The sequence below is a fragment of the Corythoichthys intestinalis genome, chromosome 13 (genome assembly GCF_030265065.1).
Source record: "Corythoichthys intestinalis isolate RoL2023-P3 chromosome 13, ASM3026506v1, whole genome shotgun sequence".
Taxonomy (NCBI): Eukaryota; Metazoa; Chordata; class Actinopteri; order Syngnathiformes; family Syngnathidae; genus Corythoichthys; species Corythoichthys intestinalis.
In genome coordinates this window covers 2,264,236-2,336,324 of record NC_080407.1, presented here as the reverse complement: position 1 = coordinate 2,336,324, position 72,089 = coordinate 2,264,236, and the positions used below count along the sequence as shown (strand labels likewise).

Sequence of the window (72,089 nt, the reverse complement as noted above, 5' to 3'; positions counted from 1 at the left end):
GTTTTTTCACAGGGGTGTACTCACTTTTGTTGCCAGGGGTTTAGATGTTAATGGCCATTAATATAATAACTATTTTGAGTTATTTTGAGGGAGAAATTCATTAACTCTTATATAAGCTGCACACAGACTACTTTTTATTGTGTCAAAGTGTCATTTTATCAGTGTTGTCCCATTAAAAGATATACTTAAATATCTGCAGAAATGCAAGGGGCGTACTCACTTTTGTGATACTCTGTATATTCCTCTAAAGATCCAACTCAGTGCTATCAAGAGTTTGTAGAAACAGTTCCTCTTGTAGCCTTGCCAGAGCCACTAATGGATCTTCTTTATAGCCAGTTCCAAAAGGGGAAGGCATTTTGGAGATGTAGCCTTGATCAGATCCACTATTTGAACCCTCTGCACCTGGCTCATCCCCGGGCATCTCTACAGGCTGGCTGATTTGGTTCTGAGAGGGACTCTTTCCACTCAAACAAGGTAACTGTTGTGAGTTTGCTTCCGGGGGGTTCAGGACTGAGGACGTGCTTGGCCACTCTTCCTCATCCTCCTCTGGAATCTGACTGCCACCTTTCCTTTCAGCAGATGGGCAGAGCTTTCTCGATAAAACAGGCTCTACTACTAAAACAGGAGGAGTGTTTGGAGGATTTGGGTGGGCCAGAACTGAGTGTTGACTGTACACAGAATTGATATGAGGTACAAGCTCAGCCACTGATGATTTCTGGCTTTGAGTACTCAGATCAGGGGTTAAGACTTGAACGCTGTTTTCCTTTTCTTTTATTTGTGCATCACACACATAAAGAGGAAAGGCGTCTCTGATGAGAGGAACACACTCAAGAATGGGCGATCCCTGCCGCTGGTCATTGAGTGCATCGGTTTCCATCAGGAGGTCCTCCTCGCTATGCACGCACTCCTCCTCGAACCAGTCGGGATTTTCAATCTGGTACGCGCGAAAGGTTTCAATGGCGTTCTTCAGGGCAAGACCTGAAGGACAGTTGAAGTATTCATCCCCGCCAATACCCTCAATTTGACGGACCTGACCCGGCTGGTACTTTTCCATGTCCAAGAGGCCAAAGTACAGCTCCTCAAAGTGTTTCATCAGCGTGTATTTCACAGCAATGTCAAAAACCGATGGCACGTCCCGCTCACTGCTGACGTCGCTAAAGTAAGCCACCACGTACTTGCCGTGTTTGCGCGCTTGGTGCATGTCGGGCAGAAAGAGGTTCAGAAAAGGGGTGAGCATATCGTCGGTCGGTGACAGGAGGTCTTCCCTCAGCGTGACGCGACGGTGGCCGCAGATGGCTCGCCACTTGGCCTGAACGCCTCGAGAGCAGAGCACCAAGACCTTGTCGGTGGGATTCTTCAACTGTTGTCGCTGCCACTCCAACCAGGGGAGGCGCCCGACCATGCCGAGCGAAGTGGTGTCAAGCAGGTCAACGAGCACCTCGGCGCCGCATTTTGCCCGAAGGAAGGCGCAGAGCTTCAACACTATGTCCCTGTAGAGATGGTGGTCTTGGGAGTAGATCACCAAAACCTTTGGGTTTTTTTGAATTTGATGTCGCTGTTGTGGTTTATCATCTCCGTCAGCAACCAAGCCATCACCAGCTTTGCCTGAAGGTATTACAAACAAATGTGACTTTTGATTGGATGGAAGGGGGCGGAGGGAAGAAGAGGTCTGTTTGTGGGACTAACCTGGCTTCCTGCATTGGATGAACATAAAAATGGCAAACCCCCCAGCACATAGAAGCACTGCACATACAATAACCGGTGTGTATTGAGGAGGATCTGGAGCATCGGTGGGATTGGCTGTTAAGAGTCAAATTACATTTTTTTTTAAAAACGCGTCTCATCTGATTAAAATTCATCCTGACACTTGTTTTGAAGTATTAGCTCGAGACAAAATATGTTGTACATACTTCCTTTGAGTCAACGTTTGATGTCGGCAATGCACAAATTTTCATTTGATTTTTTTTCCATTGAGATTGTTTTTTTTTTAGGATAAATAAAATCTTAAATAGAAATACATGATAATATGAACTTGAATTACACATCACTAAAAACATTTCACCGTCTTAACATTGAATCATTTTTGCATTGGTATAGCCCTTGGTATTCCTTCAAATATTTTTTGTAGCGCTTCTGACAATGTAACAACATTGTGCCATTTCAGGAACACATTTCAAAATGGTTGTTTTTACTAATATTGTAGAAAAACGAGAAAGAAAAAAAATCCTAACTTTTACCTTCGTGGTTTGTGACCCTCCTTCACATAGTAATTCTAACATGTCTGGTAGCAGTTGACAATTATGTTATGAATTCTAACAAAAACATACGTATCATATTAAATCAACATCTGCCAAACCTGAACAAATGAGCAGCGTTTTCGTGTGACGGGTGCAGTCTTGGCCACATTTTGGGAACATCGGTTTAATCTGAAAAGAAGAAAGCCACTTACTTACAGTGTGTACTGTCCACTACTTGAGACTTTAAAGTGCCTATGACACCAAAATGCATGTTTATTTCAGATTTTGCGCGGTATTTTATGCTCCTGAATTAAATGGACCGCTTGGATGTGTGTAAAAGCGTTCGTTTTATTTATTCAATTTTTGAATCTCGCACCATGAAAATGAGTGAAATACGGCTCCAGTCTTGGGTTAGGACAAATTCGAATGTGCAATCACCCGGGGTCAGCATCTCACAATACAGCATTGCTTTAGAGCAGACACGTCCAAAGTCCGGCCCGGGGGCCAATGCGGCCCGTGGTCAAATTTCATCCAGCCCCAAGCCTCTGTCATAAAATCAATAACGTCTGGCCCGCACACAGACTTAAATTGGTCAGCAGTACTGCTACCGGCATATGAAGTAGCTTACACACTAAATGCTCCTCATTTACCCACTAAAAGGCAGCATTACTCTAAGCAACATTACCCTGTGTGACCTTTTACTCCCAATTTTTTTAAATGGCGACAATCAACAAAAAAAGAAAGTTGACTGCGACGGCCGACGCTTCAAGGATAGGTAGAAATTGGACTATTTCTTCACTAAAATACGCAACAACTGTGTCTGCCTCCTTTGCAAAGAGACAGTCGTTTTTAAAGAGTTCAATGTGAGGCGATATTACCAAACAAGATACGCTGACATGTACAACAAAATTACAGGGAAGATACATTGCGAGAAATTGAAGCAACTTAAAGCTAGTTTAATGTTACAGCAGCAGTGTTTTGCAAGAGCCCGACAGTCGAAAGCCTAGCCACAAAGTCTAGTTGCGAGATACTTTATTGATTAAAAAAACATATAAAGCAAATGTGACACACATAATGGCTTGCCAAAATTTGCTTAAATATATTGTTCTACATAAAGGACGTCAGCCAAGGTCGGCCCCCCACATTTTTACCACACCAAATCTGGCCCCCTATGCAAAACGTTTGGACACCCCTGCTTGAGAGCATGCAGATGGACTGTGGATTCAGCCAATTTTGCGGATGAATTTGTTTATTTTTCACATCAGGCCAGCCAAATGTACTGCAGGGATTTGTTGCTGCACCAGGGAGAGGCGTGTGAGCCTTTTAGGATTTCAAAAAGTTCCCGTTCACCCTCGGAGAATGACCAAAACAAGTCAGACAACTGTGGGACCATTGGACTTGCGAGGAAGTGAGTAAACATTGTAGTTTGTATTATGTAGAATACTGGGATCATGGCACATGTTTTAATACGGAGGTGGCTTGCTTATTGTGGCTGACAATGCTCCTTGTCCACTGAGAATTCCACTCAGCCGAAGACCGGCAGCTTGCCCTGCACCCCCCTCGGTCCTTCGCGTGCCCGCCGGGAGAGCGCTATACTCAGCTTATTGCCCTCTTCGTGTTCTGTCAAATTTTCCACCTCATCAGAAATTGCAACTTTGTGTTAAAAATGGCCGTGAGTAAAGGGATTACAAAGTAAACACTACAAACTTTGTTTAAATAAAGAACTGTTTACTTACGATTGATCATGGACGGACATGTAGAAAAGTTCTCCTCAGACACATCCTGCCATGTTAGCTGTACAACAACTGCACACCGCTCTCTCACTGTTTACGTCTTCGCCGGGTAGTTAAGCATTCATTTACGCCATATTCGTGTTAACCATGTGGCAGCTACGCGCTCCTCCGACGTTCCTCGGACGCTCATTCTCCAGCTGCTTCCGCGGCAAACGAGCTCTCCTGCCCGCAGCATGGGAACGACGAGCTGTAACCTGCTCGCCGCCGGGCGGGTCGCCGATCAGCAAAGAGAATCGACAACCCCGCCGCCGTGTGATATGATCCGGGGTAGTTTTTTGTGATTTTTCGCTTCAAAAGGCGAGAATAAGACTTTAAAACATCACTCGGTTCGGGTTAGCATGTCGGCTAACATAAAATATCGTTCGGGAGGTGCAAGAAGTTGATAGTTTTTGACCATTGTGGAGTAATTTTGCCATGTTGTACTGAGTAAATGCTTTTTTAATATTTCATATTCCATTTAAGACTGTTATTTTCCATGACCATACCATTTATTTAGCAATCGGGGAAAAATACTTAGATAAAAACAATATCCTGCAAAAATTGTAGAGATGAAAAAATGACATTTTGCGGCTCTGTTCGTCGCATTTTCCTCGTTTCGAATAATTCCCCCTCGATGAGCTGAATTGTAAATCAGATGAAACCGTGACCTTGCCATTGACGTCATCCCGTTAGGGACGCTGGAGCCATATAATGTTAGTCGCGGCTAAACGGCAGATTAAAAGACTAATTTCTCGTCATCGGCGCTTTGCCAAATGGTTGTATATAGTTGAATCGTCTCAAAATACAATTCTACGTCACACAGTAATGCTATTTACGACTTTTTTTATCCTGTCATAGGCACTTTAAGTAAAGATAACACTCATATCGTCCTTACCGAAATGTCAAAGTGGCAGCAGGATCTGGGCCATTTATTGATGCTGAACGTTACATTCAGGCGTGTCTGGTTGACCTGGAGACAAGTCATGACGCTTAACATGGGCAGTATTATCAAATGGTCTTAAAACACTCAAGATAAACCAAACCATTACCATGGAGAGAAAAAATTACAATTTGCATATGCCTTTTATCTGAATAGTCATTAGCAGTACAACTAGGACATTTGAAAATGTAAGGTGGAAATCTAGGCTACACGGCACAGGATGCTGTAATGAGCACCCACCTGCATATTCTAGGTCAATTTTCTCTGGAGGAAATGTGTCTGAGACAGAGTGCTGCAAAAGTGATGTTACAAAATAGCATTAAACTTACCTTGTGCACATGATCAACATGTTGTTTGGAGGCACAGTTTACAATCACATTGTATTCTTCACAGAGGGGGTCAGGACTGAAGCTGACTGTCAGTCTTTGTTTGTCTTTTGTAGTCAGGCTAATGTTGGACTCCCATAGACTTCCTACAATTCAGCAGAAAACAAAACAATCACCACCTACGGGTACAGCTAATATTTTTCAAAAATAGCAGTAACTTACCTCTGTCTATGCAAAACTGGGTCATGTTCATTGCAGAGTCTTGGCATCCTGATTTCAAACAGAGTCAGAGTCGTTATGCTGATACAGTACTTTAGTGTCTGTGTATACCTGCCATTATAGCAAGGGTGTAGGTTTGCATAGGGACAGTAGGGACATAACACTACCAACTTTTCATGATGCTCAAATTGTCCCCACCAACTTTTAAGCAACCTTATTTGCATTATATAATCAGTTCATATGTTGTAAGGATAGAATAGTCCCTACCATAATTAAGTGAATTATTTTCATGACGTTCACTCTTTAGAGTCTTTACCCCTATTCACAGGCTGAATGTGCTGCTCCATTTTCACCACTAAAACGCCCGTGTGATTGGCTGATGACTTTTCTTTCATTTTTAATTTTCTTTCATTTTGATTTTATTTTATTAAAAAAAAAATAAAAATATTTGCAGCCTATACAGACATTTTTTATACATTAATCATAGTAAAAAGCTTTCATTTTTTTGTTGAGTTTGGCTGTTCATGTAGACAAAAGCAGTCGTGTTTTACCCGAAGGAAGGCTCCATTTTTATTATTCCTGAAGGAATCTGACCTTCTAGCCAGACCGCCGGAATCGCGCCAGCTGAACCCGGGCCGGCGGGAACTTGGCAATCCGGCCAGAAGGCCACCTTAGTTTTAACTAGGGCTGCAGCTATCGAATATTTTAGTAATCGAGGAATCGACTGAAAATTCTATCAATTAATCGAGTATTCGGATAAATTTTTTTTTTTTTTTTTTAGGTAAAGAGCAATTATAAATATACATGAGAAAAAAAAGACATTTAATCCAATATTGAACCATTTTCAGTCAATCAGTGTCTGTATTTTTGATGTACATTGTTGAAAACAGCCGACAATTGCATCTAAGATGTGACCAGAAAAAATAATTCACTGCTTTCACTCAAAAAACTTATAGATCTTATAAAAAAAAAAATATATATATTTCTTACCTAAAAATGTAATTACACTTAATAACACACATCACTTGAAAGCTACGTGTTTTTTCCACGTGTTTCAATTTAATTTCCATTTGTGTCAAGCTATTTTTAACTTCTAGTTAAGTTTTAAGTTAGTCTAAACTGTAAGTACTGATAGGATTTTGAGTTTTTACAGTGTTCAAAATAAATGTAAGATATCTGCATTAGGGACCAGTGCTACTTGGTGTTTTATTCAGCAATGACTACTGAGCTAAAACTGACTGTTAGCTTTATTATGTTTTAATTTTAAACCCTCATCACTCTACACTAGCGCTGTGTTTTTACAGATTAAATAAAGCCTGTATGTAAGACATGTTAGCCATGCATCGACAGTGGTCATAATCAATAGAAACCTAGCCCTCCGAAGGGCTAACGTTATGTGAGCGAGTGACAGTAACGTTATATTTATTAGCGATGAGAAGTCTACTGCTTAAAGATGGCGGCTGTTTAGTAACGCTGCCCAGACGCGGCCGAGTCTGTCATTTTGTATCTAGTCCTAAATACATGCGATATCTATGAGACGCATCGGACATTACCTGCTACCACACTAGCATCATGCGAGCGTAGTTTTTAGCAACGTCGGCGTCGTTTGTAGCGGCTGTCGGCTGCGGTAAGTTTTATTTATTTTATTTTTTTTTAATTGCTTTATCCTCTACACACGTGACGTCAGCGCGTTGTCCCACATTAAAAGTAGTCCGGGCAAAACGTGATGCTTAGAGCTGGCAAAATTAAACGATTCCTCGAGGTGAATAAAATTACTCGGATCAGTTTTTAAACTCGAGTTACTCGAGTTGCTCGAGTATTCGTTTCAGCTCTAGTCTTAACCCTTTGTACCGACTCCATTTTGAAAGCTTTAAAGAAGGCTCACCGAAAACAAGTTGACAATTTATTCGGTCGACAGCGATCAAAACGGCAAGGCGAAACAGAAACACTTAGGCGAGGAGGCAAACTCATTCCAAGGTCACCATATCAGAAGTCAACAAAAGGTTCCCAAGAAAAAATGACAACGCTTAAGTAAACATTCAGTCTTTTGAAGGCTCTCTCAGGGCGGGCCGTGGGCAGGAAGAAGTATTTGGTATTATTGTCGTTTTGTGGATTGGACAGGAGGATTCGGGATTTACTGTCATCCGGGCAACGAATGTTGTGGATTTTGCCACCTCAGGGTCAGTCTTGTCAGTCGTGTTATCAGTTGGACAAAGCGTCCCGCCATTTGTTCTGGACTGTCCGAGAGAACTGATTGCGAGAGTTGGTGCGTCAATCTTGCTCATGACGGACACGTTGGGCTTCCGTGATAAGAAGGCGTTGAGTATCTTTTATGCCCTATATTCTGCTTGTTTTCCTGAAACTATGGTATCAGAGCTATTTATTATATAATGGGGGTGTTAGAGTAATACAAACAGTAAATCCTAGAAAAGGTACTATCTACTTCATACCCTAGAAATTTTTTTCTGTTATATTTAATCAATTTTTTTTTAGAAAAATGTTGAGTGGGCTTAAGACAAATGTTCATTTTTTGCATTCCTGGATATTTAACAGATTATAAACAAGTTTCTATTTATTGTCCATGTTAATATATTTTAAAATATTGCAATTTAGATTTGCTATTAAAAACTAGACATTTATTGTGGAAGTTTGTAATATGTTTCTTTTGTAGTTTTTGAAAACAAAGGTTTGAATTGAACGGTGTATCACCTGAACCAATACACCTGAAAGTTAGTATTAGTCAAGACAGATTTATTTTGCATTGATTATTTAGCCTACAAATTAATTAGGTTCATATTCGGGTGAAATGTAGCCCTGACACCTGTTCACCCAATCTGTTTGATCTTATTAATGTCCCGTCCCCAGCAAAAAGTGTACATGCAGGTTATACAGTCATATCGTAGTCAAACCTACGCCCTCGTATTATAGCACCAGAAGGATAAACCCCAAAATATATCATTTATAGTACTGACCCGGAACAACAACTTTTCTGCTGACGTCATAGTCGCTGTGGCCTATTTCTGGTTTGGGGATGTTAAAGACAGAAACCCAATATGTGTGTCCAGGGTCCAACACCAACATATTTGCTGAGAATGACCACTGAAAAACATGAAAAACCAAAACGAAATCAAGAATACACGAGTTGCACACAGCGTCTTCGTGCATTGTGGAGAAGAACGCAAATTACCATTTCATCATTTGAATTCCTCATTCGAAGTTTGTCTTTAAAAGAATATTTAACACACAGGTGTTGATTAGTAGCCTCCACCATGACATGAAGCTCAGTGGCTTTCAGGTAACTGATGCTGCCTAAAAGACACAGCAATCATTCAACATTAGGTTTTATATACCCAGTGGCGGGCTTGGCAATTTTGGGGCCGAAGGCGAAAATATCCAAGGGCCCTCTTCATGGGTCAGGGGTTAAAAAGATGAGAAGGGTGTGGAGGAAATATGTTCCGGTACACTCGGGCTGTCCTAAACGACAAATTTTCTCCTGATTAGTCCGCTGACTAGTTTTACGATTAGTCGACTAATCTAATAATTTTCTGTTTTTTTATTAATTTAGCAATGAAATTTTTGTTGACGTTTATTAATTCACAAAACCATTTTGGAACACTTAAATTCTTTATTAAAGTACAAATAATCACGTAAATAACAATAATTAATCACAAATAAACAATGAGGTTAAATGCTGATCGCATTTACTAGCGCAAAAGAATGGAACGTAAAGATTTAGAACACTGGCTTTGCCTTTCCAACATTATTCAAAACAATTCTTAAAAAATATTCTAGCATTATTATTATAGTATACTACTATAGATAATAGAAGTATAATAATTATTCATTGCCAATCATATTTGTCATAAAGAGTGTCATTTGAAAGCTATTCTTAGTGTAGAATCTGTATTCTGTAGTAGTTACTCCACATATTATAATATTAATTCTGAAGTATGTGGGATTAACTCCAGAAATCATTATTTATATGCAAGCTTTTCACTCCGTAAAAAAACATTCTTCGTCATTGCTTGAGGTGTCGCTAATATTTTTTTTTCGTTAGCAAATGCTGTGAACCAGCTGTTGAGTGTTATTGTATGACTGATTGGAACTGTACTGCATTGTTTCGCCACAGGGTGTGCTGTTGTGTATTTTATGTTCGGTGTGAAGAAGAAGAAGAAAGTTAAAAGAGGCATTAGCGGCCTGTTCTTAACTTCTCCCTCACTGCACTTTGGCTCTCATGGAGAGCACGTTAGCTCATGTGTTCGAAATAAACGATAGCCGATGTGCAAAGTAGCAAGTGAGCTGTAAAAATAGCGAGCTTAGTGGCGTGAAAAACGCGGGAGAGCTAAGTGAAGCTAACGAACAGCTAAGCGATGCTAAACGGAGCTAAGCAAAGCTAAACGGTGCTAAATGAAGCTAAGCGACTGACACTCAGTCCGTCGTCGTGGAACAGTCCATTGTGTGTGGGGGAGAGAGAATATAAATGAAGCATTCAAATGCCTTTCTTTTTTATTTTTTTTATTTGTTTGTTTGGTATGCTGACATATTTATACATGACGAATAGTTGAGGGTGCTGCTGACTCCTTGCCCAAGCTCTTGCTCGTTGGGGCAAGGGCAGCTGGTTGGGGGGCCCCCTACTGGTTGGGTGCCTAAGGCGATCGCCTACTTCGCCTGAATAGTAGATATGCCCATGTATATACCGTATATGAAATACTTTGCACTTTGCTCACCATCATCCCTTATGGTCCAGTTAGCAAACAAAACCGGATGCAAACTTCCCACTTCATCTGGGACGGTCATCACAGACACTCTAAGATCCTGTGGACCACTTGGAGTGTATTTCCTAATTTTAAGCCAATCACCATCCGCGAGGCAGTTATCTGTAGTAACACATCACCTCAAATGTTTTCATTCAGAGATTACTTTCAAGTCAATTTTCACGCATTTAGGAAGCCATTATGAATATTGGGGGGGATACTCACTAAGACTGACAGCACATCTCAAGCCCTAAGTAACAAACAAAAGAAGGAAAGATGTAGTTAGATGTGGTGACACATCGATAACAACTCATTTAACATCTTAACTCTAATCATGTCGGGACAAAGTTTGGCTTTTAACATGAAAAGTTTGTTTATGTTTGACTTACCTGCTGGGAGCAGTTCATTGAAGCGGACGTTAATGTTTGCAACGCTGACGACAACGACACACATAAACACACCAAAAAGCTCCCACGAAGCGACATTTTTTCAAGTTTTGTCATGAAAGGATTACCCTTAGTGAATAAAGTATGTAAATGTTGGTGTTAGAGGTCTTCTCAGGCGCATGAATATAGCGAGGGACATCTGATTAATGCGAAAACTTCCGGCTGTGTTTCCCTGACGTCACACACCTGGAAGCACACAAAATTGAAAAAAATACCTTTAAAATCGTTATGGGTTACAATTTTAAGAAACTGACGTTAAAATTGGGATTTTTTTGTGTGTATAATTATTTCCTGAGCCCTGCAACCTTCGAGGGGATAAGCGGTAGAGAATATGAGCGAGTAAAAGTATGTTTATTTTCTGTCAAGACAAGTCAAATCGGACGAAGGTGAATTGGAAAGTATTATCCACAAGAGGGCGCCATAACATCAATCCCAATCATATCCGTGTTTTTGCGGCCCAAATTTTTACAAGTATTAGATCAATTAAGTTGGACTTCTTTTATTAAAGCTGACCCCAAAATGTTTTTGGCCTCATTCTTTCTTTTATCCCGAGTTAATGCAGAAAAAACAAGCATAATAAAGACATCAAATACTTTTTCTCTTTTGTTTAAGAGGATTAGGATGAAGGGAAATTATTTTGACAGTAAAACCACTGCTATTTTAAGGATTTGGCCTCTAGAACCGTTACATAACTGTTATCTTAACATGACTTCCAATTGAAATAACATTTAATATGATCGTTTAGAACAACGAATAACTGACCAGATTGTTTGCACAGCCGAAAGTATAAATAAACCTTGCCATTTGGTTAAATCTGATACAAAAACCTTAAATGGTGATGTCGTCATGCAAAGAACATCTTCCTTACATTGTGCTAAACACTCAGTAGTTTGACAACGATTACCCAGCAGGAAGGTATTGTGTATATTGTATAAGCCTGAGGAAACTGGAACATAGTCATATTTATTGCGAGTCATAGGCAATTTTAGTTTGGACCTAAATCAAGGATGCTTGAATAAACAACATTCAGGTAAATGTTACCGTTAGTGTTAAAACGTGACCACATCTAAGACTAAAAAGAAGCAGGGCAAACATTAGCTTTTTGTTGTCAAGTCTTGTAAAAACCTTCCATATGTTCTTCACATCTGGGTACAGTGGGGCAAATAAGTACAAGTTCTCCCACTTGAAAATATTAGAGAGGCCTGTAATTGTCAACATGGGTAAACCTCAACCATGAGAGACAGAATGTGAAAAAAAAAAAAAAGAAAAAAAAGAAAATCACATTGATTTTTAAAGAATTTATTTGCAGATCATGGTGGAAAATAAGTGTTTGGTCAATACCAAAAGTTCATCTCAATACTTTGTTATATACCCTTTGTTGGCAATAACTGAGGCCAAACGTTTTCTGTAATTCTTCACAAGCTTTTCACACACTGTTGCTGGTATTTTGGCCCATTCCTCCATGCAGATCTCCTCTAGAGCAGTGATGTTTTGGGGCTGTCGTTGGGCAACACGGACTTTCAACTCCCTCCAAAGATTTTCTATGGGGTTGAGATCTGGAGACTGGCTAGGCCACTCCAGGACCTTGAAATGCTTCTTACGAAGACACTCCTTTGTTGCCCGGGCTGTGTGTTTGGGATCATTGTCATGCTGAAAGACCCAGCCACGTCTCATCTTCAATGCCCTTGCTGATGGAAGGAGATTTTCACTCAAAATCTCTCGATACATGGCCCCATTCATGCTTTCCTTTACACAGATCAGTATCCTGGTCCCTTTGCAGAAAAACAGCCCCAAAGCATGATGTTTCCACCCCCATGCTTCACAGTGGGTATGGTGTTCTCCGGATGCAATTCAGTATTCTTTCTCCTCCAAACACGAGAACCTGTGTTTCTACCAAAAAGTTCTATTTTGGTTTTATCTGACCATAACACGTTCTCCCAGTCCTCTTCTGGATCATCCAATAGCTCTCTAGCGAACCGCAGACGGGCCTGGACGTGTACTTTCTTCAGCATGGGGACACGTCTGGCAGTGCAGGATTTGAGTCCCTGGCGGCGCATTGTGTTCCTAATAGTAGCCTTTGTTACTCTGGTCCCAGCTCTCTGTAGGTCATTCATTAGGTCCCCCCGTGCGGTTCTGGGATTTTTGCTCACCGTTCTTGTTATCATTTTGACGCCACGGGGTGAGATCTTTCATGGAGCCCCAGATCGAGGGAAATTATCAGTGGTCTAGTATGTCTTCCATTTTCTCATAATTGCTCCCACAGTTGATTTCTTTACACCAGGCATTTTACCTATTGCAGATTCAGTCTTCCCAGCCTGGTGCAGGTCTACAATTCTGTCTCTGGTGTCCTTCAACAGCTCTTTGGTCTTGTCCATAGTGGAGTTTGGCGTGTGACTGACCGAGATTGTGGACAGGTGTCTTTTATACCGATAATAAGTTAAAACAGGTGCCATTAATACAGGTGATGGGAGAAATATAATATGACCCGGAATGAATCAGCACATTGCGTCGATTCCCTTAGTGACTGTATCAGCCGATTGTGATGATTCGCTTTTATGACTGTAACCTTGTTATCTTCGCCACTTTGGCGTCCTTGTGATGACCATTGGGCAAGTGGCTCGTCCCCTTAGATAAGGGACTGACCATCTCTGATCTCACGTGATGCACCACTATAAGAGCCGGGGACATTTTCCTCTTCGGTTAGAGTCTGCTAGTGGTTAGTATACGGACGCCTAGCTAGTATTCCTCTGCAGCTTAACCGGGGTGTCGGCTCTCCGCCCGCTTGTCAACGGTAAGAGTTTTGATTGCTCGAAGGAATATCTTGTGTACTTTAACAGTAGCGCGGGGATTTTAGAAGTGACAATCTATATCTAGCGTTATTGTTGTTCTTGCTTTCTTCCTTGTTCTACATTTAACATTTCACAAAAGTGTGTGTGTTACTGACTCACTGCGAACCCGGAAACGAAATTTCTTTCCCAAAAGTGGGACCCGGAAATTTCGTAAAATAACAGGTAACGAGTGGAGCCTCGTTAGACCTCTTTAGAAGAAGTTAGACCTCATTGACAGCCAGAAATCTTGTTTGTAGGTGACCAAATACTTATTTTCCACTCTAATTTGGAAATAAATTCTTTAAAAAAATCAAACAATGTGATTTCAAGTAGGAGAACTTGCACAACTGGTGGTTGACTAAATACTTATTTGCCCCACTGTACATTAGCGGAGCAATTCTGAATCAGGATCGAGGGTCAGAGGTCGCTATCTGCTTCAGAGGCCTGGAATTTGTTTGATGTGACGTACGAGCATGATGGCTAACACATGGCGGTAATGTGTAGGCTACTCGAGGACACGAGCAAGGGGAATTATGACAACGTACAGTCCTGTTATATTTGAGTTCTAAGTACATTTGCATGGAATTTTCCATTTATTCGTCCCTCCTGGCCGACATAAACAGCTGGCCGCCGACAACACGGAGAGATAACGGCGCTATTCATACGAGAGGTGTGCTGAGAGGCCTCTAACAGTGTTTCTTTCTCCTTGAGGCCTCCTTGCCGTATTATTACTTTGTATGGCAGCGTGGAGACACCTGTGCGGGGAAGGCATGAGAGGAATGTAGATTAGAAATGAAGATATGTGCTCGATGGATGGAAGAGGGTCCACATTTGGGTTATTGTTTACTGTAATACTAGCAGCGAAAGATCAGAAAAAGTAGTTTATTGTCAAATAGGAAAGGTATATTTTCACGCTTAAAGCAAGTGGTACAACTATGCTACTGCGAGTTGTCCATGTTTATCGCCTCACACCGATTTCCTCCTCTTGCCAAAAACGTTGTTGATGAGTTTGGCGACGGATTTGGAACCGCTGGGCCGTCTCCGGCGCTCTTTGGCCTTGCCGCCGCCCGTACCCTGCACCGCCTTGGAGAAAATGAGCGCCACCTCCTTGTAGTGCTCGGCGGCAGACAATTCGTGAAACTGGCAGTGGAACTCGGCCGCCAGGCGCTGACCTTCTTCACAGTGCACTTCTCGCATGTGGCAGAGGTCGTGCTTGTTGCCCACTACGAATATGAGCGATTCAGCATCCCTGAGGGGAACGACAGCAATATTTTAGACCGGGAGTGTGCGAATTATGGACTGTTTTTTCTTTTTACCGTTTTTCTTAACCCTTTATTGCCAATGTATCACATTTGATACACCTAAAATTTCATGATTTTGAGACTAATTCAGAATTTTGACATTTCTTTTTGAAAAAAAAAATGATGGATGCAAGTCAACACATGCAACTGCATTTTCCATGAGAAAAAGAAACAGGATTTAGCTAGGGGTTATAGATATTAGAGCGCTTATTACTAGGGGTGTCAAACAATTAAAATTTTTTATCGAATTAATTACAGCTTAAAAATTAATGAATCGTAATTAATCGCAAGTCAAACCATCTATAAAATATGCCATATTTTTCTGTAAATTATTGTTGGAATGGAAAGATAAGACACAAGATGGATATATACATTCAACATACAGTACATAAGTACTGTATTTGTTTATTATAACAATAAATCAACAAGATGGCATTACCATTATTAACATTCTGTTAAAGCGATCCATGGATAGAAAGACTTGTAGTTCTTAAAAGATAATGTTAGTACAAGTTATATACATTTTATATTAAAATTAAAATTAAAAAATCAAAATAAAAAAATATATAAATAAAAATACATAAATTATATAATTATAACTAATTAATTAATTATATAATTAATAAATACAATTATATTACATTTTTATATTAAAACCCCTTTTCATGTTTTCCTTTTAATAAAATTTTCAATCAAAAAATAAACTAGTAGCTGATGTCAATAATTACACAATGCTCATGGGTGCTGAACCCTATAAAATCAGTCGCACCCAAGCGCCAGCAGAGGGCGGCAAAACTCCGAAAAATACAACAAGTACACCTTTCACTGTGCTGTCACTTTAATCTGTTTGAGCGGGGCATTTGTGCGTTAATTGCGTCAAATATTTTAACGTGATTAATTTTAAAAATTGCCGCCCGTTAACGCGATTTAAGACTTTATTTTTCAAATTTTGTGATTCTCTGACAATTGCTTCATATTGCTGGCAATAAAGGGTTAAAACGTATTTAGTCAAACATGATTTTATTAAGTGTAAGTATTTTGGACGAATACATACCGTTTGGCAGTTCCTAAGCGATGCTCCCTTATGAACTTCACGACACTTCGAGCAGCGAGAAAAGATGATCGGTCACTAATATCGTAGACTACAATGAAACCGTCAGACCAGTGAATCTGGTCGTTCAGGCTTAGTTTGCCCTGTAATGACCCAGAAAGATACATAACTTTGAACGTTGTTATGAAAATGTGTAAGAAAGGACAGTGTCCGTGTTATTCTGGTTCTAACCTGAGAGCACGGCTCATAGAGCTCCAGATTCATCTGCCGTCCATCAATTGTTAGGCGCTTTTGGTAGATGCATTCTGTGGAACCGAAACGTTTGTTGAAACAGATGTGGTGCCAAAATGTGTTTTTTTTTTTTTAAGTTACCTGAGGATGATGCATATTCTCCGATAAAACGTTTCGTGAAAAAACGGACGATGAGGGCTGCAGAAAAACCAAAATGACTTCATTGAATTTAATTTCATTTCAGAAGGATCTTGGTCGTAAAGTAGGACATTTTGTGACAAAATCCACATATGAGTTGAACATACATGTATTAATGTTTGTAATTCAAATTTTGGCTCCACAAATTGAGGATTTTGTAAACCCCTTACCTGATTTTCCAACCCCTTCACTTCCAAGCACGGCGATCCTGATCTCATTCATGTTCTCTTAAAAAAAAAAAGCCCCAGCAATGAAAAGCATGCTTGATAAAACAAGGAGTGGACAACAGAAGAGTTTAAGCCCTTTTCGAGAGGTGATCGGACTGGGGAAGTGGAGAACCGAGGGAGCTGTGGGGAGTTAGAGGAGAAAGGGAGGCGGGCCAAGGAAGGAGGGCTCCCAGCTGAGTCCTGGAGGGTGGGGGCGTGTTAATAACTAGTAAACTACATTTGACTAATGGCACGTGTGGGGCTGCCTGAAGGCCCTACTTTCTTCTCCATTTACAGTGGTATGAAAAAGTATCTAAAGCTTTTGGAATTTCTTACATTTCTCTACATCAAATCACCATCAAATGTGATCTGATATTTGTCAAAATCACACAGATGAAAAAAAACAGTGTCTGCTTGAACTAAAACTACCCAAACATTTATAGGTTTTCATATTTTAATAAGGATAGTATCCTAACAATGACAGAGGGGGGAAAATAAGTAAGTGAACCATTATATTTAATATATTGTGGCCCACCCCTTTGGAAGCAATAATTTCAACAAGATGCTTACTGTAGCTGGAGATCAGTCTGGCACATCGATCAGGACTAAACTTGGCCCATTCTTCTCTACAAAACTGTTGTAGTTCAGTCAGATTCCTGGTATGTCTGGCATGAATCGATGTCTTTAGGTTATGCCACAGCATCTCAATTGTGTTCAAGTCTGGACTTTGACTTGGCCACTCCAGAAGGTGTATTTTGTTCTTCTGAAACCATTGTGAAGTTGATTTACTTCTGTGTTTTGGATCAGTGTCTTGTTGCAGCATCCATCCTCTTTTTAGCTTCAACTATCTGATGGACACCCTCTGGTTTTCCTGCAAAACGTCTTGATAAACTTTTGAATTCATTCTTCCATTAACGATATTAAGTTGTCCAGGCCCTGAGGAAGCAAAACAGCCCCAAATCATGATACTCCCTCCACTATGCTTTACAATGGGGATGAGGTTTTGATGTTGGTGAGTCGTTCCATTGTTCCTCCACACATGATGACGTGTGTTACTCCCAAACAATTCAACTTTGGTTTCATCAGTCCACAAAATAGTTGACCAAAACTTCTGTGGAGTGTCCAAGTGCCTTTTTGTGAACATTAAATAAGGAACAATGTGTTTTTTGGGCAGCAGTGGCTTCCTCCGTGGAGTCCTCCCTTGAACGCCATTCTTGGCCATAGTTTTACATATAGTTGATGTGAGCACAGAGATATTGGACTGTGCCAGTGATTTCTGTGTTTCTTTAGCAGACACTCTAGGGTTCTTTTTTTACCTCACTGAGTATTCTGCGCTAAAATCTTGGCGTCATCTTTGGTGGACAGCCACTCCTTGGGAGAGAAGCAACAGTGCCAAAATCTCTCCATTTGTAGACAACCTCTCTGACTGTCGACTGATGAATGTCCAGACTTTTAGAGATGGTTTTGTATCCTTTCCCAGCTTCATACAAATCAACAATCCTAGATTGCAGGTCTTCAGACAGCTCTTTTGACCGAGTTATGATGGACATCAGAAAATGCTTCTCATCTAGATAATTCTTACCAGCTGTGTATTTTATAGTGGGCAGGGCAGCTTTAAACCACTTATCAGTGATTGGGCACACACCTCACATAAATTGTTTGATAAAAATGGGTTTTAATTAGGGCTGTCAAAATTATCGCGTTAACAGGCGGTAATTATTTTTTTTAATTTATCACGTTAAAATATTTGACGCAAGTAACATACATGCCCCGCTCAAACAGATTAAAATGACAGTAGTTTAATGTCCGCTCTTGTTACTTGTTTTTTGGTGTTTGGCGCCCTCTGCTGGCGCTTGGGTCCAAATGATTTTATGGGTTTAAACACAATGAATGAGCATGGTGTAATTATTGACATCAACAATGGCGAGCTACTAGTTTATTTTTTGATTGAAAATTTTACAAATTTTACTAAAACGATAACATTAAGAGGGGTTTTAATATAAAATTACTATAACTTGTACTAATATTTATCTTTTAAGAACTACAAGTCTTTCTATCTATGGATCGCTTTAAGAGAATGTTAATAATGTTAATGCCATCTTGTTGATTTATTGTGATAATGAACAAATACAGTACTTATGTACCGTATGTTGAATGTATATATCCGTCTTGTGTCTTATCTTTCCATTCCAACAATAATTTACAGAAAAATATGGCATATTTTATAGATGGTTTGAATTACGATTAATTACGATAAATTAACTTTTTAAGCTGTAATTAACTCGATTAAAAATTTTAATCGTTTGACAGCCCGAGTTTTAATTTCTCTTTGGGTCTCCTTAGGCAGAGGGTTTATTTACTTATTTTTTTCTCTTCTGTTATTGTTTGCATGCTATCCTCATTAAAATATGAAAAGCTATAAATGTGTAGGTGGTTTTAGTTCAAGGAGACACTGGTTTTACATCTGTGTGATTCTGACAAAGATCAGATCACATTTGATGGTGATTTTATACAGAAATGTGAAAAATTCCAAAAGGTTCCGATAATTTTTATACCACTGTATATACTGTATGTGGCACCATTTCATGAAGTTGTTATTTGAAAAGTGAGCAGCTTTCCACAGCAAAACCTTGTTGTCGTGAGTTGAGGAGTTTGCTGCCATTCACTTAATTTGAAACATTTTCTTCGCTGCCTGTCCCCGATTTGATAGTAAAATGCAGCAATGTCGATGTTTTTATTTCGATCTAGTGGACAAATGTAATACTTGCAGCCTGGGGAGAAAAATAAACAACAACCTCCTTTTATGTTTTATTGGGAAATGATTTCCATCTTCAGGTGCTATCCGTTTTAACATCATAAATGAATTAAAATGATTATGATACATTTTACGATTCAAATAAAAGTATACTTGTGCATGTAAGGTTAAAATATCATTCACACGGATATATATATAAACAACACAAAATGATAATATTCGTGAATGTAACTGGTTTTTATGTTTAAATATGAGACACGTACATGCACACTGGAGTGTAGCTGACCTATTGATATCACTGTTGAACAACAAATTAAGAGCAGTGGGGTAATAAAGGAAGATTCATATCACATATTTGGTATATAAAGCAGCTACTATAATAGATATCGTATTGCACAGGAGTTGACAATTTAGTGTGTCATAAACAATCAAATAATGAAAAAGTCTGAAGTGAAACTCTCAGACCGTCACTGTAGGATTCCGCCACCAAACACACATGGAATTCTTTTTCATATTCGGGGTAGAATTCTTTCAGAGGATAACACAGCTTGACGTAGACACTTCCGAACTGTTGGATGGAAACAAATAATGATGAAAAGGCTAAAGTTTAATTCCAATAAACTTCAGCAAAACAATGGAATGTCATGACGCACCTCTGGTCTGAAGTGGACTCTTTCATCCTTTTGGGGACGCTGCTCTCCCACTCACCGGTGGGTCTGTGCGAAAGATCACCCGCCTCGTTGGGCTCATTGCTCACCTGCATAAATGTGTAGGAAGCTCATGTCAGTCCAAAATAGAGAAAGTGTGTGTGTGTGTGTGTGTAGGGTGGACAAGTTATAACTGAATTAAAATGAACAAAGAAAATTAGGGCTGTCAAACGATTAAAATTTTTAATCGAATTAATCACAGCTAAAAAATTAATTAATCGTAATTAATCGCAATTCAAACCATCTATAAAATATGCCATATTTTTCAGTAAATTATTGTTGGAATGGAAAGATAACACACAAGACGGATATATACATTCAACATACGGTACATAAGTACTTTATTTGTTTATTATAACAATAAATCAACAAGATTAACATTATTAACATTCTGTTAAAGCGATCCATGGATAGAAAGACTTGCAGTTCTTTAAAGATAAATGTTAGTACAAATTATAGAAATTTTATATTAAAACCCCTCTTAATGTTTTGGTTTCATTAAAATTTGTAAAATTTTCAATAAAAAAATAAACTAGTAGCTCACCATTGTAGATGTCAATAATTACACCATGCTAACTCATGGTACTAACCCATAAAATCAGTTGGACCCAAAAGCCAGCAGAGGGAGCCAAACACCAAAAAACAAGTAACAAGCGGACATTACACTGGACTGTCATTTTAGTCTGTTTGAGCGGGGCATGTGCGTTAATTGTAGGGTTGTTCTGATCATGTTTTTTTTGCTCCCGATCCGATCCTTTTAGTTTGAGTACCTGCCGATCCCGATATTTCCCGATCCGATTACTTTTTTTTTTTTTGCTCCCGATTCAATTCCAATCATTCCCGATAATTTTTCCCGATCATATACATTTTGGCAATGCATTAAGAAAAAAATGAAAAAAACTCAGACGAATATATACATTAGACATACAGTACATAAGTACTGTATTTGTTTATGATGACGATAAATCCTCAAGATGGCATTTACATTATTAACATTCTTTCTGTGAGAGGGATCCACGGATAGAAAGACTTGTAATTCTTAAAGGATAAATGTGACTTTGTATATTGTGACTAAATATTGCCATCTAGTGTATTTGTTGAACTTTCAGTAAATGATACTGCAGCCTTTTAACTTCTGCCCAAATGCATGATGGGAAGTGCAACCATGACTGTGCGTAGGGGCACCAATTGATATATCTTCTCTGCGTTGGGAAAGAACATAGGGTGTTAAGAAAATGATTAGCTACTACCTTTTTTCCCCACATTGCCTCCCACGTTATTTTTAATTGCTGAAAGAGGTATTGTAAGGCTTTAGCCACATAAAAAATGGCTCCAAAGGCTGTCAAAATTCTCTCTACTCATTATACGCTGCCTTTTAGCGCTATCTATATTTAATAGCCCTACTTTAAGCCAAAACTACTCTGGATGAGTGTAAGACATTTTATCTGTAACGTTAAATACAATTAGAAAACGATTTAAATAAAAAAATATATATATATATTAAAAAAGGCATGTCCGATATTTTTTTGCCGATTCCGATATTTTGAAAATGACGTGATCGGACCCGATTGATCGGCATTACGATCAATCGGGACATCTTTAGTTAATTGCGTCAAATATTTTAACGTGATTAATTTAAAAAATTAATTACCGCCCGGTAACACGATAATTTTGACAGCCCTAAAGAAAACGTATGTTTACCATGTTCCTCTTCCTATTAGAATTGCTATTGCTGCTTGGTAAATTCTGTCCACCAGAAGCTGAGCCAAGAGGTTCCTGGTTGGGATCCTCTGGCTGAAGGACAACCGTTGACCTGGGCTGCAGCTTCCTGCAAAAAAAGAGAGTCAAAATATGTAACACACGCAGCAGCGCTGCCCAGTGTGGCGGCAAGGCTCACAACCGCAAATGAAAAGGTAAGTAAGGGTTCAATGGTGTTTAGCATCCAGCGCATCCCTAGCGGACCGGCCTTAGCAGTGCTCATCGTTCATTTAGTGCCACCGAGCATTGATCTAGTCACTAATTAAGTCCCCTGTCTACTAGCTGCGGTGTAAAGAGTGCGTATCCGGAACAAACAAAGCAGTGAAAATAGCGGTCCAATAATAAAGATGACTTCACTTTAACGGATAATTTTGTCATTAAAAATAATAGAGTCGGGGAGTGGGGGGTCTCCGATTCAGGGATGTCAGTCAAGCATTGTAGAAATCAATAATTTAGCTGTGTGTAGACAGACGCACACACCCGACAGGCCTCCCCAGCGGCGTGAGCGTTGCTGACCTCTGCTCCTCTCGGCCTGTCCTGTACTTGGTCCTGTGCTACAGCTAATTACGCTCCCCGGAGTTTAGAGGCACGGCCGCCGGGCGGTCCGAGCATTTTGACAGTGTCGCCTCGCTCCTCCCTGACAACTGGATCAACTAATTAGCACCAGGGGCCTGGCACGGCAGGGTCGGCGGGTCCTTATACTATAGCTGGCCTTTGCTCACACTGGGGCAAGGATGAGACCTTCCTCTGGGTGGACGACCTGAGGTCCTGCTGATCAATGTTAGACCCAGGTGACAAAACCAGACTCAACCAGTGTGGTCTGGGTATATATTGAACTATTTTAGTGTCTGAAATTTTGTGAATGTGCATCATACCTAACTGCTGAGGACAGGCTTTGGTACCAGTCGTTAAAATCTTCTGGGTTGCTTGACATAAGCAGGAGTTTGGCTTTAGGTAAAGTCAGCTGAAAGAGAGAACATTTTAGTTAAAGTTGCTAGAGGGCTCCCTCTTGTGTTACATGAAGGAACAACCTAATTAAACATTCAAAGCATGAACAGTTACTTCTCATGGTTTTTAATCCAGTTCTTTAAATCTGTTAAATACAAATCAGTTGTGTTTTACAATTAATATAGAATACATTTTAATTTATTTTTTAACAATAAATTGCACTGCAATACAAAACGCAACAGCACAAACATGCACAATGAAGAGTGAACTATATATATATATATATATATATATATATATATATATATATATATATATCCAGTGCATTATATATACATGTATACATACATGTACACATACAGTAGATATTATATATATATATATATATATATATATATATATATATATATATATATATATATATATATACACAGTCATATGAAAAAGTATCTGAACCTTTTGGAATTTCTCAGATTTCTGCATAAAATGGTCATCAAATGTGATCTGATCTTTTTCAAAATCACACAGATGAAAATACAGTTGTCTGCTTTAACTAAAACCACCCAATCATTTACAGGTTTTCATATTTTAATGAGGATAGCATAGAAACAATGACAGAAGGGGTAAAAATAGGTAAGTGAACTCTCTGCCAAAGGACACCTAAAGAGCAATTGAAACCAATTTTTAGCAAACATTTTAAATCAGGTGTGTGCCCAATCACTGATGAGTGGTTTAAAGGTGGCCTGCCCACTATAAAACACACACCTAGTAAGAAATGTCTTGATGAGAAACATTGTCTGATGTGCATCATGGCTCTGTCGAAAGAGCTGTCTGAAGACCTGCGATCAAAGATTGTTGATTTGTGTAAAGCTGGGAAAAGATACAAAACCATCTCTAAAAGTGTGGTTGTTCATCAATCGACAGTCAGAGAAGTTGACTACAAATGGAGAGAGTTTGGCACTGTTGCTTCTCTCCCAAGGAGTGGCTGTCCACCAAAGATCACGCCAGGAGTTCAGCGCAGAATCCTAAGAGGTGGAGGTAAAAAGAACCCAAGAGTGTCTGCTAAAGACTTTCAGAAATCACTGGTACAGCGCAGAATCCTCAGAGGTAGAGGTAAAAAAGAACCCGAGAGTGTCTGCTAAAGACTTTCAGAAATCACTGGTACACTCCAATACCTCTGAGCACACATCAACTACATGTAAAACTATGGCCAAGAATGGTGTTCATGGGAGGACTCCACAGAGGAAGCCACCACTGTCCAAAAAACATTGTTGCTCATTTAATGTTCGCAAAAAGGCACTTAGACACTTTAAAGAAGTTTTGGCAAACTATTTTGTGGACTGATGAAACCAAAGTTGAATTGTTTGAGGGGTCAAAAAGAACCCAAGAGTGTCTGCTAAAGACTTGCAGAAATCACTGGCACAGTCCAATATCTCTGTGCACACATCAACTATTTGTAAAACTATGGCCAAGATTGGTGTTCATGGGAGGACTCTATGGAGGAAGCCACTGCTGTCTAAAAAAAACATTGTTGCTTATTTTTATGTTCGCAAAAAGGCACTTGGACACTCCAGTTGAATTTTTTAGGAGTAACACACATCATGTGTCGAGGAAAAATGGAACAGCTCACCAACATCAACACCTCATCCCCACCGTAAAGCATGATGGAGGGAGCATCATGATTTGGGGCTGTTTTGCTTCCTCAGGGCCTGGACAACTTAATATCGTTAATGGAATAATGAATTCAAAAGTTTATCAGGATGTTTTGCAGGAAAACCTGAGGTCGTCTGTCAGACAGTTGAAGCTAAAAAGAGGATGGATGCTGCAACAAGACAAATATCCAAAACACAGAGGTAAATCAACTTCAGAATGGTTTCATAAAGAACAAAATATACGTTCTGGAGGGGTCAAGTCAAAGTCCAGACTTAAACCCCATTGAGATGCTGTGGCATGACCTAAAGACAGCGATCCATGCCGGACATTCCAGGAATCGGACTGAACTACAGCAGTTTTGTAGAGAAGAATGGGCCAAGATCAGTCCTGATCGATGTGCCAGACTGATCTGCAGCTACAGGAAGCGCTTGGTTGAAGTTATTGCTGCTAAAGGGGGGGCACAAAATAATAAATGTGATGATTCAGTTACTTATCCCCCCCCCCCCCCTTCTTTCATTGTTTGCATACTATCCTCATTAAAATATGAAAACCTATAAATGTTTGGGTGGTTTTAGTTCAAGCAGACACTCTTTTTTCATCTGTGTGATTTTGACAAAGATAATATCACATTTGATGGTGATTTGATTCAGAAATGTGGGAAATTTCAAAAGGTTCAGATACTTTTTCATACCACTGTGTGTGTATATATATATATATATATATATATATATATATATATATATATATATATATATATATATATATATATATATATATATATACACATAATATCTACTGTATGTGTACATGTATGTATACATGTATATATAATGCACTGGATCATATCAATGTCAATGTAATGGCAAGTCTTTTTTTTCATAGCTTCAGAAACTTCACTACAACGCCTTGTAGAACTGTAATAACTGCATATAAACAGTAGGAGGCAGGCCATAACAGTAAATATTTCTAACCAGCTATCTTGCCATTCGAGAAAAACCCACTTTTCTTCATTTCATACCTATTCATTGGTAAAACAGCATAAGATTGAACTATCAAAGACTTCTTAAAGAGTTCAAGAGTAAAGTCTTCATAATATTAAATGACCTTTTACATTTACCTGAAGCCGCAGACTTCAGGCGTAGGAACTAGTTTGTTTGGTGACGAGATATTGATCCATTTCAACACTATTTGGAAGGAATTTATCAGTTTATCTTACATATTTTTTTAAACAGAGTGGGAGAGTCTTTTATTATCCATTAAATACAGATTCCCAAAATGTTCTTTTATCAACTGCATTATCTAATTAAAGCATGTGAATTGAGTGTGTGATACGTATAAGGCACTGGACTAACGCGTAAGTAGATTCCTTTTCTTTTTCTTTTTTGCAGTGCAGTAATTAGGGATTTGTCAGGAAATCTGACCCTCTTAGGTAGAAATTACTTTGTATAATAAGGACGACAGAGTGCGGCGCACATAATTTCGCTTGATTATTTATACATCAAAGGGAATCTGTCGGGGATGTGGAAAAATATTCCAGCAGTGAGGGGAGAAAAAGGAAGTTGAAGGGGAAAAACTAAGGGTGAGTCACAAAACAAACAACCCTGATGGAGAAAGGGGGGAGGAAATACAATAAATTTTAATAAAAGTGTTTTTTTTTTGGGTGGGGGGGACTCACAAACTTTGCATATAGATTGCCATGGCATTTACAGCTGTCAAATTTAATTTAGCTTTAATTCTTCATGGCACCGGATGAGGAGAGCCCTGGGGTGCTGACAGACCTTTTTTTTTCCCTTTGAGCTCAGGTAGTGGCCCGGGATCAATAAAGTGTCCTTATGAGAAATTACGGGTAATGCTATTGAGTATGCATTTGGGCCTCGGCGGGATAAGAGGCTAATGAAATGCCATTTCTGCCATTAGATAACGCGGCGGTCGGCCGGCTGGCGGAAAGCAGCGACAAAGCTTGAGGAAGATGTATTTACTGGAGGGCCGGAAGAGATGGATCTGGCATCTAATCTGATCCAACAACTGAGAGATTATCTCGCGAGCCTTCACTGCATTGCTCGGCTGTTAACGCACTCCAAATGATGCATGCACTAATTTCAAATGAGTTTTTTTTATTTGTTGTCTGAGAATGATTGAGCCAATTTTGCTACTGGGGTAATAAAATTGTTTTCTCACAAGATAGACTCATACGCTGCCATTTATTTATTGTTTTATTTCAATTTATTTTCAAAAATGTTCTCATGTTATGAACTTTTATTTGTATGAATTCATCTATCCATTTGAGGGGATTCGTCGACTCTTCGCAAAAATGACTGACGATTAATCTTAAAATATTTGTCCGACTGCCTTCCCACATGAGAAGGAATTGAAACCCTTCAAAGCACGGCGTAGGAGCTCGTGTACCAGAGTGCCGCACATTAGCAGCACAACATAAAGCGCTCTCCGAGACGGCGAACCAGCCGAAATGAATATTGATACCGCGCGGCATTGGCAGTAAACACTTGCCGCATAAACGCTTTGGTTGCTCGCTCAATGACGCGCGACTCGTTCCGTTGAATGTTTCATGACAGCGACTACATCATTTAGACGTAATTTGTCAGCCGGCAGCTGTGCGGAGACCGGGGAGACGGCTCAGACCAAAGGGAGCTAAACATTTAAAGTTGAACTTTTTTGGGTGGTTTGAAGGAAGAAGTAACTGACACTCAAAAAATCAGGCAAATTTCAAGTCTTATCGTCAAAACGCTGCCACCGTCATGGACTAAGAAACAAATGTATCATGCATCATAAGTGGAATATCATTTGCGCTAAAGGCTCACTCATGTGTTACTTGACTAAATATGTCTGTACGCCTGCTCCAACATTAGTATTGGGTTAATAATGCAGCTAGTCCCCCGATTACGAACGAGTTCTGCTCCTACGCTGGCGACGTAACTCGAATTTCCGCGAAAATCGGAATTAACACTTGATATACCCCAAAATAACTAGCAAAAAAGTCCAAAGGTATGGTACGTTGTAGAGCAGGGCAGTAAACCGAAAATTTACCGGTACCGAAATTCTTCACGATGACCGACGTAATTTTGACCATGTCGGTAAATTCGGTAATTTAATAAAACAAGAAAATATAGTCTTTCATCCCGCTTTGACGGTGTGTTGTTTGGCTATGGTCATTCCCCTTTAGGAATGGTAAATGGTGTTAGACTTATATAGCGCTTTTCCACCTTTCAAGGCGCTCAAAGCGCTTTACACTATCTCACCATGGTTCAGTGTCTCGAACCCACATCCTCTGGGTTGGGGGACAATTACTCTACCACTGAGCCACGCCACCCCCCAGTTAGTATGCTAACGTATGGAGTCACGTGGTTATCAGGAAGCCAAACAAACAGAAGCCCTGTAGGCTAACGCTAGTGGCTAACGCTACAAGCAAACGTGATGGAGTGTAGCTTAAGGACGTTTCGCCAAACTTTCACCCGATATTAAGTAGACTCTTGGCGGCATCCAGACAGGCTTTCACCCGCTGTCCTCCCTTGTTCTCACGATTTCCGGAGATGGTGCTTTCAGTGCTTTTACTGGTAGCCAGGCCACAGGCTAACGCTAGCGTTAGCGCTACAAATGAACGTGATGGAGTCGGATAGCAGCTCTAACCTTGTCGAAACGGCTAAACTTAATGAGTGGATTGGGCACGGACTGCATCTAGCAATTAGTATTTCGCGTTATTTTGTATCTGTCTGTGTGTGATTTCTCTGATAGATTTTGTGATGGTAAAGCATTTAGCATAAAGTACAATCCAGCAGTGAAAATTATAATATAACCGTTTAATGGCCCCAGCTATTTATCTGTATTTGCTTAATTCTGTGTCATTACTCCCATCATAAAATCTTAAATGTTTCATTTGTAGAAGATCAATATAGCTTTAATGTGTGTGTGTTCGTGTGGGGGTTCATGTGTGCTTGCATGTATTAAAAAATGCACTGGGAAAAAAAACCTGAAACCTCGAAGTAAACAATCGTGTTAAGTAATTATGTCACAGCAGCCATTAACAATAAGTTGTCTTTTTGAAGTGTACTGTTCAAGCTATAAGTCATTTGTGTTACAATGACGTGTTTGCACAGGCATATTGATTTTGACAATGTACATTGTTCAAGCCATTCAAGCTGTTATAAATGTTCATACTTGAATTCTTATTGTTTACAATATTTTTATACACTTAATGTTTCGTCTGCTTGTACAATTGTTAAATAAAATTGAAAGCTGGTAAATAAATCAACGAGAAACAGATAATCTGTATTTCATGCATTGATTCAAAATTTCAAATTATATAGCAGTCCGCTTGGGCGAATTTATCGTCATTTATCGTTATCGAGGTAAATCTGCTCAATTTACCGTGATACGTGTTTAAGGCCATATCGCCCAGCCCTAGTACTTTGTTCAATGATGGAGGATACACTGCTCTCTGTTGGCAGCGTTGGGTCTGGCTGGACAGTCGCCTTATGACTGAGACTCATCTGACATGGATAAAGGACAGCTGCGCTCTGGTTTGGCCCACATAAGGCTGTAAGTGGTTTCAGCTAATAAATGTTTGTGTATGCATTTGTAATTCAATTTAGAGCTAAAGTTTGTGGAGTTTTGTGTGAGCGATTTGCTATTAGAAATGTAAATACTAGGACTGTCAAAATTATCGCGTTAACGGACGGTAATTTTTTTAATTAATCCCGTTAAAATATTTGACGCAATTAACACACATGCTCCGCTCAGATTAAAAATGACAGCACAGTGCAATGTCCACTTGTTACATGTGTTTTTTGGAGTTTTGTCGCCCTCTGCTGGCGCTTGGGTGCGACTGATTTTATAGGCTTCAACACCCATGAGCATTGTGTAAGTAATTATTGACATCAACAATGGTGGGCTACTAGTTTATTTTTTGATTGAAAATTTTACAAATTTTATTAAAACAAAAACATTAAGAGGGGTTTTAATATAAAATTTCTATAACTTGTACTAACATTTATCTTTTAAGAATTACAAGTCTTTCTATCAATGGATCGCTTTAACAGAATGTTAATAATGTTCATGCCATTTTGTTGATTTATTGTTATAATAAACAAATACAGTACTTATGTACCGTGTGTTGAATGTATATATCCGTCTTGTGTCTTATCTTTCCATTCCAACAATGATTTACAGAAAAATATGGCATATTTTAGAGATGGTTTGAATTGCAATTAATTACGATTAATTAATTTTTAAACTGAGATTAACTCGATTAAAAATTTTAATCGTTTGACAGCCCTAATAAATACGTTAGCGTTCGCAGCATTTAAGCTTGCAAACTTTTGTTTGGCTAATTTTAATTTACTGTATTTAATCAACTAAATTTACGTATTGATCAGACTAGATGGACTTTTGAACACCAATTGTTTTGTATCAAGTGCTTTATTGTTAAAATGCGTGTCGTTTTGAAGCTTCAAAAACCACAATTGCCTTGTTTGTCGTTTGTCAAGGTGAAAAACTTCACGTTTAGTGAGGACAGAACGCATTGTATTATTAAAGTAAACAATAAGATACTTACACACTTTTTTTTTGTCACGTAAACAGTACTTTGTTGTACCTTACAGTATCTTATTTTTTACTTTTATTTGACCGTTCTGTGTGACGTGTATTTGATATTTGGCTCCAACGTCTAGGGGAGGACAGTACAATGACGTACAATCCATCTTTTTCTATAGTTATTTTGAGATTTATGGGGTATTTAGGGGTACTTTAGCGGTTAATTCCGACTTAGGCGGAAATTCGGGTTACGTTGCCAGCGAAGGAAAGGAACTCGTTCGTAACCCGGGTACTACCTGTATTCACATTTTAGATTTGCTCACTCACACAGAATTTTTATAATACATTTCATAAGGGACCAACCGGCAGTCACTCGATTTGTTGGGATTAGAATTTAACTCTAGTCGTCCAATCGTTTAGTCCCTCTGCTGTGAATTTAAATTTGTCACTAGTAGGACGTTCATTCGCTGCCAAAGCTCCTAATTCAAATAGATTTGACATGTATCTCAGCCAATGAGTTTATATACAGTAAGTATTTAAAACACTCACACTGAGTAGGCCCCCTTTGCCCTTAGTGTTGCCGAACACCTTTTCCACAGTACATTCCTGCAGTGGGTACGCGTGCTCCCCAGCAAACTTTTCGCTGTCGGTGGGATGCAAGGAGCTGCATGGCTTGGCTTGCAGAAGTATGTCCGAAAACAAGAAGAACATCTTGGGTTTCACATCCGAACCTTTGGTTGGAACGACCTTCAGCCAGCCTTCGCGGATGTACCACCTCCCTGCAGAAGAGACGCATTTAAGATATACACATATATGGCGGAAAACACTCATGTGACGTGAGGTTTCGCTCTGAGACCCCCAATTTGGCCAACTTTCAAACTTGTCCGATATGCATGTGTTATACATCACAGGAAAGCTTAAAATCTCAATTGTCTGGGAGAAGAAAAATTTTGAACAGGAGGGTATTTAAAAAAAAAAAAAAATTAAACAGCAAAACCCTTTCTGGAGGTGAGAGCACGCGAGAGCAGAATTACAGACGCCATGACTTTAACAAGATATTATCGTGTACTTACCTTGTTTTGATCGAAAACCACCATTTAGCATGTATCACTGGGTGTCAAGACACGCCTGTGAATGGCCACAGCTGGATTTTTTTGGAGATTTTATGGGCGAATCATGGTAATATAACAAGGGTCGCGGGTGCAAAAATCGCAGACATCAAGGAGTGGTTGAGATTTTCTTTTTCATAGATTTATCCTTTTAAAAGTTTTTTCAATTTGTCTTTGTTTGGATCGATATTTATCATCTAACATATTGGAGAAAATGCAGCAGTAACAAAAAAAAATACAGTTAAGCAATAGTAGATATCCGTGACGTATTTACAGACGCCATTTTTTTCATTGTGACATAATTTGTTTAAAAGTTTCAAATATGTGAGTGAATAATTTTTTAAAGTCTTTTTTTTTTTTTTAAACAAAATATGAGACATCAATTTATAATTCCAAGCTAAAAACGACAGACATTTTGAATTATAAATTTAATTAATTTAGTGCTGCAACGACTAATCGATTAACTCGAGTATTCGATTAGAAAAAAAATATTCGAATTAAATTTTGCTGCTTCGGGTATTCGTTCAATTAAAGTGGCGTTTAATGGTTTGTTTAGAAAGTGTTTGCATTTTGTTTTATCAATTTGGGTGGATACACTGCCCCCTAGTCTTCCTCATTTCACATGGCTGAATCCATGTGCTCCCTGTTAAGACCAACATAAGTTTTTGATCAAGCTAATGTTTTAATACATTAGTAATTTAGTTTAAAGGTACATTTAGCCGTTTTTTTGTGGGAATATGTGTTTGTACTGTTTGTTAACAGCATTGTAAAAAAATGTTGGCATTATATAGCATTTAAACTAGCGGACTTTTGCTATATAAGTTAGCCAATTGTTCCTTTGTTGTACATATATCCTCATTTATTTATTTTTTTATACCGTTTGAGGCGCAGGTCAGATATTTTAATTTTTTAGGTTCCTTATCCGATTACTCGATTATTCAAACTAACTCGTTCATCGAATAATCGACTACTAAAATAATCCATAGTTGCAGCCCTAAATCAATTACCTTCGTTTTATGGCTGGGTTGAAACGGTTGTGCGACGTCTCCAAATGGGGGTTTTCAGGGTAAAACGGACAAATTAAAAATAGTTTGAGGGCTTAAAGTGCCATGAATCTGCTATGGCAGCATTTAGACATATTATTCTATCAAACACAACAGTTTTTTGGGCTTAAAATACAGCAGTTTCTTTTAAAGAGGAGTGCAAGAGCAGAAAATGCTTTTTCAGTCTTGCCTGTATTTTCCGCCAAATGTATTTCTACCATTTCTTTTGCATCAAACGACAGCAAAATATTAGACTCCTGTAGGCAAACAGATAAAAACAGTGGCTGTTACACTATAGACATGTAGCTGCTACTCATCTCTTTGATTGGCACTGCCATAACCACAGCTAATAAGTAACAGTGTGACATTTGGATAGATAAAGACGAACACGCCAACATGGGTCCGGGGTATTTTTTTGTAATTACCCCAGTTAGCCTAGGTGGCCCTAGCCATGCCTTTCGGGCTGAGTGAGGACATTTTCAGCTAGCGACAAGCCTGTTGAGATGAAGTGCAAGGGTCAAATTGCTTTTAAAATGCCATGGGTGTCACACGGAAAAACATTTGGGAGATAAGAGTTTCTCACTTGCTGAAACAGGAGAGCAGGATTGTTCAATTAGAGGTAACGATTAAACGATTAAAAAATAAAGCACTTGATCACTTTCTAAAGGAGTAACAATTCGGTCCTTACAGTTACAGTTAATTCTTTTGATGTTGGACTGTTTTGCAATAAATCAAACGAAGCCGTCATAACAGAATAGCAGAACATGCCATCACTTCATATTCATGCTTGAGCAGTAATGTGTTGCATGTTTGCTTAAGCATCGGAAAGCTGCCGCTGTCCAGCGTACTGAAACGGATGCACTTCAAAGACGTCAAGTTAAATTCCGTGTATTCGACTCAACGCCAGAACTAACTGCTGTTTTTTTTTTTTTTTTTTTTTTTTTAAACTTCATCAGGTGTACCTTGACAGAAAATGCCGACACGGTAGTGAGAAGTTGGCAGCACTGCGAGAAGAAGAGTCTTTTTGTGGACCGGGTACTTCTCAGACTCCCTGCCGGCATCTGACCGTCCGCGGGGCTTTGAGGCTGCAGAGGGTTCAAAGAGCAGGAGGTGCCGAGCACTCCTCTCCATGTAAAGGCTTTTCAGTGTTCCTTGTCAAAGAGCACCTCGGCTCCACTACAAAGTCTTTTGGGCAAGGCCGTGGTGGGGGGCTGAGGAAAGGTGGGCCAGGAAATGAAAGGTTCATCTACAAAGGGTCCTGCTCCTCTGTACTGAAGAGATGTGACAGAATGAGGACAGGTCAGATTTGGCCTTAACTGGGCGTACGATTTAAGTAACTAGCTTTAGTGAGTTGTAAAAAGTCAAGTTTTGGGACGGCAACGGATGATCCTTTTTTCAGTGCCGTTGACGGCGATAGATGTCCAATACATTGTAACTTGTTGGAATTAGGGGTGCAACGGTTCAGTTAGCCCACAGTTCGGTTTGAACCTTGGTTTTGGGATCACGGTTTCGGTTCGGTTTGCGTTTTTCTTTTTTTTTTTTCTTTTTTAAATTGCCTTTATTTTGCTTTTAAGAAAATGAAATAAACACTTAAAATGTAAACATTTTCGACTGTTAAAATTAAAGATGTCCCAATCGATCGGCGGATCCGATCACGTCATTTTCAAAGTATCGGAATCGCCAAAAATAATATTGGACATGCCTTTTTTTAAAATATATATATTTTTCAATTAAATCGTTTTCTAATTGTATTTAACGTTACAGACAAAATGTCTTACACTGATCCAGAGTCTTTAGTTTTGGCTTAAAGTAGGGCTATCAAATTTATCGCGTTAACGGCGGTAATTAATTTTTTTGTAATTAATCACGTTAAAATATTTAATGCAATTAACGCATGCGTTGCACGACCCACTCACGCATTGTCGCGTTCAATCTATCATGGCGCCGTTTTACCTATATATAGAGCTAAAAGGCAACGTAAAATGAGTAGAGTGAATTTTGGCAGTCTTTGGAGCCTTTTTTTAAATGGCTAAAGCCTTACAATCCCTCTCTCAACAATTAGAAATATCGTGGGAAGCAATGTGGGGAAGAAAGGTAGTAGTTGATCTTTTTCTTAACACCCTATGTTACTTCCCAACGTAGAGAAGATATATCAACTGGTGCCACTACGCACAGTCATGGTTGCACTTCCCATCATGCATTTGGGCAGAATAGTTAAATGGCTACAGTATCATTTACTGAAAGCTCAACAAATACACTAGATGGCAATATTTAGTCACAACATACAAAGTCACATTTATCCTTTAGGAATTACAAGTCTTTCTATCCGTGGATCCCTCTCACAGAAAGAATGTTAATAATGTAAATGCCATCTTGAGGATTTATTGTCATAATAAACAAATACAGTACTTATGTACTGTATGTTGAATGTATATATTAGTCCGAGTTTTATTCATTTTTTCTTAATGCATTGCCAAAATGTATATGATCGGGAAAATTATCGGGAATGATTGGAATTGAATCGGGAGCAAAAAAAAAGCAATCGGATCGGGAAATATCGGGATCGGCAGATACTCAAACTAAAACGATCAGGATCGGATCGGGAGCAAAAAAACATGATCGGAACAACCCTAGTTAAAATGCCTCTTAGCTCTTTGGCTAGTGTAGGGACTGACTACTGAAATACACAGTATTAAAAAAATACTTGGCAAAGTAGCCGGTGTTACCTTTCATGTTTGTTTTTTTTTCATTAAAAAAAAACAAAAAAACATAGTAACCTGTGCTATGTTTGGAGGTCATTTAATGTTGTGAATCAACTGTTAAAGTTGATAAAATTGCTCCCGTTTTTGCATTAGTTCCCTTCTGTCTACTTTCGACATGTGAAAATTTTAAAACGGTTTCATCCTTTAAAGATAGACTCAAGTCCAGATTTTGCCAAATTAAGAGTATTTTAGATAAAAAGTTACTAAGGTTGCTAGGCAGGTTCACTACAACAGAGCCTTTCTGAGAAGTTTACTGCTCTAAAATGGCGGCTGTTTACTAACGCTACCGAGTCTGTCATTTCGCATGTAGTTCTATATGCATGCGATATCTAGGCGTAGATTGTAGGCTGTCGGCTACAGTCAGGAAATATTGGAGCCACCTAGCATAGCATCGCGTTTGCTACAGCGTCACAACAAACACTCTTCCCTCTCAGTGTCTGACTTTTCTCGCGTCATTCAACCAACGTATTAACGCAGGGGTGTCCAAACTTTTTGCAAAGGGGGCCAGATTTGGTGTTGTAAAAATGTGGGGGGGCCGACCTTGGCAGACGTCCTTTACCTAGACCAATATATTTAAGCAAATTTTATCAAGCCATCCTGTGTGTCACATTTGCTTTATAATTTTTTTAAATTAATCATTTCAGCAATCTCGCAACTAGCCTTTGTGGCGTTCTCTTTCGACTCTCAGGCTCTTGCAAAATACTGCTGCTGTGAAATTAAACTAGCTTCAAGTTGCTTCAATTTCTTGCTGCGTATCTTCCCTGTAATCTTGTCGTACATGTCAGCGGGTCTTTTTTGGTAATATCGCCTCACATTGAACTCTCTAATAACAGCGACTGTCTCTTTGCAAATGAGGCAGACACAAATGTTGCGTATTTTAGTGAAAAAAATAGTCCAATTTCCACCTATCCTTGAAGTGTTGGCCATTGCAGTCACCTTTCTTTTTGTTGTTGTTGATTGTCGCCATTTTAGAAAATTGGAAGTCAAGGCTTACACGGGGTAATGTTGCTTAGAGTACTGCTGCCTTTTAGTGGGTAAATGAGGAGCAGCATTTAGTGTGTAAGCTACTTCATTTTCTGGTAGCAGTACTGCTGACCAATTTATTAAGTCTGTGTGCGGGCCAGACGTTATTGATCTTATGACAGAGGCTGGGGGCCGGATGAAATTTGACCACAGGCCGCATTTGGCCCCCGGGCCGCACTTTGGACATGTCTGTATTAACGCATATTGTCTCGTTGGCGAAACGTTGACAAAATCCGAACGGAGGAAAAAAAACAATGCACGAAAAACGTACAGGTTTTAAACGTAACGTACGGCGTACACATTTAAAAATCAGTGCTCACTTGTACAAATTACGCCGAGACCGTACAACTTGACAGGTATGAATTATAGTGGACCGTCACAGTTAGGTAGTAGCACTCTATAGCACGGGACGTCCAACTATCGGTGGTCAGGGCGAAACTATGTGCTTTAGCGAAATCATCTTCGATGGCTTTGCGTGCCATTTCATAAATGTCGGGGATTACGCTGTTGAAGAAGTATGTCCGCGAGGGAACAATGTAACGCGGGTCAAGCATTGCAAATAAATTAACGAAGCCCGCCGTGTGTTTTCACTGGTGTCATCTTCGGGGTTGTCCTGCTCTGAGAAAGTGATATCATTGGGTGATGCCGGCTGAGGTGCCGGAGTCATGTTATAAAAGTGTTGCCATTAGCATGGGGAACAAGTGCTGAGCAATGCTTGCAACTTTTTTGTAGTCCACGGGGAAACCGAAATGTTGCCACACCGCAGATTTGAAAGAAGCCGGTGCTTCCTCAAAATTCGGTCTCTCCACTCCTCCACTCGCCATAGCTTTTTGTTTTCTTTCTTGTTTCACTTTCACTTCGCTCGTAAGCGAGAGAGGGTGTTACTTGGCTTCTATTACACAGGTGCTTGACAGCGATAGGACATTTACTGGGAATTTCTCCACAGCTGTGCTTCACGTCACACACAGAGCTCGACCAATTCATTTCACAAGCGTTCGGAATAAATTATTTGCAAAACCGAAAAGGCGCGGTTCACAAAGGGGTATTGAATCGTACAGGGCGAACTGTACGGTTCGGCTTTGAACCGCAAACCGTTGCACTGCTAGATGGAATGGCAGTGACCAGTCAAATTGAGCTTTTGAGAACAACCGCGGGCTTATTCCATTTTCTGTTAAAATGGATCGGACATCTATTGCCGTCAATGGTTAAATGCCAATATGGTCAAATGAAGCACTATCCATTTGAGAATCCAGATTCGTATCTAGTATTATCAAGCAAGTACGTTTCCAGTTTTGTAAATTGACAGAATTTTGCATTCCTAGTTGTCTTTATTTTGATGCTGAGCTTCGTATGGTGCCTTTATCAAAGTGGCTGTGATGTTGTGATGCCACACAAATAATTTTCTCAGGAGACACCTGAGAAAAGATGACAAAATACGAGATATCTTTGTTTTAAATTGAAGGGACCAGCAGGCAGACATAAATCGGTCGTCTCCGAGGGAAAACGGGGCCGTCTGTCTGCTGTATCGATGTCCCATTGATTCAGGCTTTGTGTCTCACCGTCGCCCCCCCCCCCACGCCGCGTCTCCAACGGCGCTACTTAATATGTTTGAGGGGCCTGATGCTTCTCATCTGTAAAAGGCAGAGGTTTGCTTTTTTTCTCTCCTACATAAGATGGCGATGCTGGTGCGGTGGGAAGCAAAATGGGTCGGTGTGAGGCCGCGGCTGCTCTGAAGTGGGCCTGGTGGGACTGCGGGTTTATTGGCTGGAAAGGCGGCAGAGTTGCGAGGGGCCTGAGAACTTGAATGAAAGGAGCTTTTGAAACTTCCCACATCGGCATTAGAGAAATGCCGCTGCTATTCCACGCTTGCACCAACAGCAATATCCAAGAAAACAAACAAACCCGCACACATATGTGGCTTGGCGTATCCATGCATTAACCATATCTGGAAAACACACACACTTTGGCTGCCTTTTTATCAGAGAGTCCGCAAGATGAGACTGGGCTCTAATTGGTCCCGGGGGAGATTGGCAGGGCGAGCGGAGCAACAAGGAGGCCGGCCTCCCCGGGGACCGACAACAGGACGCGGGAAGAAAAGAGCCACCCCGCCACAAGTAGGGATGAGGGGAAATAATTCAGCGAGAAGGAAGTTAGTAGTCGGACCGAATAAGTTGCCCTGATTATAAGCAATAAAAAGACTTACCTACACCATATCTACACTCGCACCCCCTCCTTAGTCCCGCAGGACACGGCAATAGATGCGGAGAGGGGTGGTTTGAGGTGCCTCTTGAACGAGATGAAAAGAATAAGTGATCAGAGTCTCCCTAACCTGCAGCCAACACCTTCGTCTTTCGCCCCTTCAGCAGTTTCTGCACCCGGCGCAGCTGCAGGTGGTTCTCGTGGCGCCGGGTATTGTTCTGGATACGCTGGTGCAGCTCTTCAACCGCAGCTACCGCCCCTGCAGCAAAAAACACACACGACCTCAGTTACTTTACCGCAACGTTTGCCATTGACGGCGATGGACGTTGAAGGGAAAAGGTACCGTTCTCGCACACACCATATAATTGTTTGCATTAGTATAACACATTCATTTAACTATAGTTTAGGCAGACTCCACTCAGTGGCCTTGAACACAGTAAAGTGAATCACCTTATCTGCGCTCATGAGGGGGAAAAGGCAAAACGGTACCGTAGGCACCGTCTAACGGTTTGCATTACTCGAACACACGTAATATAATCAATCAGGAAATAGTATCATTTCTCATATTCACTGTAGGACTGCACTACTCTAACACACCTAATGTAAAATAAATAGCACACCATAGTTACATAGATACATAACGCCATCTTATCACAGAAGCCCAAAACGTGTGCGCCACGACCAAGATTGACGCACCAAACTCTGGCAATCAGTCCTCCCGACAAACGAACAAGGACAAAGACCAGCGCGCTTTGTCCTAAAACAAATACTGCCAGCCTGGATAACAAAGTTGATAGCAGGCGCTTGTGACGTCAAGACCAGCGCCGGTTGCTGTGGCAACCACATCCCATCCACGCACAAACCTAAACAGCCCGAAACCGGCTAGAAAGAGATGATCCCAAAGCAACGCCTGGACACACCTTCAGCCGGCCCACGGACATAAAAAAACACTGGACACTGAGATAAGACAGATTTTGCAGCTCGGAAACACGTAGCCTTGTTTTGGATCCAGAGTTGTCCCTCCGTCATCTGTTTTTGCCTTGTTTTTGACCACTGTCGACGAATAAATTGTCAACCTGTTTTCGGTGAGTGTTCTTCAAACTTTTGAAACATGGAGTCAGTACAAAGGATTAAAATAAGAAGAGAATGCGCGAAGTTCCGCCTTCCCAGTTGGCGCGCGCGGAGGCAGCATTGGCAGAGCGGCACTTTGTTCGGCTGTCGCTGTTTCCGTGCGCCTTGGCTGGGGGGGCGAATTTCAACAACGTCCGATCCATTTCGTCTGGCGGCGATCATTGTCTTAATGTTTTTTTATACTATCTTATTATTCGGTTAGGTATATTATACTTATCGATACAATAATGCAGAGTTTAAACGTGCGTAGGACACCGCTGCCCTTACCCAGTTTTATTGACTAATGCTGTCTCTTTACTTGATAGGGACTAGTATTCTCAAGGTTTATACAGTTTTATAGACTAGACTGTCTTCACGGAGTTTAAGTACGCACAGGACACTGTCCCCCTTAAAACTGGTCAGCCGCGCAAATCCTATCACTCATACTGTACAAAATCACTCATACTGTACATATGGGTGAATGAATTTTCTACCTCGAGATGCCTTCAGTCCTTTGGCTTTGCGAAACCCTCGGCACCCAGATGCAGAGGTGAGGCAACCGAGGACGTTCCCGGGCTTGACAGGATGTCGACTCTGCCTCTGGGAACTCCGGGTATACAACAATCCGGCTCGAAGGACCGATAAAATGTCAAGTTCAAATACAAATCCTTGTCATGCCTTTGTGAGGGTTGTCATGTCCAGGTTGTTGTCTCTTCCTGCTTTATTTTGAAGCCTCACCCTCCTGTTTCCACCACTCACTCTTCCTGCTGTCGCACCTGTCTCTGATTATGATTACCTATTGTTCTCACCAGTGCCCCATTCCTCATGTGCTTAAATTGTTTGTCACTCCCTAGTATCGAGCCAGAGTGACTTTGTCCTTTGTTGCAGCTACTGCCAGCACCCGTAGCTACAGATATTGTACTTAGTAAGTGTTCATAGCGTTTTACCACAGTTTGTTTTTTTATACCTCTATACCAAGTCCTCTGTTGCAGTGACCTACTCCAGTGCATTTTGCCTGGTTCTCTTGTTTCTCGTTTGGATCATTTTTGTTTCATAGCCTGTTATTTCCTCCTTCTGAGCACCCTCAGTTTGTACCTGCCTCTGACCATTTACTGCAGGGGTCCCCAAACTACGGGCCGCGGGCCGGATGCGGCCCGCCTCCACATTTGGGCCGGCCCCTTGAACAAAATTTTTTTTTTTTTCCCCCCCCTTGATAGTGTTATTTATTTCCTGGCTTTTTTTTTCTGTGAAGAACCCAGAGAGGGTTATTTGGTTATTATCGATTTAATTAATAGTGTTATTATTATTTATTATATTGTATTATTAATAGTGTTATTATTATTTATTATATTATATTATAATATATTATATTAATAAGTACTGTACTTGTTTATTATAACAATAAATCAACAAGATAGCAATAACATTATTAACTGTTAAAGCGATCCATGGATAGAAAGATTTGTGGTTCTTAAAAGATAAATGTTAGTACAAGTTATAGAAATTGTATATTAAAACCCTCTTAATGTTTTCGTTTTAATAACATTTGTAAAATTTTCAATCAAAAAATAAACTAGTAGCTCGCCATTGTTGATGTCAATAATTACACAATGGTGCTGAAACCCATAAAATCAGTCGCACCCAAGAGCCAGCAGAGGGTGACAAAACACTATAAAACGCAAGTAACAAGTGCACATGACACTGTGCTGTCATTTTAATCTGTTTGAGCGGGGCATGTGCGTTAAACGCATCAAATATTTAAAGAGCATACGACACCAGAAAAAAGTCTTAAATGGCATTATTATGTGAATTAGAATCATATTTTGAGACGATTCGACCATATACAACAATTTAGCAAAGCGCAGATGACGAGAAATTAGTCTTTTAATCTGCCGGTTAGCCACGCCTACAATTATAGGGCTTTAGCGTCCCCAACAGGTGGATGACGTCAGCGGTAGACTAGGCTCATCGGTTTTACTATTCAGCCCATTGAGGGGGAATTGTTCAGAACGAGGAAAACGAGACGAAGAGAGCTGCAAAATGTCATTGTTTCAGTCTCTCTACTCCCAATATTTTTACAGGATATTCTTTTTATGCAAGTATTTTCCCCAATAGCTATATAAATGGCTTGAGAAGGACCAGTCAGCCCGTCGAGGGGGAACTATTCACAATGAGGAAAACGCGACGAAGAGAGCAGCAAAATGTCATTGTTTCTGTCTCTTTACTTCAATATTTTTACAGGATATTCTTTTTACCCAAGTACTTTCCCCAATTGCTAAATAAATGGCATGGTCATGACAAATAACTTGTGCTAAATGGAATATAAAATAATAAAAATCCATTTATTCAAGACGACATGGCAAAATTACTCCATAATGGTCAAAACAGTCGACTTTACCTTTACTGTCACACCTGCCGAACGATATTTTATGACACCTAAATCGGACATATGTCATTTCCCTTCCCCGGCTTCGGAGAATGTAAACAGACCAGAAGGAGTGACAGCTAGCCGACATGCTAACCCGAACCGAGGGATGTTTCAAAGTCTTCGAAGTGGAAAATCACACATAACTAGCCTGGATTATTTGACATGACGACCCGGTTGTCGAGTTTCTTTGCGGATCGGCAAACCGCCCGGCAGAGAGCAATTTACAGTTCGTTCCCTGGAGGAGGGTGGCTGGAATTGTTGTGTAGCTAACGTGCTAACAGCTAACTGCTAATGAGCGTGAGGATAGCTTTTCACATGCCTATCAATGATCAAACGTAAGTAGTCCTTTATTTAAAGGAATTTTATAGTGTTTACTTTGTAATCACTGTATTCGTATTTGACATAATACAAAACAAGATGTTTACTCACTTCCTTGTAAGTCCAATGGTCCCACAGTAAATATCCACGGTGAATGGGAACCTTTTGAAACTCCAAAAAGGCGCATACGCCTCTCCCGCATACAGAATGATTTTTCTGCAGCCGTTTGGCTGGCGTGATGCAAAAAATAAAAGTATTAATCCGCAAAATCAGCTGAATCCTTCGTCCTCATACACAACAGTACACTGTAGCGTGAAGAGGACGTCTTCTACCGTACACGTCACAGCGCCCTCCTCCTCAATGCGAGACCGAAGCCGGAAGTCACTCATTTTCCTGGCGCGGGATTCAAAAAACTAAATAAATATAGCAATCGCTTCCACACACATCCAAGCGGTCCATATCATTCGGGAGCATAAAATACCGCGTGTATTATGAAATAAACATGCTTTTTCGTGTCACAAGCACTTTAAACGTGATTAATTTTAAAAATTAATTACCGCCCGTTAACACGATAATTTTGACAGCCCTATACTTCATATTATATTGTTATTATTTAAAAAAAAAAAAAAAAATTATTTACTTTTGTTCCGTGAAGAATCCAGAAAGGGTTATTTGATTGTGGCTTTCTGAAAAACAATAGATTTTTACATTTAGGCACTCCTGCAATTGTCACACCTTTTCTGTTGCAAACTGACCCCGGCCCCTCATCAGAGAAGGGAAAAGTTATGTGGCCCTCACAGGAAAAAGTTTGGGGACCCCTGATTTACTGTGTGTTAAATAAAGACTGAATTTTGAACGTGAGTCCACTCCATTCCGTCCAAGTGTGACAATCCATAGGAGGATATTTATGAATACTACACAAAATAAGGAGAGAAGGCACTTAGCTTTTTTAAGAACTTGCAAGGAGAACAGATTGGGACTATACAATGCAATACTAGACTACATAAGACAGTCTCCAAAGTTGTTCTATACCAAAATCCTCCGTTCTCTTTTTTTGTATTTGGGATAGCCCTCTTTATTGTAAGCAATAATTGATTGAAGCAAATATCTGATAAACATCATAATAATTATCTCATTAGTGATCATTAAAATGTAGATAGTTTTGCACAATAATAATTCATCCAGACAAGAAAAAAGATAAAGCCATGAAATTACAGCTGTAAACAAAATCATTAACACATCCGATGAAAGGACGCGTGGCTGATTCTTAATTTGAAGCGCAACATTTCAACTTTTGTTCCGAGGAATACAAGTTTAGATGAACCGGGGCCTCCGGCGACGTGCCTTACTAAAATAATCACCGCCTAATTGGCTCGCTTAACTTCACAACAATTACATTGTAAACCAAACAAGGCATCCGTGTAGACTTTTCCCCTTTGTTATGCGCGCTTGGAATATTTTATATCGGCTGCCTCGGAAAAACAACAACTTCTAATTACCGTATTCTTGACATGAGATCTGGCCGAGGCATTAATAATACATCGAGCCCATTAGACACGCTGAAGAAATCTTACAATACTTGAAGCACTTATTTACTGTTTAGACAGCATTTGACCATGGAACAACACGGAGGACTTTTACGGCAAAGTCTCAGCTTCATTTCTTGGGTCGTACTTGTTAGCGTGCTTCAGGGTGTCATTGTAAGCAGGCAAATAAAAAGTCCCAAAGTGCTGCAATTATAACAATTAAATTGAGCCAAAATGCAAAGCAAGGCGGAAACGAAAAGCTTCAGGGGAGAACGACAACACAAGACAAAACAACAACAACAAAGTTCTTGGAGTGTGCTCGCTTCCTTAATCAGATACAATGTGATTTGTCAGAAATATCTTTTTAAAATAATTCCCTTTGCAATACAATCGAGCTGACGGTGGAAAGTTCTTCTCCCCGCCCGGCGCGCAAGTATACCCGACCCCCATGAAAAGCAGCAGAGTTTAAAAACAGATCACTAATGAGAAGAGGAAGAGGCGATGGTGGAGCACTTTCAGATATGTACCTTCATCTTAGAGTCACGGGCTGTTTTAATTTGTAAGCAAAGGCAGCACATCAGCAATGAGATTTTAATTGATACACATAAATAATTCCTTGTGTATATTCGCACTTCAGTCGACTTCGCTGTTTATTTGACGACTGAAATGAGTCATTATCGGGATTTGTGTTGATGTTGAAGGACTTTATTTATTAATATCGCGTCTGCTTAATAGCCTCTGATCCACTCCCAATTAATTATGTCAAAATCCACATCAAACCAGAACTTGCACTCGCGTTGAGCTTTGCCTCGCTTTCATTTCTCCACTGGCCGTAGCCATGCTGCGACAATAACAGCAAATGGAGAATGAAAGGGAACGCGAACGCCGTCTTTGTTCGCCAAATGAAGATAATAAGGGCATAGACTTCATAATGTATTGACAAGACACGTGGCGCGGGGCCGATCCATAGGGGGCATATCTTCGTCATAGCTGACCGAGTGGAAACACAAAGAGCTTTTTCCATTGAAAATTCTTGTGAATAAATGCTTAAATCACTGAATTCTTTATAGATATGGACGTAAAACAGTCTCGATTCTTGCTTAAAAGCAAAAAAAAAAAAAAAAAAAAAGACGTGCAGGTAAGCATTTATTTTAAGTAAATATTGCGAACTATGAGGCTAGTCGGTATGGAAATTAGCGGCCGCCATATCTACCCAAAGAGCTTTTTCTGTTGAAAATTGTTGTGAATAAATGCTTAAATCCCTGAATTCTTTATAGATATGGATGTAAAACAGTCTCGATTCTTGGTTAAAAGCAAAAAAAAAAAACATGCAGGTAAGCATTTATTTTAAGTAAATATTTTGCGAACTATAAGGCTAGTCAGTAAGGAAATTAGCGTCCGCCATATGTAAACAAAGACTTTTTTCCATTGAAAATTCTTGTGAATAAAAGCTTAAATCCCTGAATTCTTTACAGATATGGACGTAAAACAGTCTCGATTCTTGGTTAAGAGCCAAAAAAAAAAAAAAAAACTGTGCAGGTAGCATTTATTTTACGTAAATATTGCGAAGTATAATGCCAATGCTGAAGCGGCCATTTTCTCCCATTGATTTTTATTCACGTTTCAAAATATATGCATAGTATGAAAAATATAATAATTACCTTGAATTTTCGAACTAATCACTCCTGATACAATCCTTCCTGTTTTTATGCGGTACAGCTTTCGTACTTTTTCAACCTAAATCCGGCGTTAGATCGCTGCATGTGAGCAACTGCTAATATGAAGCGGAGTGTTGGACAGCGCCCTTCGGGAAGGTGTGACGCAGTGAATGGGGAGTGTGTAATGTCAATACATTATGAAGTCTACGATAAGGGCTTCTTGTGGGACAGTAGACATTTTAGCTCTCTGTATTTTCCCTCCAAATTTGACTCCGAGTCCCCCCCAATCCCTTTTTGTGACCTGCGATTTAAATTGCACCATCCAATACGCATCACTTGTTGTTGCCTTGCAGCGACTAAAACCTGAAATTACATGGAAACGTGTGAACGCAAACCTTAGCATCACCCACTTAATCGAGGGATGGAGAGCGTTTATCGCTTAACAATAAAAAAAAAAAATTGTTGACCTTGACATGCAGCGGGGTTTGGGAGGTGTGATTATATAGACAGGAACACAATCGCGAGAGGCACTTACGTGAAAGCTGTTGGAACTCTGGGTTATCTGGTCTCGTGTTGGCAGTCATCTCCTGCAGTAAACGTTTATACCTGAGAAAACACAATTGTGTTATTTATCAAAAACATAATCTGAAAGAGGTCCACCTTTGATTATCTTATCCATGTTGATTAGTGTTAGTAATGCAAGTCCTCTTTTTCCCTATAATGATTCAACCTTAGAATGCACTGATTGATTTTTTTCAGATTTCATTTTCAAATGAAAATTGCCAATTTGGAAGCTTGAACATGCTCGCAAAACTCAACTCACCACAATTTGCACATACGTGCGGCTTTGCGTGAATTTCAATAATTTTGCAACGTTGCGAAAAAAAAATGTAACAAAATGGCTCAGTGGCGCCCCCTTGAATTTCTAAAAAAGGCCTGTCCAGTTAAGTTTTTTTCAACATAGAGCGATGAAATTTGGAGAGTAGATACGTCGTGCAAAACTGTTCCAAAAAGGCTCTTACACCCATATTCCAAACCCAACAGGAAATCGGGTATTTTGGATTATTTTGTTATCGATTAACAGGGTGCACAATGAGACCTTGGTGCCTAGGGAGTTAGTTGGATCCTCCTCAAAATTAGTGAGAATGTTCATGAGACATATGAGATCTTAAGTTCTCAAAATGGTGAGTTTTCATTCACGGGCCTGACCTGGGCGAGACGCCAAAGTTGGCCATTTTTTGGGCAAAACACCAAATTCAGAAAATGACTATGAACTCTGCTTGGGTTTTCTCCAGGAACTCCGGTTTCCCCCCACATCCCCCCCAAAAAACATGCATTGTAGGCTGATTGAACACTCTAAATTGTCCGCAGGTATGAATGTATCCGCACGGATGGACTATGAACTCCCTCATACAACGTTCAATCTGACATGTATATGAGGTATCCCAGCATGAACACGACTGCATTGAAATATTACTCCCTAGGTCTGGCGCCCCCTAGTGGGAACAGGAAATGCCTTTTTTTTGAGACAGGCTCCTCCTCTGAGGTTTGTACCCTGTAGGGGTCATTTGCATCAACTCTGTAGCGCCGACTAGTGGCAATACAAAGTCACTTATTTTACTAGTACAGAATGCTGCAGCCAGAGTCCTCACAAATACAAGGAAGCTGGACCACATTACACCGGTTTTGAAATCGCTACACTGGCTTCCAGTGAGTCAAAGGATAGACTATAAAATACTACTGCTCGTCTACAAAACACTTAATGGCCTTGGACCAAAATACATGCTTGACTTGTTAGATTCCTATGAGACATATAGACCCCTAAGGTCGTCTGGAACGGGTCTTCTGCATGTTCCAAGAACAAGAACCAAGCAGGGTGAGGCAGCATTTAGTTATTATGCTCCTCACCTCTGGAACAAGTTACCCGAACGTCTGAAGTATGCTCAAACTGTTAGCTCCTTTAAATCAGGGCTAAAAACGCTTTTGTTTAGCACTGCATATCCATAACTGTCTATATATTTCAATCTACCTGCCTTCTATTCCTGTTGTGCTTATCTCCATTGCTGATTTCAATGATTATTAGTAGTAGTAGTTTTTGCTTTATTTTTATTTTTGTTTTATTTTTATTTATTTATTTTTATTCTGTGATTAAAATGCGATCTTTTGTCTTGGTTTTTACGTTGTGTTGATTTAAATGTGATTTTTATGGTCTTCACGTGATGCAAAGCACTTTGAATTGCCTTGTGTTGAATTGTGCTATATAAATAAATTTGCCTTGCCTTGCCTTGCCTCATACATGTCCAGTTCTTTTCAGGTTGGTCATTGTAGTCTCAAGACCTTTTGTAAGACTATAATTTAAGGCCCATGTCCACACATTGCTGTCTGTTGCAGTGACTATCCTTTGCTCACCTTTAAAAGGAAGTAGATTTTTTTCAGGGACTTAGGCAGCTAATAGACCCACAAAACTTAGCACATTTGGTCAAAGTCGCCCAATTAGAAGATTCATTTTGGTGTCGAATATGGGCGGGGCTGCACAGCTCAGTAGCGCCTCCTTTATTGTACGACTCTCTTCAATAGGGGCATTTTCACCTAGGTGTGTGAATATTTGTAATCCCCCCAAAAAAAGAGGTGAGTTCCGAGAAAGTTCGGTTCTCTGGAGATGATGAGGGAGACGATCTGCCACCACCCTGATTTGCATGCCGTCCGAGTTGCGCCAAAGTGCGAGGGCCCGTTCAGTCCTGCTTGCAGGCCTAGTTTTTTTTTTTTTTTTTTTCACGTTGCCTGCCTCTATAGCCTTTTCTTTGTGCAATCGGGGTTAGTTGCAGATAGTGGTGCCATTGAGTGAAGTCATTCAGCTGGCAAGAAGACCAGCTGCTTAACACACCCCTGCGACCTGACAATTTGCTGGTACAAGTCAAATAGAATCTGTTTGTAGTTATTACTAGTGTTTAACCTTAAGCCTGTTCCTTATCACCAATTTGAAATCGCAATTCTCTTGTCATGTGTGCATAGTGCCTGTCAAAAAATTGAACGCCCTACTTTGGAAATAAAAAAAGCTTCTCCTTTTTCTTACCCTAGACTTCTTATGCGCTTCAAAAGAGGTTATGCCAGGAAGCAGCTTTAAACAGGTTTTTTCTAGTAGTAAATTCACTGTTGCGTTATGCACTTAATACCTACTGAACTGAACGGTATGGCCTTGTGGGAGCATGGCAATATGAAAAGTAAATACAGTTATCAAGTGGCAACACTTGTTCATTTTTTTTTCCTTGGCAGGAATGCATCGGGAACTCTTCATATTCTTTTCTACATGAAACCATAAAGAGGAAAAACTAGTATCTCCTTTACAGATACTGGGCAAAAATTCTGTTGCATAAAAGAGCAGTATTGGACTGAACTCGCTGGCTTCCTTTGACGGCGATAGACGGCAATGTATGAGTGCCGTGCTGCTGTAAACACGCATTCATTTTGTGGGGGCTTACCAGCAGGCTATTGTGCAGCTAAGACAGTGGGTGGAGGGGGTGGAAGATGCGAAGGAGGGCACTGAGCATGTACTCAATTACTGATTAGAAATGAAATGAATGCCTAACAAGCTCCAATTAAGCCTACATCAATTAAGCCACACTTAAGAAGAAGAAATAATTCCAGTTCTTTCTTTCCTTGTATCATCTTGTAGTAACAAATGCATTACAGACATTATTAGCAATGGGCGCCCTTGTTTTTTTCCTTCTCCCAGGAAGTTGAGACGAAATTCTAATTACAGTACCAGCGTAACAAAGGAAAGCCTCTAATGAGCATTATTACAGCTGATTTCAAATAATGTAAATGACACTTACTTGTTAAGCTGCCCTGTCCCACTCATTAGCACCACAGCAAAGAAAGATAATGAGACAATAACATATTCCCAACAACTTCGATATTTTCTGTATAAAGTATGGAGCTGGTAGTTTGATGCACCTACCACCACGACAACACGAATCACGGATTTAATGCAGATTCGTGTATCCATGCATCAATTTAACGACATAAATGCGTTCATAATCAGCTTAGGAAATGTTGCTATTTGTAAACAAGAGAATGCGAAGAACAATTCATGAAAACACCTTGCGGATGTTGTTTGCTTGGTTCAATTGGTGCACAACAAACGCATGTTAAACTACAGTGGTATGAAAAAATATTTGAACCATTTAGAATTTTGTTTTTACATTTCTGCGTAAAATCACCGTCAAATGTGATCTGATTTGGTCAAAATCACACAGATGAAAATACAGTGTTTGCTTTAACTAAAACCACCCAAACATTTATAGAGTTTTCATATTTTAACGAGGACAGCATGCAGACAATGACAGAAGGGGGAAGAATGGGTAAGTAAACCCTATGCCTAGGGAGACTTAAAGACCAATTGAAACCAATTTTTACCAAACATTTTAAGTCAGGTGTGTGCGCAATCACTGATGAGTGGTTTAAAGCTGCCCTGCCCACTATAAAACACACACCTGGTAAGAATTGTCTTGATGAGAAGTATTTTCTGATGTATATCACGGCTCGGTCAAAAGAGCTGTCTGAAGACCAGCGATCAAGGATTTGTATAAAGCTGGGAAAGGATACAAAACCATCTCTAAAAGTCTGGATGTTCATCAATCGACAGTCAGAAAAGTTGTCTACAAATGGAGAGAGTTTTGCACTGTTGTTTCTCTCCCAAGGAGTGGCCGTCCACCAAAGATGACGCCAAGAGTTCAGCGCAGAATATTCAGAAAGGTAAAAAAAGAACCCTGGAGTGTGTGCTACAGACTTACACAAATCACTGGCACAGTCCAATATCTCTGTGCACACATCAACTATATGTAAAACTGAATGGTGTTCATGGGAGGACTCCACGGAGGAAGCCACTGCTGTCTAAAAAAACATTGTTGCTCATTTAATGTTGGTAAAAAGGGACTTGGACACTCCACAGAATGCAAAATATTTTGTGGACTGATGAAACCAAAGTTGGTTTGGAAATAGCACACAACGTCATGTGTGGAGGAAAAATGGAACAGCTCACCTACATCAACACCTCATCCCCACCGTGAAGCATGGTGGAGGGCGCATCATGATTTGGGGCTGTTTCGCTGCCTCAGGGCCTGGGCAACTTGCAATCATCAATGGAAGAATGATTTCAGAGGTTTATCACGATGTTTTGCATGAAAACCTGAGGCCATCTGTCAGACAGTTAAAGCTAAAAAGAGGATTGATGCTGCAACAAGACAATGGTCCAAAAGACAGAAGTAAATTAACTTCAGAATGGTTTAAGAAGTGTTCTTCTAAATACATGTTCCGGAGTGGCCAAGTCAAAGTCCAGACTTGAACTCCATTGAGATGCTTCGGCATTACCTAAAGACAGCGATTCATGCCAGACATCCCAGGAATCGACTGAACTACAGCAGTTCTGCACAGAAGAATGGGCCGAATTGTTTCAGAAGAACAAAACACACGTTCTGCAGTGGCCAAGTCTTCTTTCATTGTTTGCAAACTATCCTCATTAAAATATGAAAACCTATAAATGTTTGGGTGGTTTTAGTTACAGCAGACACTGTTTTTACATCTGTGTGATTTTGACAATGCTCAGATCACATTTGTTGGTGATTTTATGCAGAAATGTGAGAAATTCCAAAAGGTTCAGATACTTTTTCATACCGCTGTACACTACAGCACATACATGAACATATAGCGCAAATCAAGAGTCTCAAACACTTTTGCAGTTTGGTATTTTACTTTATAATTTTTTCATGTTTCTGGCAAGAAAATTTGTCTTTTTTGAAAAGCCGCTTTGTATGAAAGGCAAGTGTCCATCCAATTTCCTGATTGCCCCAGTTCACAATGAGCTCACATTCAATCATCTTTAATCTTCTCATCCCCGATTTTACATGTTGCTTGTAAATGGAGGTGCCTAAATGAAGCAATTGGTTTCATTGCCAGCCTTTGATTTAATACGAACAATGGAGTACAGGGTCAGAAACAAAATAAAAAATAAATAACAGCACCCTACCTGCAGACCACATCTTTTAGAAAATGTTTCAAAGGAAATTAATCAAAAGTTTGTCCTTGTCTGGAGGAGCTTTCCTGCGCCAGGCTGTAGGGGATGACTGAATAAGTGCCCGAGCACACAAAAGCAGCTAATTTGAAAGCCCACCTTGTCAAATGGAAGATGAATTCAAGTATGGCAGCCAAGTACAACACCCAACTAGACGGTTCACAATGCTTCGCAAGAATGACAATGACCCAAAGACCTCTGGTTTTGTATGCCTTTTACATAGAACATACTCCTCCTCTGAAGCAAGCCTCGCGCTGGGTCAACGCTTTGTTACGCTAAATTGTGCTTGGCATAGAGCACACGTATCCCAAGGCCTGCTGCCATTTCTATAAGAGCTAAAACTCCATTATTGACATAAATGTGGCCGATGCAGGCAGAGAAGGTTGTTATTCAGCGCCACAATCAACTTGAGACCCCATCACTGTCATAACGCTGAACTCAACACAGAGGAGACAGACGACTCCTCCGCTCGGCTCTTGTGAACGCCACTTAATAAAGGCAATTATTTTAGTCGTCCCCCTTGCAGCAACATAAGTATTCGCACCCCGGGCTTCGCTCGCCATCCATCATCCTTAAACGGTGATACGGGACAACAATTTTCTTGCCGTTCTCAGTGACGGAGTCGGAGCCAGGGAAGGTAAGGCGCCAGCCAGGGATGATTATCTCCATGCCACTTAAAATCATCGCAGAATTAGACACGTCCCTCGAGCCTCCCGACTTTCGCGGAGGACGACAGACGAATCAATGATAATGACGGGAAGTGGACAAGGAAACCCTGAGCAACACAAGGTTGCACTGGAGACTGATTATGTGTCAGAGACAGTCACAGATAATTGTATAGCAGAGGCACAATGACATTTTTCCCCCAAATGCGTTTTACTGCTGAATATTTCAGAAAAAAAAACAATAAGTCAAGTGAAAAAAGCTTGTAGCTTATTATCCAAGGTTATTTTTGTACAAATTAACCAAGTGGCTATAAACAATTGTCTTGTTATGCTCTTTATTACTTGCCTGGCTCTGCCAGACTATTCTCCACTGAGAGAAATAGTCTGGGAACCATCCCATTTACGGCCTTTTCGAGCAGATACAAAATCAATCGACAAATCAGATTTGTTTATTTGCGTGACGTGTTCTTCACGAGCAACGTCACTCTTGCGCGTCGAAAGTCGTCTCTTCAACAACACAGATGGTGAACGGCAGAGCCGAGAATATGTTCCAGTCCACGGTAAAATCAGTTTTAAATGACCAAAAACACATCGACACGAGTCATTGACAACAGTCTGTCTCGCGCTAGCCATGTTGAATAAACTCCGCTCTCTTCGTATGTTTACTTCCGCGCGCAGGTCCCTCGTCCTGCCGTCGCCATTTTACTAACGTCACGTCTGCCCGTCGTCGATTGGTCCACTCCGCTGTCTGTTTGCTGTGGTTTGCTCCGCCCTGGAAATTGTATCTGAGTGAATGGTGGCCAGACTCAATAGCTGGAACAGCGGTGAGTCTGGTGTACCAGGCAACTTTATTACATCGCCACAGCACAATTTATTAGGGCTGCAGCTATCGATTATTTTAGTAGTCGATTAATCGATGAATATTTAGTTCGAATAATCGAGTAATCGGATAAGGAACATCAATATTAAAATACCTGAAACGGTATTTAAAAAAAAAATAATAATAAATGAGGATCTATGTACAACAACAAAAAAACAATTGGCTAACTTACATAGTAAAAGTCCGCTAGCTTAAATGCTATAAGATGCTAACTTTTTTTTTTTTTTTTTTTTTTTTTTTTACAATGGTCTTAACAAATGGTTCAGACACATATTCCCACAAAAAATGGCTAAATATACTTATAAACTAAAATATGAATGTGTTAAAAAAAAAAAAAAAACTTTAGCGCAAACAAAAGCTTAGGTTGGTCTTAACAGGGAGCAGCTGGATTCAGCCGTGTGACTAGAGGGCAGTGGATCCACCCAAATCAATACAGCTAAATGCAAACACTTTCAAAACAAAGCATTACAAGGCCACTTTAATTAAATGAATACTCGAAGCAGCAAAATTTTAATTCAAATCTTTTTTTCTAATCGAATACTCGAGTTGATCGATTAATCGTTGCAGGACTACAATTTATTATTCAGCAGCTTTAGCGCCGGATAAGTAAATGCATGTTTTACATCAAACATTTAAGCAGGCGTGTACAAACCAGGACATTATTACGTGAATGTGACATGTTAGAAAAATCAGAGTGTAATTTTGGATTCAGCACGCTGCTAAAAATCATATTGTTCCTCAATGTTATTTATTTTTTCTAAATAATAATACTGTGAATTGTAATTTTTTTAAGGAGTATTTTGGCCCATTCCTCCATGCAGATCTCCTCTAGAGCAGTGATGTTTTGGGGCTGTCGTTGGGCAACACGGACTTTCAACTCCCTCCTCACCTCGTGGTGTCAAAATTATAACAAGAATGGGGAGAAAAAAATCCCAGAACCACATGGGGGGACCTAGTGAATGACCTACAGAGAGCTGGGACCACAGTAACAAAGTCTACTATCAGTAACACAATGCGCCGCCAGGGACTCAAATCCTGCACTGCCCGACGTTTCCCCCTGCTGAAGAAAGTACACGTCCAGGCCCGTCTGCGGTTCGCTAGAGAGCATTTGGATGATCCAGAAGAGGACTGGGAGAATGTGTTATGGTCAAAAGAAACCAAAATAAAACTTTTTGGTAGAAACATAGGTTCTCGTGTTTGGAGGAAAAGGAATATTGAATTGCACCATACCCACTGTGAAGCATGGGGGTGGAAACATCATGCTTTGGGGCTGTTTTTCTGCAAAGGGACCAGGACGACTGATATGTGGAAAGGGAAGAATGAATGGGGCCATGTATCAAGAGATTTTGAGTGAAAATCTCCTTCCATCAGCAAGGGCATGGAAGATGAGACGTGGCTGGGTCTTTCAGCATCCCAAACTCACAGCCAGGGCAACAAAGGAGTGGCTTCGTAAGAAGCATTTCAAGGTCCTGGAGTGGCCTAGCCAGTCTCCAGATCTCAACTCCATAGAAAATCTGCGGAGGGAGTTGAAAGTCTGTGTTGCCCAACGACAGCCCCAAAACATCACTGCTCTAGAGGAGATCTGCATGGAGGAATGGGCCAAAATACCAGCAACAGTGTGTAAAAAGCTTGTGAAGAATTACAGAAAACATTTGGCTTCCGTTATTGCCAACTAAGCGTACATAACAAAGTATTGACATGAACTTTTGATATTGACCAAATACTTTTTTTCCACCATGATTTGCAAATAAATTATTTAAATATCAAACAATGTGATTTTCTGTTTTTTTTTTTTTTCCACATTCTGTCTCTCATGGTTGAGGTTTAACCATGTTGACAATTACAGGCCTCTCTAATATTTTCAAGTGGGAGAACTTGCACAATTAGTGGTTGACTAAATACTTATTTGTCCCACTGTATGTAGAAAGGACAAAAACACCTGTAATCATAACTGCTGTTTCTGTTGAATTATCAAATACAAAACTATTTCTGTTGAATTTTTATCTTAAGTTGAATCAACATTATCAAGCTTCAAAACGTTTGGTTGAGCATATTTGGTTGTCAAGGAGACGTCAATATTACAAATTTTGACCCCCCCAAAATTTTGCCTTTTGGGTCCAAAATATTGATTATATCAGTGACGAAAAGGACAGTTTAGACATGAAGGTTATGGTGTCCTGAAAAAAGGGACCCAACCAGGCTATTGTGAACATTTTTTTCTTTGAAATATTGTCAGGATTACGCGGGCAGACAGGTTGTGTGTGGACCCAAATGCAGGGAAAGGGAAGCGAGGCAAAAAAGGCAGTGCAAAAATAATGTAATTGAGGCAGACAGAAAAAACAAAGTACAAACCAAAACTGAGGTGATCCCAAAAAACACTGTAGCAAACAAAACTCAGGTCACTAACAAAGGGCTTGATATCAAAAACTTACGTCGAGGAACACAAGGACTTGGACGGAGAAAACTTGAGAGCACTGACGAGCACATCGGCATTGACATTGACAATGACGCAACAAGGAGTGACAAGAAACTGGGTGCTTATATACACACACACGCAGACAAGGGGTAACGAGACAACGAAGAACAGCTGGGTAACACAGGAAGATGCAGATTAGAGGATACACTAGGAGAAGGTACAACAGGTGAAATCAATGGGCAATCACAGGGACAAGTCACACTAGGAGAAACCCAATACAAACCCAAACAAATATAAAGGCAACAGCAAAGGCATGCAAATTCGGACAAAATAGGCTCAGGTTTTAAAGGGTTAACTAAGAGGGCTGACAGTGAACAGGTTATCCCAGTTAAATAGATTGGATGTCTATTGCCATCGATGAGTTGGGGGGAAAAAAAGTTTGCAGTCTTCTCACCAGCAAGTTGGATGAATGCAACCTGTCAAGGGCTTAATAATACATCTGTAATGATGATGATGAGCACAAAATATACCTAATTAAAATGCAAACAAGAGGCTTGATAAACCAGTGTCACCAAATGCGCCACACTGGAAAGCGCATTTCACATGATTTCTTTTCTTGTTCCACTAATTAACAAGCGAGATCAGGACCGCATGAAATTACAGCGAACGCAAATCGGTACTTAACAAACGAGATCTTGACAGTTTGCGGACGGACGGAGTACTTACGTGGGTGCTACATCAAATAATAATAATAATTATACTGTATCTGTCACCGAGACAATAGATTGTGCAAAAACAAGTCGTGTGTGAAATCGGTGACACGTTAAGGAAATGCTGGGATGTGATGATAAAATAACAGTTTGTTAGAAACAGGTTTTAGAAGACTGTGATGTTTTGTGATGGGAAAACTAACAGCATTGTTTGCTGTAAAAATAATCTTTTAGGCATGTACTATTTATTTACAGTGTATTGGGAAAAGAATACCTTTGAGATGGCTCGGATGTACTTAACATAATGTAAAAATAATATTGTTATTGCAAGTGTAAGCATGTTGAAGTGGAGGGGGAATAAGGGGTGGGGGCTATTGTTTAGATTTATAATAGTTACAGTTAATGCTTAGTATGCAAGTATCATTTCAATTGATGTGAGTGAGTGTATTTTGCATATTCTTGGAGGTTTGTAGAACAACATTCTTCAAAGAGACATTTATCGTATAAAACTTTGTGGTTAAAAGGCTACATGTGCTCTCTGTACAGAGAAATATGACTCAATCACTGGTTGTTAAACTTACTGATCAATCCGCTCGATTGGCAGTTGAAGCAAGTCCTCCAGCTTGTGGTTGTTGAACTCAGGTCGAGCTTCCTGAAGTTTCTTAAAGCGCCTGAAGGCCTTGTTTTTCTTCAGCTGGATCTAAATCAACAAAGGAATACAATTTATTGTAAAAGCTCAATTAAGACACAGCTGCTGCAAAGTACAAAACCATCATTTTCAAGGCTGTTCAGTGTACATAATGTCATTCATTCCAATTCCATATTAGTTTTTTTTTTTTATCCGTCTTCCCTTGAACTAAACTCGGGGCACAATATTTTTCTGAGAAATGTCCTCCAAACAATACTTGACATGATACATTTGTTACATCAAGTAGTCTTTGACGTGGTGATTGAATGCAACAACATAAACAATGTACTCTGTCTCCAATGCATGCACCACATAATGGTTGTGACATTACCCAAGGAAAGGAGTGCCTATCCTATTTTCCTCCCGCTAAGCAATATCTGCATTCAGCTTGTACAACCGATGATGGACATAACCGTGACGACCCCTGCAACTCATGTCATACTCCCACTAACAAACCCGAAAATCCCCCTCTTGTTACTCATTATGCCTGGGCTGCAGAAGGTGCGAGCGCCGCTGATGTCATTAAATATGCATCTGCACGTCATGTCGGCCTGAGTACGTGTCAACATTTGGGTGACATAAAGTCCGAAACTTGTCACTCATGTTAGTTGTGAAAATAAACCTGTCATGGCTAGTGTAGTTAACTCTTTGGCTGTCACTGACGGACTTAGCTTAGCTCGCTTTTTTAGTTCAAATGGATTGGACGTTTACTCGTGACAAACTAATTTAAAGGACGAAAAAAGCCTATCATCGTAACTATCATCGTAAATGGCACTGAAAGAGAGATGCTGTGTTCAGACAGCAGGCATATCTGATTCCAGTCGAATACCTCTTCAAATCTGATTTTTAGGACTGACTGCAACACTATTACCGTAGTGGCCCGAATATAAGACGGCCTTGATTATAAGACGACCCCCCAGTATCAAGTTTGAAAAAAGACTTTTTGAACACCAAATTAATTTTTATACAGAAAATCATTACAGTACAGTACAGTAATATCTGAACATTTAAATATGTAAACTAAAGTGCAATCACATTCGTAAACGAATGGCTTCTGGTTTTGGAAATGTAAATAAACCAATATATTGTGATAAAACAACAAAATTGCAATCACTGCATTAACCATCAAAGTGAAGTCTAACTGTAACTGTAGTCTTGAAACAAATCTGTCATGACAGAACATCGCTTCAATGATATCTAGCGCCATCTAGCGTCGTGAATGGGGAGAGTAGCTGAGATCTGTCATGACAGAACATCGCTTCAATGATATCTTGCGTCATCTAGCGTCGTGACTGGGTATAATGTCTAGACCGCGAATATAAGACGACCCCCTCTGATAGTGTCATGTCATAATTACGACGGTCTTATGACAGTCTTATGACGCCGCTGTCAAATAAAGTTTTCCCTGTTAACCCAAATAAATCAACACATAAGCCGCACTGGAATAATAATAAATAAAGAAAATAAATAAGGAAAAAAAGTAGCGGCTTATAGTCCGAAAATGACGGTGCTAGCATTTGGAACTACTGTATTGTCCCGAATATAAGACGGCCCTGATTATAAGACGACCCCCTCTTTTTCAAGACTCAAGTTTGAAAAAACACTTTTTGAACACCAAATTAATTTTCATAAGGAAAATAATTACAGTACATCTGAAACAAATGATTATGACAATATACTTGAGAGAAAAAGCACGTTATATTGCCTCATTCAAATCTTAATATGTGATAACTTATTTAATAACTAAAGGGCAATCACATTCGTAAATGAATGGCTTCAGGTTTTTTAAATGTAAACAAACCAATCTATTGTGATAAAACAACAAAATTGCAATAACTGCATTAACCATCAAAGTGAAGTCTAACTGTAACTGTAGTCTTGAAACAAATCTGAATAAGGAAAAACTTTGCAATAAAATAATGCAAACTGGTTAAACTTGTAGCTGAGATCTGTCATGACAGAACATCGCTTCAATGATATCTGGCGTCATCTAGCGTCGTGGCTGGGCATAATGTCTAGACCGCGAATAAAAGATGACCCCCTCTTTTTCAATCTTATTTCAATGCAAAAAACACAGTCTGATATTCGGGCCAATACGGTACTATCTGAGATGTTCAGACTGAGAAGCATCTTTTCCATATCTGATCTAAAACTGCCGCTTGTATGTGGTTTCAATCAATCTCACAAAAATATCTGCGCTATGGAAATGTTCAGAGTCAGACTACAAAAGAGCCATCCAGTTTCGATCTGGATGGGCTAAAAATCGGATTTTGCCTGTGAGTCTGAACAAGGCCTTTCAGCTGTCAGAGGTGGGTAGTAATGCGTTACATGTACTCAGTTACATTTAGTTGAGTAACTTTTTGAGAAAAATGTACTTCTAAAGTAGTTTTACTAAGCTATAGTTTTTACTTGAGTAGATTTGTGAAGAAAAACAGCTACTCTTACTCCGCTACTTTGGGCTACACAAGCGTTGTTACGTTTTTCTTCGTTAATCTACATTTATTTATTTTTTTTTGCCAGGGATACCAAGAGCAGCTCTACTAATTTCACCAATGAGACATCGCAACAATAATCACGTTCTATGAACACGCCAGCCTGTTCAATCACGTGGCCTCTTTAAAGCACCGCAAAAAATGAAGTATTTGACAGAGTGCTGCCCCAACATGACTAGAAAGTGAGTATTTTAGTTTTTATTTGGCACCGCTTGACCATGGCAAACCAGAGATCCTTTTATTTTCATCATAGTAACTATGAAGGAACTATTCTTTATTTAAACTAGGAACTACATTATTTAGTAACTGTGAAGGAACTATTCACTATTTAAACTAGTAACTATTTTTTCCACTAGAGGGCACTCGTGCTCTTTGGACCAATACTGATTCTCTGATTCATTGATTATATATACAGTGGAGCAAATAAGTATTTCGTACACCACCAATTGTGCAAGTTCTCCTACTTGAAAAGGTTAGAGAGGTTAGGTAAACCTCAACCATGAGAGACAGAATGTGGGGAAAAAACAGAAATTCACATTGCTTGATTTTTAAAGAATTTATTTCCAAATTAGAGTGTAAAATAAGTATTTGGTCACCTACAAACAAGCAAGATTTCTGGCTGTCAAAGAAGTCTTTCTTCTAACGAGGTATAACGAGGTCCACCGAGGCTCCACCCGTTACCTGTATTAATGGCACCTGTTTTAACTCATTATCGGTATAAAAGAAACCTGTCCACAATCTCAGTCAGTCACACTCCAAACGAAGAGTTGTCGAAGGACACCGGAGACAAAATTGTAGACCTGCACCAGGCTGGGAAGACTGAATCTGCAATAGGTTGGTGTAAAGAAATCAACTGTGGGAGCAATTATGAGAAAATGGAAGACATACAAGACCACTGATAATCTCCCTCGATCTGGGGCTCCATGCAAGATCCCACCCCGTGGCGTCAAAATGATAACAAGAACGGTAAGCAAAAATCCCAGAACCACACAGGGGTACCTAGTGCATGACCTACAGAGAGCTGGGACCACAGTAACAAAGGCTACTATCAGTAACACAATGCGGCGCCAGGGACTCAAATCCTGCACTGCCAGATGCGTCCCCCCTGCTGAAGCCTGTACACGTCCAGGCCTGTCTGCGGTTCGCTAGAGAGCATTTGGATGATCCAGAAGAGGACTGGGAGAATGTGTTATGGTCAGATGAAACAAAAAAAGAACTTTTTGGGAGAAACACAGGTTCTCTTGTTTGGAGGAAAAAGAATACTGAATTACACCATACCCACTGTGAAGCATGGGGGTGGAAACATCATGCTTTGGGGCTGTTTTTCTGCAAAGGGACCAGGACGACTGATCTGTGTAAAGGAAAGAATGAATGGGGCCCTGTATCGAGAGATTTTGAGTGAAAATCTCCTTCCATCAGCAAGGGCGTTGAAGATGAGACGTGGCTGGGTCTTTTAGCATGACAATGATCCCAAAAACAAAGCCAGGGCAACAAAGGAGAGGCTTCGTAAGAAGCATTTCAAGGTCCTGGAGTGGCCTAGCCAGTCTCCAGATCTCAACCCCGTAGAAAATCTGTGGAGAGTTCAAAGTCCGTGTTGCCCGACAACAGCCCCAAAACATCACTGCTCTAGAGGAGATCTGCATGGAGGAATGGGCCAAAATACCAGCAACAGTGTGTGAAAAGCTTGTGAAGAGTTACAGAAAACGTTTGGCCTCCGTTATTGCCAACAAAGGGTACATAACAAAGTACTGAGATGAACTTTTGGTATTGACCAAATACTTATTTTCACCATGATTTGCAAATAAATTCTTTAAAAATTAAACAATGTGATTTTCTGGTTTTTTCCCCCCACATTCTGTCTCTCATGGTTGAGGTTTACCCATGTTGACAATTACAGGCCTCTCTAATATTTTCAAATGGGGGAACTGGCACAATTAGTGGTTGACTAAATACTAATTTGCCCCAATATATATATTTGAATTTTATTAGCTTAATGTGGTTATGTAATGAGATATTGTACAATATCATTATAACAACAGTTCATATAGATAAGTTTGTGCTGAGAGAAAAAAAATACCATTGTTTACAAAGAAAAAAAATAAGCAGTTACAATGTCACTCATAACTTAAGTATTCTTTTCACTGGATGCTTAAGTACATTTTTGGGATAGCTACTTATACTTTTGTAATATTGTTTTGAAGTAACGCTACTCTTACTTGAGTAATTTTTTGGGCTACTCTACCCACCTTTGTCAGCTGTAACCTAGTTTTATGGTTGTACAGGTGCGATTTGACTTTGACTTTTTTTTAGGCAAAGTGTTCAAAAGAAATTACCCAGAGCACTTTTTTGGCATCGTAAATGTTGTCCACGAAGACGTTGTAGTGGTGCAGTTGAGGGCAAAACTGGTCGAAGCCTCTTCCGAAGTAGCCGTTTTCCAAGTGAACTAGCAAAGACCTGCAAAATACAAATTTCACCACACCCACTTAACATGTCCTGTATTTTCCAGACTATAGGTCACACTTTTTTTTCGTAGTTCAGCAGCCCTGTGATTTATAGTGAGGAATAAATAACGGTAATTCAATAGCTGCGGCCCTAGCAATCCCCTGTATTTCAGTGACACCGTCAAGACAGACATGATAACGGCATGACGTCCTCAACCTCACCGCCACCAAAATACGCGTCGCATACATTTTGAGCATCAAAGACCTCTGACATATTAATTTTCAAGCACTTCCTCCGGTGCACATTTAGCCTCCAGTCAAAGCGCATTGGACTTTGAGTTAGCGCCTGAGAAAACACTGCTGTTGTGCATCAGTGTGATCTCAAATGAGCCGCGATCGCATCTGAAGTATCATTTGGCGGCAAAAGGCACACATGTTTAGAGGAAGTGCGGAGGTTGAGCAAAGTTTAGAAGGTTTGCTCCCCTCCCCGACGCTGTTAACGGGGAGGCTTTAGCAGAAGAAGCTCTGTAGTGCCGTTTGTAGGCCTCGGTGTATTTACCAGGACTCAGACGGTAAGGTCTACCTTCAGGGCACCCAGGGCCACTTTGTAGTGAGAACATGCCTGCTGAACTCAGGAGCAAAACAAGTAAATCAAGGCAAAGGCAAAACAGTCGTCAGCCTGTCAGGCACATTATAGCAACACGGACGCAATTGGTTGGGGGTGTTGACACTGGTGAAGGAGCTTGTTATCCAAACTTAGAGGAAGTAGCGCACACACACACATTCCCACTCTCTAATGATGTTCCCAGAGACTTCTGTTCGCGCACGCTGGAAGGAGCACATTTCAGTTGAAGTTGATTTAAATAGATTTTAATGAAGTTGCACGCCAAGGTAGCCTCTGTTCATAATCAGGAGATGCAGGAGCAGCCGAGAGAGTTCTAACGAGGGCAAAGGGCGGGAAATATAGTGTTTCCGTTTTTTTCCCTCCCTCTTACTGCCACAGGCTATTATGATAAATATGAAATTAAAGATTACCTTTTTTTTTTTACTTATACAATTTTTTTTTTTTTTTTTATGTAATTAAGTTGTCTGGCCATCAGCAGCGAGCCGGGATTAGAATTCGGAAGGCGTCGTGCTAATCTGCATTAATTCCGAGCAGTGGCGACATCTGGGCCGATATGACCTCAGCCGAGTTGCCTTCATTAGGGGGAAGGCACGAATATCAATTGTTAGGGCGACATAACATGAGTAATAAATAAACATCCAGCTAATTCGCTGTTCCAGCACAAATAACGTTGAGAGAATTTGTTGATCGCAGAGCAGGTCTTGTCTCATCTACCTTTCATGCTCTTCCTATTATTGTCATCATGACCCCCACCCCCTCCTTCGCACCGCTCCCCGCAGCCTCCCATCTTTAAATCCACTGTGGCTATTCTTCATACCTGATCCGCTGACAGGCCTTTCAAGTCTTATTCCTGTTTTGGCATGTTCGTAGCTCGGGATAATTGGATGGCTGCCTTTGCTGCCTCTTCTCAATAAACAGTCTGCGGCAGAATGAGTGGCGCGGCATATCAATATATTCGCATGTCTCCTTTTCTAATGTAGCTTTTAAAAAAGTGGTCGAATTTATGAACTCGACGCACTGAACTCTGCGGGCAAGTAAACAAACACAGGGACATCAGATGAATATACATACTCTTTGCACTTGGGCTGCATTCCGATTTAACAACGCTTACACTCCGTAGTAACGTGAGGGAACAAAATCATGTTTATCAACAAGCCTTAGGGTGTACTCACACTAGGAGATTTGAACTGTGCTGGACTGGGGTTGTAGTCATTGCTTTCCACTGTCAAAAGTGCACACAGCAAATGTGTACGATGCAATTTAGACCATGTATCATAAATACACAAAATGTAGTTAAAAAACAAAATCATCACATATTCATTTAAATGACATTACCAGGGAGTTATTGCCTACTAAAAGTTCGAGCAGGAGAAGAGAATATGGGAAAATCTAATCTATCACTTAGCTGTGATAAATCTGTCTAACGCACTGTCTCTCAATGGAATGTTTTTAAATGGAGTACTCACTACTTGCCATTGCTTTTAAAGCACTAATTCAATAAGGAGATCCATAATGAAGATGTATGGGAAGCGCAGCACCATTTATCCAATACGTCACTGTGTGTAATTCATACTTCAGTCTTCATTGCAGGACAAGGCTTGGTCTAGCCTATTTTTGGGGGATGGGAGATGGCAGAAAAACCAATGACCACTACAAGTAATTAATGGAAAATGTGGTGGATTGTGTGGGATTGATTGTTCGTTAATGCCGTCTTTAAGAAATTGAGGCAAAGTGGCGTACATTACTTGGATGCAGCCAGCAGATGCATTTTTTTCCCAGTCTACAGTGGTATGAAAAAAGTATCTGAACCATTTGGAATTTCTGCATAAAATTATCATCAAATGTGATCTGATCTTGTCAAAATCACACAGATAAAAAAACAGTGTCTGCTTTAACTAAAACCACCCAAACATTTAGAGCAGGGGTCATGAATTAAAAATCCTCTGGGTCCGAAATTAAAAAATTACAACAATCTCGGGTCCGGAAATATTTTTAATGCTTCTTTTTTTCCAAAAAATACAAACGGATTTTTACGTGGCCATCCTGATAATTACAACATTCAAAAATGTAAATTAAATATAAAAGGTGCATAAAACTTAAAAAATGCTTTAATTCAATCATTAAATAGCAACATAAGAGCATGTTCAAGACCTTTTTTTCTTTAATTGTGGATGCTGACAGGGGGATTTGCTTTATTTTTTGACAGACCTCTTCTTTTTGCTTCCCATCAACAAAGTTTCAGTGACTACACTCGCTACTCTGAGGGAGAATTCATTTGTGCGTTGCTGTGCAGTGAATAAATGAACCATGAGCCTTGAGGTGCGATCATATTGAGCCCTTAATTCCGCTATTTTTTGACAACGGATGGCAGAGTTCATAGGGAAACTTTGCAAAAAAAGCTGGGTGCTTCGTCTCATAGCGCCTTTTCAAATTGCTGCTTTTTACAAGTGCTACCGTCTCAGAATGAGTCTCAGATGAGGCATAGCAGTCTTGTGCTGCCGCCAGGTAAAATGAACAAAAATGTGTTTGTCCACTCCTCCTTAAACACTCTGTTATCTGCATCAATCTTGCGTAGTTTTGAGTACGCCATTTGCCGTACCTTTTCGCCTCTTCCTCCAACTTCATTCAGCTCAGTTTTTGGCTGTCACTCCGCGGAAGCTGGAAAGCGAGTGTGAGACATGCTGCTCTAAAAATAACTTTCAAATGCTTCACTCTCGTTGGCTGGCTCACACGCGTCACCGCTAAAGGTTTTTGTTTGTTGCCCGCCTCCACTCTGCAAACCCGCAGAAAAATATGATTTTTGTTGTTGCAACGTTTATTAGTCCGGACAGCTTGAGATCCGGTCCAGACGGCTTGGGGTCCGGAACCGGACCGAGGTCCACGGTTCCATGACTCTGATTTAAAGGTTTTCATATTTTAATGAGGTTAGTATGCAGACAATGGCAGAAGGGGGGAAAAATAACTAAGTAAAGCATCACATTTAATATTTTGTGCCCCCCCCTTTGGCAGCAATAACTTCAACCAGACACTTCCTGTATCTGCGGATCAGTCTTGCACATCGATCAGGACTAATCTTGGCCCATTCTTCTGTACAGAACTGCTGTGGTTCAGTCAGATTCCTGGGATTTCTGGCATGAATCGCTGTCTTTAGGTCATGCTGAAGCATCTCAATGTGGTTCAAGTCTGGACTTGGCCACTCCGGAACGTGTACTTAGAAGAACACTTCTGAAATTGATTTACGTCTGTGTTTTGGATCATTGTCTTGTTGCGGCATCCATCCTCTTTTTAGCTTTAACTGTCTGACAGACGGCCTCAGGTTTTCCTGCAAAAGATCCTGATAAACTTTTGAATTCATTCTTCCATTAATGATTGCAAGTTGTCCAGGCCCTGAGGCAGTAAAACAGCCCCAAATCATGATGATCCCTCCACCATGCTTCACGGTGGGGATGAGGTGTTGATGTTGGTGAGTTGTTCCATTTTTCCTCCACACATGTCGATGTGTGTTATTTCCAAACAATTCATTTCATCAGTCTACAAAATATTAAGCCAAAACTTCAGTGGAGTGTCTAAGTGCCTTTTTGCGAACAATAAATAAGCAACAATGTTTTTTCTAGACTGCAGTGGCTTCCTCCATGGAGTCCTCCCATTAACACCATCCTTGGCCATAGTTTTACATATATACTGCTCACAAAAATGAAAAGAAACTTTGTTCCTTTCATTTTTGTGAGCAGTGCAGTTGATGTGTGCACAGAAATATTGGACTGTGCCATTAATTTCTGTAAGTCTTTAGCAGACATTGTCGGATTCTTTTTTTACCTCTCTAAGTATTCTGCGCTGAACTCTTAGCGTCATCTTTGGTGGACGGCCAACGCTTAGGGGAGAAGCAAAAGTGCCAAACCTTCTCCATTTGTAGACAACTTCTCTGATTGTTGATTGATGAATAGCCAGGCTTTTACAGATGGTTTTGTATCCTTTCCCAGCTTTATACAAATCCACAATCCTTGATCGCAGGTCTTCAGACCGAGCCATGATGGCCAGCAGACAATGCTTCTTATGAAGACAACTCTTACCAGATGTGTGTTTTATAGTGGGCAGGGCAGCTTTAAGCCACTCATCAGTAATTGGGCACACACCTGACTTAAATTATTTGGTAAAAAAAAATGGTTTCAATTCCTCGTTAAGTCTCGTTAGGCAGAGGGTCCACTTACTTATTTTCCCCCTTCTGTCATTGCTTGCATGCTATCCTCATTAAAATATGAAAACCTACAAATGTTTGGGTGGTTTTAGTTCAAGCAAACACGGTTTTTTCATCTGTGTGATTTTGAAAAAGATCAGCTCACACGTGATGGTGATTTTATGCAGAAATGTGAGAAATTCCAAAGGTTCAGATACTTTTTCATCGCACTGTAAATCAGAAAATTATGTCTTTTTTTTTTTTAGTTTTTAAAAATGTATGATACATTATGTATTATTGCTGTCAGAATCGAGTTTGCATCAATTGGAAAGATGTCTCCATTACAATTCATAAGATTTCCATTATAACGATCATTTCCAATTTGCGCTTTATCTTCTCAAATTATAACACGTACACTAATGTACCCAAGGGGGGAGCGAACAGAACATCTATACCCTTGAAGAGTATCATTGACTCCTACTAATGGTGAAGATAAGGACGATGCTTTAATAAACCTAGAGTTTATCATGAGTGCATTCCTACACAGGGGACCGACTGCTTTCCCCATCACTTTACACAGTCTCTCGCTGCCCTTAAAGCACTGATATTCTTAAATTATGCAAGGGGATACTTACTGGTTTACTGAGTGAATGGCTTTAATTGAACTGAAGATGCTTTCTGTAATATCCTCTTTCAGAGTCCCTTTGGCCTTCAAAATCTCCACAAAATACTGGAAGAAAAACGGAAGACAATATTACCTGACATTCGAACTCGGTACTGAACGCAAGAAACGGGTATAGAAAAAAATGTGACAGCTGTGTTGGTCTCAAGTCATTTGCGGTGGAAATGGGATTAGCAAATTGAACGAGCACAAAGCTTAAAATGACTCCTAATTGGAGTGTACGGGCGGAGGGAGAGTAATTGAGTAGGAATTAGGCAACACTAGCGGGTGGTAAAGTCTGTTGCCCCGGCAGGAAGTAAAGGATTCAACAATACTACCTTCATTTTGTTGCTATTCACTTTGCAGTAACCTTTACTGCATGTACTGTTTTACACTCAACTTTCAATGAAATGCAATTTGAAAAAGACAACAAAGTGCTGTACATCAACCTGAAAGTGAGCTATACAAAAGAAACAGTCAACAAAATAAACAATAAGTATAGTACAAAATGCAATTTGAATTGGAATTGACAGACAAAGACATCTTTGGGTGTAATAAACTAAGTCTAAAAATGAGTATTTCTTTTAACATACAGTGGTGACCAACTCCAGTTGTTGGCAGTAACGTTGCTCCGACAGCACCAGTTCTCTGGCTGCTCGGCAGCGTTTCATCTCCCAGCGGTCCCGCTGCTCTTGGATGATGTTGCCGCCGAGAGCATCAGGTGGGCAAGGGGAGAAACTCATGGTCACCACCTTGAGGATTGTCCTGCAGTAGTACCAGAAGGAATGTTTCAAATGGATCCGACGTCTATCGCCGTCAATGGCAGCCAGTGATGTCATTTATGAACAACATATTTATAGATGAAATACAATCACATCATCTGTTTTCACAAAAAAAAAAATCACCAATCATACATATTGACATGTTTTCTTCAATGCTCATTTTCCCACAAAATCAATACAAATATTATCTCTCCTCTGTGTTTACGACTGACAGTTGACCAATAGTTGTTATTCTCAGTCCTGTAAACATCGTCTTTTGTGCTGACATTTTATTAATGTGACCGATTGTTCGTTTTTTGTGTGTAATGTGTAAATTCAAAACCCATAACTAAGAAGTAAGGCGACTGTATTGGCATTTTAGCAAACTCAAAATCAAGCCAATACTGAGTACACCTTCGGAACCTGAATGTACGCATTGGCTACCGGCAATGACCTGCCCACATGGATGGTTTTAGTTTGGTTGATTTATTCCAGTAATTCAGCAAACAGTTCACTCTCCAAGGCAGCACATGCTACGGCGTGCTATGGTAAAAACCGTGTGTCCACCAGGTGCAGTGATTAGCAGTGGCTCTCTAGGCGGACATGACATTGGTGGTGCCCCTGGTGGCAAAAACAATAACACCGTTTCAAAATACACAAACTGATACTCTGAATTGTGACAGTGAATATGGCTTCGACAGCGACGTTCCAAAGGTTTGCATAGGGACGGTAGGGACATAACACTACCAACTCTTCAGGATGCCCAAATTTTAAGCAACCTTATTTGCTTTATATAATGACTTAAGTTATATTGGTAATTTAGTCTTCCCATATGTTGACAGGATAGAATTGATCCTACCATTATTAAGTGAATTACTTACATTTTGTTCAGACTGACATTGACCGCTTTTCACTTGCTGAATGTGCCAGTCCATTTTTTACCCCCTTAAACGCACGTTTGATTGGCTGGTGACTTGACCCCCCCTGCACCCCACACACACATTAGAAGTTTTTTTTTTTCTGCCAGCAGCAGCCTCTGTAAGTAAGGTAAAAAGACGTCGATATTAAGGAGGTGGGGAACACACATCTAATTTTGCGACTGAAAGACCCGGCCTGCATCAGCTTTAGCAGAACATTGATCTGTGCGAATTTGTCGCACTCGACAAAGAAGCTGCTTTGAGAGAAATATCCTCCTTTATGTTTTCTATTGTTAATGTTAATTAAACTGTAAGAAATGTAGCGAACCAAGGATTACCCCTTCTCCCAAGTTGTTATTTTTATTTTATTCACGGTATGTGGTCTTAGAGCAGCCCAAAGGATCTTTCATTTTTTTGTTGCGTTTGGCTGTGCTTGTGGACAAAAACGATTGTGTTTTTTCTAAAGGAAGGCTCCTATTTGATTTTTTTATTTTTTTTTAATTCCCTGGCGAACAATTTTTTTGTTGTCATATTTAATTTATTTAGACATTTTTTAGTGGTATTAAGACAAATGTTTATTTTGTTGCATTCCTGAATAGTTAAGAGATGGTTAACAAGTTTGTATTTCTTTTTTATGTTCATATAATTTATGTTCAAATATTGCAATTTAAATTTGCTAATAAAATTTAGACATTTATTGTGGAAGTTTTCAAAATGTTTCTTTCATAGTTTTTGAAACCAAAGGTTTGAATCAAACGGTGTATCACCTGAAGCAATACATATGCACTGCAAAAACCAACCTCCTTAAAACAGAAAAAAACAACAACTGAAATTTCCTTGTTTTCAGTGTAAATCTACTAGAAATAAGTGAAATTACCTGCCAGTGCTTTAATTAAATTTTAATCACCTAGATTTCTTGAAATAAGAAAAATAGCTAGCTGAAAATAAACTCAACACTGTATATCTAATCTTAAAGAAAGCTGTTTTTTTTTTTTCATAAAAATTCTTAATTCAAACATAGATATTGTTCAAAACAATATTTGAAAGCAGTTTTTTCTTGATTTAGGTGAAAAATGACCAACTTTTAGAAGTATGGGCTTAATAAGGAAGTAATATTTGATTTACGTAAAGTAAATTGAATAATCTGACGCATTAATCTGTTAACTAGCACAGCAACACTCAAACACTCAAAAGAAAATGGGGAAAATTATTCGACTAGATTTATGAAAATGTATCAGATTAAGTCGTTATAAATTTGCAGTGTAGTCTGAACGTTAGTACAAATCAAGGCATATTTATTTTGCGTTAATCATTTAGCCTATCAATTTTTAAGGTTTATATTGGTGAGAAATGTAGCCCTAACCTCCGTTCACCCAATCTGTTTGGTTTTATTAATGTCCCGTCCCCAGCAAAAGATGTTCACACCTCAAGGAGCGATGCCCGCCTAGGGTGATTAAACCCTAACACAAACCCTAGATGTGACTTGCTCGGCGAAGTGGACGCATTTGAGTTACGCATGCGCACTTGTCACACATCATGTTTCCGGAAGTAGGGCGAGGTGTCCACTGTCATGTTTTTGTGCTACTTTGAGGATTTTTATGCCAAGAGGAGTGAACATTTTTCATGCCCGACATTAAAAAGGAAAAGGTATTTTATTTTGTATGTTATGTCGAACAGTGTTGACGTATTTGAAGGGTTAATGACGGGTACAACCGAGGACGCTTAAGTGAACGACGTATGACAGTACAAAGTAGAAATGATTGTTGCGGGGTTTACACGTGTTTTTCACGGTAAATGGATTCTACTGTTCTTCCTGCATGTCAGTAATAAGTCAAATTAATATGACGAGTGAAATGGAAAGAATTCTTACCTTGGTTTGAACGTCTTCACTTTCAATTCTGCCGCGCTTTTTCAGGTTGGGCTTTCGTTTTCCGCCTTCGAAACGTCGTCAAATCGGATTGGTTGGATCAACGCCCGTTTCCCTTTTCCCCTCCCCGTCTTTCAAAATTGTAGTCCCTCCTGCTTATGCATAACTGCCAAAGTAATAAAATGCAGCTGATCTCATTTTAAGGACAAAATTCAAAGTTACGAACGATGCTCATGCTAAAAAACAACAACAACAACACCACGTTATTCATACTAATACTTTAATGACTTTTTGAATTAACTCATTGGCCACCATTGACGGCGCTAGACGTCCAATCCATTTGACGTGGGAGTGCTGAATGTTTATTCGTTCGCTGCCACCCTCCCTGCTTCAATGGATTGGATTTTTACGAGTGACATACTGATTTTAGTTCACAGCAGAATGATAGAGAGCCACATGATTGGACGTCTATCATCGTCAGTGTCACTGAAATAGTTAAAAAAAAAAAAAAACAGTAAAGGAAAAGTTTTGAATCAAATGTAAATAATAAAGCTGTTAAAATGTAAAAGGTGAGTGTTATACTGGATATGGATCAAGGTACAACGGTCCACAACTTCTATAATCATGTTTCTTGAAGTACTTGTTGAGTTTTGTTTCCTTTTTTATTTTTATTTTTTAATTATTAACCCCATTATGCTGAATTTTCAAATATAAAGTAATTTTTGGACTATAACCCGCTAGTTTTTCCCTCATTTTGAATCCTGTGGCTTATTTGTTGATTTATTTGGGTTAGTAAGTATCACTTTATTTGACAGCAGTGTCATAAAACTGCCATAACATGACATCATGGGCATGAATGAATGCTTATGACAGATGTCATGAAGTGTCACCTGGAAAATGATCTCACTGACTCCATTTATGTCCAGCTCAGATATTTTACATCTATTCAAAAATGAGATAATTTGCCGGATGACACAAAATGACATCCGTCATAAGCATTCATTAATGCTCATGGCAGTGTCATGTCATAATTATGACGCCACTGTCAAATAAAAGTGTTACCAAATACCATAACCAGCAATTAGTGAAACAACTGTAACAGTAACTGAAGAAATAATTAGCACAGAACATGAATTTTAACTGTTAGTTACATTGGTAGTGCTGCAATGCATGCTAGGAGGCATGTTGGACGACAACAGTGTTGGCAACAGATGGAGCAGTGATGGCCAAATGAAGCTTTGCAGCCATTTGGTTCAGAGCTTAGTGGTGGTTCATTTGGTCTTATGACAGTCTTACGATGCCGCTGTCAAATAAAGTGTTCATATCTTTTGGTGTAAATATCCCATAATACAGTGAGGCTTATAGTCCAGCGCAGCTTAGCAATGAACAAATGCGGTTTTTGTGTCAAATTTAGTGGGTGCGGCTTATAGTCAGGTGCGCCTTATAGTCTTAAAATTACGGTACATGAAACAATGGTGTAAAAAACATGGTTTTAATAAGGGGTGGGCTAAATATAAAAAACTATATTGAAAAATAGGAGTGGGTACCTCTTGGTACCTCACGATACGATACGATTTGCGATACAAAGCTCACGATAACGATGATCTGACGATATGGCAATACAACAATTATCGATGCATTGGTCAGGAAATCATTCTAGGATATATTA

The 72,089-nt window shown here is 39.9% G+C and overlaps 3 protein-coding genes across 3 annotated transcripts; all 3 read right to left on the bottom strand.

Moving 5' to 3' along the window:
* Positions 1-145: 145 nt before the first annotated feature.
* il17ra1a (interleukin 17 receptor A1a) lies at positions 146-10,849 on the bottom strand. Its single transcript, XM_057854442.1, has 11 exons — positions 10,638-10,849; positions 10,474-10,498; positions 10,222-10,371; positions 8,682-8,803; positions 8,467-8,593; positions 5,498-5,545; positions 5,279-5,421; positions 4,905-4,979; positions 2,357-2,426; positions 1,687-1,800; positions 146-1,605 (listed from the first exon to the last, which is right to left on the bottom strand). The coding sequence occupies exons 1-11, from the start codon at positions 10,749-10,751 to the stop codon at positions 245-247; spliced, it is 2,349 nt and encodes a 782-aa protein (XP_057710425.1). The 5' UTR covers positions 10,752-10,849; the 3' UTR covers positions 146-244.
* A 3,563-nt stretch (positions 10,850-14,412) lies between these two features.
* rergla (RERG/RAS-like a) lies at positions 14,413-16,623 on the bottom strand. The gene is made up of 5 exons (XM_057854448.1): positions 16,474-16,623; positions 16,247-16,303; positions 16,106-16,179; positions 15,878-16,017; positions 14,413-14,771 (listed from the first exon to the last, which is right to left on the bottom strand). The coding sequence occupies exons 1-5, from the start codon at positions 16,523-16,525 to the stop codon at positions 14,489-14,491; spliced, it is 606 nt and encodes a 201-aa protein (XP_057710431.1). The 5' UTR covers positions 16,526-16,623; the 3' UTR covers positions 14,413-14,488.
* A 2,687-nt stretch (positions 16,624-19,310) lies between these two features.
* Positions 19,311-70,544, bottom strand: arhgef39 (Rho guanine nucleotide exchange factor (GEF) 39). Its single transcript, XM_057855136.1, has 12 exons — positions 70,424-70,544; positions 67,469-67,640; positions 66,850-66,944; positions 61,308-61,428; positions 56,376-56,494; positions 45,589-45,659; positions 38,144-38,272; positions 30,427-30,656; positions 22,605-22,693; positions 21,673-21,799; positions 19,918-20,021; positions 19,311-19,832 (listed from the first exon to the last, which is right to left on the bottom strand). The coding sequence occupies exons 2-12, from the start codon at positions 67,616-67,618 to the stop codon at positions 19,796-19,798; spliced, it is 1,272 nt and encodes a 423-aa protein (XP_057711119.1). The 5' UTR covers positions 67,619-67,640; positions 70,424-70,544; the 3' UTR covers positions 19,311-19,795.
* Between the last annotated feature and the right edge of the window lie 1,545 nt (positions 70,545-72,089).

Bases quoted from the DNA above. Each gene is read 5' to 3' on its own strand.
- il17ra1a (XM_057854442.1), bottom strand. From the start codon at position 10,751: ATGACAAAACTTGAAAAAATGTCGCTTCGTGGGAGCTTTTTGGTGTGT. The intron at 2,427-4,904 runs GTAAGGACGATA...TCTTCTTTTCAG, and splicing joins GCTGCCACTTTGACATTTCG to ATTAAACCGATGTTCCCAAA. The intron at 1,801-2,356 runs GTTTGGCAGATG...GACTCTTAACAG, and splicing joins AACGCTGCTCATTTGTTCAG to CCAATCCCACCGATGCTCCA.
- rergla (XM_057854448.1), bottom strand. From the start codon at position 16,525: ATGAATGAGATCAGGATCGCCGTGCTTGGAAGTGAAGGGGTTGGAAAA. The intron at 16,018-16,105 runs GTTAGAACCAGA...GGGTCATTACAG, and splicing joins TCTATGAGCCGTGCTCTCAG to GGCAAACTAAGCCTGAACGA. The intron at 14,772-15,877 runs GTATGTATTCGT...CGTTCCCCTCAG, and splicing joins CGCTTAGGAACTGCCAAACG to GGATGCTGAATCGCTCATAT.
- arhgef39 (XM_057855136.1), bottom strand. From the start codon at position 67,618: ATGAGTTTCTCCCCTTGCCCACCTGATGCTCTCGGCGGCAACATCATC. The intron at 45,660-56,375 runs GTAAGTTTAACA...GTGTTTTCTCAG, and splicing joins CCAATCGAGCGGATTGATCA to GTATAAACGTTTACTGCAGG. The intron at 22,694-30,426 runs GTGAGTGTTTTA...TCTCTCTTTCAG, and splicing joins GCAAAGGGGGCCTACTCAGT to CTGACTTTACCTAAAGCCAA.